The sequence below is a fragment of the Rhinatrema bivittatum genome, chromosome 2 (assembly GCF_901001135.1).
Source record: "Rhinatrema bivittatum chromosome 2, aRhiBiv1.1, whole genome shotgun sequence".
Taxonomy (NCBI): Eukaryota; Metazoa; Chordata; class Amphibia; order Gymnophiona; family Rhinatrematidae; genus Rhinatrema; species Rhinatrema bivittatum.
In genome coordinates, this window is record NC_042616.1 from 24,678,512 (window position 1) to 24,740,840 (window position 62,329).

A 62,329-nucleotide genomic window follows, 5' to 3' on the forward strand; every position below is an offset into this window, starting at 1 on the left:
CCTTTGTGAATGAACGACAAGATAATTGGGCCAAACTACTTCCCTGGGCGGAGTTCTCGTATAATAATCACACGCATGCTGCTACTGGAAGTTCGCCATTCCTTGTGGTGTATGGGAAGCAACTTTGTCCGCCTTTGCCTTCACTAGAACCTAGTGCACTCCCGGCAGTGCAACTTTCAGCTCGTCAACTTCGTTCTTTATGGACCTCCACCCAGGAAAAGATCCGTAAAGCCGCCCTGTCCGCCCAGAAGTGGGCAGATAGACACCGTCAGCCAGCACCTATCTTCCTCCCAGGAGACCGTGTGTGGCTTAGCACCAGAAATCTACAGTTACGAATTTCTTCCAATTTCTTCCATAATCATAATTAAATATTAAATGAAAACAGTATACACATATATGATTATCCTGACAATCATATAAATGGTAACCTCATCCCACTTCTCATTTAGGGGCGGATTTTCAGAGCCCTGCTCGCGTAAATCCGCCCAAAACCGGGCGGATTTACGCGAGCAGGGCCCTGCGCGCCGGGAAGCCTATTTTACATAGGCCTCCTGGCGCGCGCAGAGCCCCGGGACTCGCGTAAGTCCCGGGGTTCTCGGAGGGGGGCGTGTCGGGGGCGTGTCGGGGGCGTGTCGGGGGCGGGCCCGGTCGTCGTGGCGTTTCGGGGGCGTGTCAGCAGCGTTTTGGGGGCGGGTACGGGGGCGTGGCTACGGCCCGGGGGCGTGGCCGCGCCCTCCGTACCCGCCCCCAGGTCGCGGCCCGGCGCGCAGGAGGCCCGCTGGCGCGCGGGGATTTACGCCTCCCGGAGGGAGGCGTAAATCCCCCGACAAAGGTAAGGGGGGGTTTAGACAGGGCCGGGCGGGTGGGTTAGGTAGGGGAAGGGAGGGTAAGGTGAGGGGAGGGCAAAGGAAAGTTCCCTCCGAGGCCGCTCCGATTTCGGAGCGGCCTTGGAGGGAACGGGGGGAGGCAGCGTGGCTCGGCGCGCACAGGCTATACAAAATCGATAGCCTTGCGTGCGCCGATCCAGGATTTTAGTGGATACGCGCGGCTCCGCGCGTATCTACTAAAATCCAGCGTACTTTTGCTTGAGTCTGATGCGCAAGCAAAAGTAGGCTGATCGCACTTCTTTTAAAATCTACCCCTTAGAGTATATTATTGATCTATGTAACCGTAAATATTGGCACACTATGGATAACCTAGAAACCAAACATATTTCGTGCCTAAATGTAAACCGTTGCGATGGTACATTACTAAACGACGGTATAGAAAAGTTTTTAAATAAATAAATAAAAATAAAGACTAGCTCCGAAATTTTGTGGGCCTTTTCGAGTCGCCGAACGAGTGGGAGCTGTTTCATACCATCTGCGCTTACCCTCTTCCATGAGGATACACGATGTATTCCACGTGTCCTTACTAAAGCCGCTTGTGTTATCCAGGTACCACTCCCGAGCTCCTGCATCATCAGATCCCTCTGTACCAGACGACGTCACGTATCAAGTGCGTGAGGTATTGGATGTCCGGTTTCATCAAAGTCAATGGGAGTACTTGCTTGCTTGAAAGGGATGCGGACCTGAGGATAATTCATGGGAACCGGCCCGTAACATCCTCGACAAAGATCTGTTATGGCAGTTTCATTTGGACCACCCTAGTAAACCCGGACCCGCTAACAGGGATCGTAAGAGGGGAGGTACTGTTGCAGTTCTGGCCGCTACTGCCGCGGCCAGTCCCTTACCTTCACTCTCCCGGACCTGCTCCTGAGGCCTAATTCGCGGCCTGGTTGGCGGCGTCCCGGCTGGGGCTGCGCCACGGTGAGCTCCCCCATGGACGCTTAGCCCCTAGGCGTGCGCGCGCGCCACTTGGGCGCTTTTCTAGGCCGTTTCCCGCCACGGGTGACTCCGCCCAGATCCTGACGTCAGACGCCGCGGCCTTCTTAGTTTGGCCGCGGTCAGCCAGTCTTTGCCTTGCAACGGGTTAGCTTCCTGGTTTGTCTTTGTCGCTCCGTTCCTGCCTGCCTGCCTGCTTGCTACAGTACCTGCTTGGTTCCTGCCTGCTTGCTACAGTACCTGTTTGGTTCCTGCCTGGTTCCAGTACCCGAGTCTTACTACAGTTCCTGCCTGGTTCCAGTACCTTTGGTATGGCACATGTTTCCTAGCAACAATACGCCCTAGTTTTTTCCTGTTGCCAGTCACTGCAGGTGAAACTCTAGGGGTTCCTGTATACAGTCCCATGAAACCACACAAACGACGAAGAAAATCTGAAGTTTCAATTGGAGATTGGTCTGACCAAGAATGGCCACCGGAACGTATTATAGAATATTATGGACCAGCTACTTGGGCAGAAGATGGTTCATATGGATACAGAACACCAGTCTACATGATAAATCGTATCATCAGACTCCAAGCAGTACTTGAACTTCTTACTAATGACTCTGCGCTGGCTCTCAACATCCTAGCCAAGCAAAACACGAAATTAATCACTGCTGTATACCAGAATCGACTGGCATTGGACTACCTTCTAGCTCAGGAAGGTGGTGTGTGTGGGAAGTTTCATCTTTCTAATTGTTGTTTACAGATCGATGATAAAAGCAAAGTCATCGAAGAGATTACTGATCGAATATTGCGACTGGCTCATGTTCCTGTGCAGACCTGGTCCGGGGCCTTTGATTGGACAGCATCAATGCCCAGCTGGATCTCATCCATTCCAGGATTCAAGGAGCTTTTCTTTCCCTTGATATTTTTCCTAATCTCTTGTGCTATATTTCCTTTATGTTTCCCTCTATTCCTTAGGAACTTACGTGCCATGATAGAGAAGATCGCTGATCGAAGAGCAGCAGCCCAAATCATGATGCTGAACCAGTATATTTCAGTCTCAACATTTCCCTCCTATGATTCATCAGACTCAGAAGATGAATACTCTGACACTAACCTTTAATGCCATTAATGTGACTAACGTACTTGGGCCATCATGTCTGTTAGGGTTAAGTCCGGCTACAAAGGGGGGGGGGGGTGCTCCACTAGGGACCCCTTGTCTCAACCCCGGTGAAGAAACCAACAACCTAGCAAACATATTAGGGCCCACACCAAGTGAATGTAATACTAATTATTGTTTGTCTTTTCAGCTACCTCACAGATGAAAGTGATACTTCCGCCTTCTACAGAAGTTGAAGTATCAAAGGGGGGAATGAAGGAGTTCAATTTTATGGACGATCGTTGAATGAGACAACTGAAAACCTCTGATTAACACTGCCAGCAGTGACATGCATTGAAACGCACAGCCATATCGAATGTACTAACATTTGAAACGCAATGGCACGCATTACGTAGTGACGTAGTTACGTACTGACATTCAGTGGAACGCACCACCATTTTGTAATAATAATTTGTATTGTATTAATACGATAGATGCTATAAAATGTCTAACATATCACGTCAATTAAATGACGAACCAATGACTTGATTATAAGCTACACCTACTTGAAAGAATGTATAAAAGTTTACTCCCCACGGGGAGTGGCATGCAGTTGTACTAAGCCATTGTCTTAGCTGCATCTTGCTGGCAATAAAAGTCTATCTTTACGGATCAGTTGTCTGGGCCTCCTTTCTGACTTTTTAAGACGGTTACATATTTACTGGTGAAACTTAATAAAACATTTTATGCAAAATAAAAAAAAAAATACTGTGGGCCATCTGCTAGTGTGCAACTGCTCTTTCTAGACATCTTTTCTGCTATTTTGAACTGATTGATTTTGTTTTCTTCTTCCAATTTTTGTACTACTTCATGGTGACAAGTCAATTTCATTGGCTACCTCTTGCCACCCCCCCTTCTAGTTTAAATGCCCGATAATGTATGCTCTGAATTTCTCCCTTAGCATCCGGTACTTATCCGGCTATCTTGTGTGGTCAAAACTACATAGCCACCACTTGTAGAAAGAGTCCTGTGAAACGGCACTACACGCTCTCCGGGGCAGGGGGAGCAAAGCAGAATAAAGGAACTGCCCTGTGGTACACCTGCAGTGACCGCGATCAGGAGCAGCACAGCTCCAGCCCAAACCCGAGAACCCTCCGTCGCTCTCGCCTTAATGCGCCCGTCCCACTGCAGGATCCCCGGCCTGGCCCACCGCCTCTCCTTACCCATCTCGATGGTGCCTCCCTCTTCTTCCCCTTCCTCGGCCTGCTGCTCTCCCCCTGTGCCTTAAAATGTGAGTTCGGTGTTTTTAACTACCGGTTTGCATATTCTTAGCTTGATGTAAGGGGTTAGGTTAAATTTTTTTAAGCATTAAAAATGTGCACTGGACGAGGTGGAGGTGAGAGGGATCGCTGCCTGCTGCCCGTGGAGCCTATTACCTGCAAATTTGATTTCCTCTAAGCTTGCCTTGGAGCTATCCAGCCCTGTTGAGCAGGGGGACGATTGAGAGGACTTCCGGGAGCTGACGTCACGGAGGCGGGGCCTCCCACTGAATAAAATCGGACGCCCTGCAGGATTCCTAACGAGGTGGAGGTGAGAGGGATTACTGTCTGCTGCCTGTGGAGCCTATTACCTGCAAATTTGATTTCCTCTAAGCTTGCCTTGGCGCTATCCAGCCCTGTTGAGCAGGGGGACGATTGAGAGGACTTCCGGGAGCTGACGTCACGGAGGCGGGGCCTCCCACTGAATAAAATCGGACACCCTGAGGCACGTCGCCAAAGCTGCGCGCGCCAAAGGGGCGCGCGGCTTTGTTTTTTTGAAACAGCAGATTACTTGACAATTAAGGTAATATGTGAATTTTCGATCTAATTGTGCGGGTTATTGATACTCTCCCACTGAAACCTCCATTCATAAAGTTATATTAAACTGTTTGAGTTTGGGTCAGGAGGAAGTACTGAGGCGTTTTTTATTTCTTCAAGATTTGATGCCTCACACGAAACGAAAGGCAAAGGTTAGGGAGATGTCCGCGTCTTCTCCTATACCTAATGCCTCACAGCCTCGGATACCTACCTTCTTTTCCCCTTTAACAGGTATAGAAACGGTGGCACAGGTCGCTGGAGAGGGCATTGAGCAGTTGTTCCCCTCCTTGACCGAAACATCATTGAGTCCCGGGGCTCCAAGCACCCCTCCCCCACCCTCGCAGATTACCTCTGATTTATAAATAGTTCATAATGGTCCTTTGGAGATGGGGGAAGGAACTTCAGCTACAATGGGGAACAATGAACCAAGAACCCTGGAGGGTGATATATTGTGTTTGGATAAACCAGCTGAGATTACTATGGACAATTTATGGGATGCTATAAAAGCTTTGGAGGTAGCAGTTGTTAATCTTTCTAGGATAACAATAGATTCCAACAAACGATTTGACAATTTGGAAAGATCTATGTCAAATGTGGACATTAAAATTCAACAAACTGATAAGAGACTGGGTAATTTAGAAGCTTGGCAGCAGAAATTTGCATGAGCAGAAATAATATATGACAGGAAAATAGAAGTTTTGGAAAACACATTTAAATATTTAAATCTTAGAGTTATAAATTTTCCAAAACTTGATTTAATATCGCCATATGAAATGTTCAAGGAATATCTCATAGAAATTTTGAAGATTCCCCAAACTACTATTCCTGTTGTCTCTAAAATTTATTATGTAACTCCAAAAGGAGCACCCACATTAGCCAATACTGATGCTCAAAATACTTTGAATCTAACTGAGATAATAGAGTCCAATGTTGATACTGTAATTACAAAAAGATGTTTTACATGTGTCATTTTCGTTTGCCATGGATAGAGATTTAGTTTTTAAATCTTATATGAAAAATAGATTATTATCTTTCCATGGACTAAGAGCAGAGGTTGAAGCTAAAGGAGGGAAAATGCTCTTAAAATTTCCCTGTAAATGTGAAATAGTAATACAGCTGAAGAAATATGTATTTTTTGAAGTATCTCAGCTTCGGGCGTTCCTGGATTCATATCCCCAGGATAGTATGACTGAAGTGCTAGAACCGAATTAAGTTGATACCTGTATAACTCAATTTTCAGTTGTTCCCTGGTAGAAATAGTTTATACCAGGTTTTCCCTTGTTATTGCTCTAATGTAATTATAACTTTATGAGAATTACCTCATCGATTAATATGAGTACTAGTGGAAATTGAGTTTAAATTTGGAAATATTGTATGTTTAATTGACTTGTTAAATCTTCCAAGAGTATTCATGAATGTTTGGTCTATATATATTATTTGGAAATGCATAAATAAAAAAATTATAAAAATATGCACTGGAAATCAATGCACAGTTTTTTAACGCTCAGATTATTGCCGCAGCCCCTTTCCTTTTAGCTCCTTTTATCTTTGCCGCAGCACTCCTACTAACAGTCGCAGAGTGATGACACACGGGAAGCAACACGCCCACTAACGATCGCAGAGTGATGACGCACGGGAAGAAGCACTCCCACTAACAATCTCAGCGTGATGACGCACGGGAAGCAGCAGCCCCGCCCGCAGAAGAGAAAGTTGCACGAGGTGAGGCGGAGGGAAAGCTCTTGCACTCCCTCTCCCCCTTGCTCGTAAGCGAGCAATTTACTTTTCTTAACCAGAAATAAGCGATTGCAGTGAAGCTCAGCCCCGGAGGGTAAGCGGTGCCTTTCCAGCCTGTTCTCTTCCCGGTGTCCCTGTGACATTTTCTAGCAGAAGCAGCAGCGCTGAGTGTGAGGAGCTCCAGGCAGGGGGCTCTGCACAGGGAGCAGGGGAGGGAAAGCAAAGCGGGCTCAGGTCTTTAAATCCCTGAATGCAGCTGCCCTGACGAGCTCCTCTGACTGTTGCTCTTAGTATTCCCAATTATTTGGCTTTCAAAAACTTGAACATTAAAAAGTTAGGACTTTAGGGATCAAAACTCCTCACCAGGCCATGTGGCTTGAATAAGAGCTGAGTGAGTGGGTGGGGGGAGGCGTAAAGAGAGTAGAGGGGAGTTAGTGCACCAGAGGCTTCTGTCAAAGCTCACAATTTTACTTGCATACAGAAACCTAAGATAAGAACATGCCGTACTGGGTCAGACCAAGGGTCCATCAAACCCAGCATCCTGTTTCCAACAGTGGCCAATCCAGGCCATAAGAACCTGGCAAGGACCCAAAAACTAAGTCTATTCCATGTTACCGTTGCTAGTAATAGCAATGGCTATTTTCTAAGTCAACTTAATTAATAGCAGGTAATGGACTCCTCCAAGAACTTATCTAATCCTTTTTTAAACACAGCTATACTAACTGTGGAAGATGTAAGAGATTATACCTATACACGAAAAGAGCAAGAACCTCAATAATAACAAAACAGAAATGACAGGTTCAAAATACAATACTTTCTATCTTTTATACTGTCAATTCCTGGTAAAACACAGCATCACATCATTACCAAGTGCTAAAGTACAATCTATCATCTCTTGCCAAATAATGGGCTGCAAACTGTGTCAGATATGTACTGTACTCAAAAATTTCATTCATCAGCTTGTCTTACTCATAAAAGCATACTTTTCCTAGCGTGTAGCAGATGGACTCAGGACCAATGGGTATAGTGTATTTGTGCTAGCAGTTGGAGACGGATCAGATTTCAATCTTACGTCAGCCTCTAGTACATATACCCCTGCAGGAAGTGCAGATCCTCAGTATTTTCCGTCTCCAAAGCAGTTAGGAGCTATCTGCACGCTCTCCGAGCATTAGACCAAATCTAAAGAACAAAATCCTACCTGAAGACGAGCCCCGTACTCCTGCGGTGATACCCTCGGGTCCCTCCCCCAGTTGAGTTTCCCGAGGTGATTTCTGTGATCCCTCGGAGGTGAGAGCCTCAGTCCGGTGGCCGAATCGCGGCAGGGACCTAGCCCCCGAGCGAGACAAGTTTGGGCGCAGCGTAGAGGCAGCCTCGGTCGGATAGCCGAATCGCGGTGAGGACTTAGCCCCCGAGCGAGAGGAGTTCGGGCGCGGCTGAGAGGCAGCGGGTGCACCCCCTTGAGCGCGGCGGTGAAGGTATTTATCCTCTCTCCCCGCAGCTGGAGTCCGCCCGGAACAAAACCGGGAAGCGCCGAAAACAACGTAAGGCGTACATCTTCTACTTAACCAGTCTCCGAAGATCGAGGAGGAGCAGGGTCTGCCCACGTGGATACCCTCCAAGGAGGTCGCCATATTGTTCGCACGCTCGCCGTCGCCATCTTGGCCTTATTCGCCGCCCGATCGAGCGCACAAATTAAGCTAAGCGCATAAGATTAATTGGGCGCATATTATAGGCGCACAAAATTTGGGCGCACGTTTTTAGGCGCACATTAATAATTTGCGGCGCATAAGTTACGCGCACAGTACAAGGTGCATATAACACACAGGCTTCCCACTCCCATGTTCTCTTTCAGATATACAGGCTTCTCACTCCCATGCTGAGTCTCACACACACCCAGGTTTCTCACTCCCATGCTCTCTCTCACATAATCAGGCTTCTCACTCCCATGCTTTCCCCCCCCCCCCCCCCAAACCAGGCTTCTTACTCCCATGCTTTCTCACATACCCAGATTTCTCACTTCCATGCTTTTTCTCTCACACACACACACACACATCAGTCACATCCCTGACTGTCTCACACTCTCACATACACATCAGCTCTCTGACCAGTTTCTCTCAATCACACACATGCTCTCAATCAAATACGTTCTCTCACTTACACACAGGCTGGCTGGCTGCTTCTCTCTCTTTCTTTCACTCACTTCCTCCCCCCCCCACGGGAGGCTCATGCTGCTGTCTCCTTTCTCGATTACCAGCTGCTTCAATTGCTCTGGGGCCGCTGCTGCAGCCGCCGCTGCTACTTTATCACGCGGCACGGTCTTTCTCCTTCCCGCGCACCGCGTATCACTTCCTGTTCCGGGTCACGGGGGGGCGGGGGCGCGGGAAGAAGAAAAGGCCAGCCGCGGGTGCCACTGCTTCTTTTAGCACTGCTGCCGTTCCCACTGGGCTTGAACGTGTTGATAGCCCGGCGGCAACGGCAGCAGGGAAGAAAGAGCAGCGGGAGAGACCGGGAGCACGCGACGCACCGGTTGAAAATCGCTGGAGTAGGGTGATGAAAATAATAAAGGGGATGAAACAATTCCCCTCTGAAGAAAGGCTAAAGAGGTTAGGACTCTTCAGCTTGGAGAAGAGACGGCTGAGGAGAGATATGATAGAGGTCTATAAAATAATGAGTGGAATGGAACGAGTAAACCTTATTCCCTGTACATACCAGGATCATTCCAGACGCTGGGTTATGTTCCATGTCCAGCAGATGGAGTCAGAACACAAAATTCCCAGGGGAGGAACCATATAACCACGCCTCCCCTGTAACAGCTCTCAGTAACGTTCTGACTCCAGCAGATGTGAGCAGGGGACTTGTGGCCCCCAGCTTGTTAGCTTAGGGCTACCTCCTCAGGGGGATCAAGTTTAAAAAAAAAAAAAATAGGAAGTTTTAAATTTACAGTTTAGGTCACTTTGCTAAGGCTCCTCTTACAGCAGTGGGAGAGCTCTCCGCTGGTGCTGGCTCATCGCTCTCTAGCCTGGTGAAAGAAAGAAAACAGGCTGTTGCCTGTTTTCTTTCTTTCTTTTCTTATTTTCCTCACTGAGGGCTCAGTTGGGGTAAGTGTATTTTTGTTTTATCTTCTTTTTCAGCAGAAGACTGCAATTTTTTGGACTGCGTGCGGCTCTCTGAGGTGAAAGTCGGTAGTGCTGGCCTCTCCCTCCTGACCCAGGTTTTCCCCCCTCCCTTTTGGGGAGCGACCGACGTCCTGACCCGTGGCCCCGCGAAGCACCATTCTCCGGGGCTGCCTGCTGTCGGGAGGTTAATTCCCCGTCAGTTCTTCTTTAGGTCGGTGAGGGACCGCGGCAAGCGTCCGTTGCCGGGTCGGCGCTCATTTTAGGCGCGAGCCTCCTGTAGAGCCTCCCCCCCTCTCTCTCTCCCTGCGGCGATGCAGTCCTCGGCGCCTTGTGAGGGCTCCGACAGGGCCGGATTATTTCCTGAAGAGGGTCTGGGCTCAGGCTGTTTCCCCGAGGGGGAATGTGCGCCAGCTACTAACAAGGACGTTCGAGCTGCAGCCCGCGGGGGAAGGAAGCGCCAGGCCCCGCTCCCTCTCAGCGCGGGAACGGCGGCCATTTTGTTGCAAGATTCTGATGCCGCGCTTTCTGAGGAGGACACGGATATTCCGTTCCCCACTTCTAGGCCTGTTTTGGACCCTTACTCCGAGTCTAATCCTGGTAGGCAGAAGGGGGATCCCCCGAGGGGTGACCCCTCAGGATGCCAGGCCTTTTCCCCTGAATTCATAGTCCTGATTGCACAGGGCTTTTCTTCAGAGCCGAGACACGACCCTCGGGACCTGGGGACCCTCTCCCCCCATGATACCAGGTCCCACCCCCCTCCTGGGTGGGACCCTCCCTCAGGCTCGCCCCCTTTAGTAGGCGGGGGAGCGGGGACATCTCGTGGCCCTACCGGGACACCATCGATAATACAGACTTCGTCGGGGGAAGGACAATCCCAGGACCCCGACGTGGACGACCCCCACCTTGGCGGCCCAGGTGGAGGGCGACGACCCTAGGGTCCTCCGCATCTTCCAAGCGGCGGAGTTAGACGACCTCATTCCCTACATCCTCCAGGGAATGGATATTGATCCCCCTCCGGAACCGGTGGGGCCTGACCCGGCTCTCAAGAAGGGGGACCCCCTCCTAGCAGGACTGCGGCCTCCAGCCAAGTCTTTTCCCACTCGTCACAAGATCTTGCAGTTGATCACTCGGGAATGGGACTCCCCGGAGGCCAACCTTAGGGTCGGCAGAGCCATGGAAAAATTGTATCCTCTAGCGGCCGATTTTTTGGAAATTCTCAAAGTTCCCGTCGTAGATTCTGCGGTATCGGCGGTCACAAAGCATACCACTATTCCTGTCACTGGAGGGACGGCGTTGAAGGATGTGCAGGATCGGAAGCTGGAGGTTTACCTCAAGCGTGTCTTTGAGGTCTCGTCCTTAGGGATGCGGGCGGCTGTCTGCAGTTCCCTCGCTCAGCGAGTGGGTCTTCGGTGGGTGCAGCAGCTTCTCACCTCCCAGTCCTTACCAGACGCTGAGGCTCTCCAGGCAGACAGACTGGAAGCTGCGGTTGCCTATGGAGCGGATGCTTTATATGATCTTTTAAGGGTCCTAGCCCGAACCATGGTGGCGGCGGTCTCAGCGCGTCGGCTCCTTTGGCTTCGCAATTGGTCGGCTGATGCTTCTTCCAAGACTCGTTTGGGGTCCCTTCCTTTTTAAGGGTAGGTATCTTTTTGGTGAAGACTTGGATCAGATCATCAAGTCCCTTAATGAGAACGCGGTGCACAAGTTGCCCGAAGATCGACCCCGTTCGTCAAGATCATATAACTACTCCAGAAACCGTTATCGTAACCAGCAGAGAGCGCATCCTCAGAGGCAACAACCACCTCGGGCTCCGTCTTCTTGTTCGCACTCCTGGAACCGGCCCTTTCGTGGGCGCCGCCAGGGTAAGGAAGCTCAGGGTGCTGGTACATCCGCTAAATCTACCCACTGATGCCAGATGGACCCGCGAGGTGGTCCCTCGATTGGGGGGTCGCCTTGCTCTCTTCTACAAAGAGTGGGTCCAAATCACTTCGGATCAATGGGTTCTGGATACTTTAAGACGCGGTTACGCTTTGGATTTTGTTTGCGCTGCTCGGGACCGGTTCCTATTTTCTCCTTGCGGGTCCTTAATCAAACAGGGAGCTGTGCGGCAGACCCTCGATCGTCTCCTTCAATTGGGGGCCATAGTGCCGGTGCCAGCTGCCGAACTGGGCCGGGGGCATTATTCAATCTACTTTGTGGTTCCCAAGAAGGAAGGTACTTTTCGTCCTATCCTGGACCTCAAGCAAGTCAACCGGTCCCTCAGAGTTCCTCGTTTCCGCATGGAGACACTCTGTTCAGTGTTAGCGGCAGTTCATCCGGGAGAGTTCTTGGCTTCCTTGGATCTCACGGAGGCGTATCTCCACATACCAATTTGTCAAGCTCATCAGCGTTACCTACGCTTCAAAATTTTGGGTCAACACTTCCAATTTTGCGCTCTTCCCTTTGGCCTGGCCACAGCTCCACGGGTTTTCACAAAGATCATGGTGGTAGTGGCGGCAACCTTGCGCAAGGAAGGCATCCTTGTGCATCCTTACCTAGACGATTGGCTCATCCGTGCAAAGTCACGAGCGCAGTGTATCCTCGCAATCGACAGAGTGGTACAACTTCTCCAATCTCTGGGATGGATTGTCAATTTCACCAAGAGCAGCCTGGTACCGTCCCAGTCGTTGGATTTTCTGGGAGCTCACTTCGACACCAAGAATGCCAGGGTTTTTCTGCATCCGGACAGAGCTCATTCTCTGCGTCAGCAGATTCAAGGATTTATGGCGCTAGAGACGCCCACTGCCTGGGACTACCTGCAGGTACTGGGGACCATGGCCTCGACCATCGATCTGGTTCCTTGGGCATTTGCTCATCTGAGGCCTATGCAGAGATCCCTACTCTCCCGGTGGCAGCCGTTGTCGAGAGATTTTCAGGCAATCCTTCCGATTCCGAGAGGAACCTCCATCAGTCTCCATTGGTGGCTGGAACCGCGGCACCTAGCTCAGGGGGTGTTGCTGGAGGACCCGGATTGGGTGATTATCACCACGGACGCCAGCCTCGCAGGCTGGGGAGCGGTCTGTCGGGACAGCGCAATCCAGGGTCGATGGACGGAGGAACAGTCAAAGTGGCCCATCAACCGCTTGGAGACCAGGGCAGTTCGTCTAGCGTTACAGGGATTCTTCCCCATAGTACGCCATCAAACAGTCAGGGTGCTATCGGACAATGCGACTACAGTGGCGTACATCAATCGCCAGGAAGGCACGAGAAGTCTGGTCTCTCTGGAAACCGACAAACTGATGGAGTGGGCAGAGCTTCACCTCCAATGACTAGCGGCCTCGCATATAGCGGGAGTGGACAACGTACAGGCGGACTATCTCAGCCGACAAAACTTGGATCCCGGAGAGTGGGAGCTCTCGCAGCAAGCGATGTGGATAATAGTACGGCGATGGGGGACACCGCACGTAGACTTAATGGCAACCGCCGGAAATGCAAAGGCCGCCCACTTCTTCAGCAGCAGGCGGGAGCGCGGCGCCGAGGGCGTGGACGCGCTGGTCCTGCCCTGGCCGCGCCACTGTCTCCTATATGTTTTCCCACCGTGGCACCTCGTGGGCAAGGTCATCCGCAGGATAGAGGCACACCAAGGGCCGGTGATCTTTGTGGCGCCAGTGTGGCCCCGACGACCGTGGTTCGCGGATCTGCTCAATTTGACGGTGGAGGGTCCCCTTCGTCTCTGTCAGCTGCCACGTCTTCTACGTCAGGGACCAATATTTTTCAAGGAGGCAGATCGCTTCTGTCTTGCGGCCTGGCTTTTGAGAGGCGTCAGTTGAGGAGGCGCGGTTATCCGGAGCCGGTTATTTCAACGCTACTGAAAGCACGTAAGATTTCCACCTCTGTTACCTATGTCCGTGTCTGGAAGGTCTTTGAGGATTGGTGTGGAGCGAATGACATTCTTCCCATGCAGGCCTCAGTGCCACAAGTCCTTTCCTTCTTGCAGGCAGGTTTGGATTTGGGTCTTGCTTACAATTCTCTTCGGGTTCAGGTGGCGGCACTGGGGGCTTTGCTTCGCAGTGGAAATAAGGAGTTTCTGTCCTCGCATCTGGACGTCTCTCGTTTCCTTAAAGGAGTGAAACACTTGAAGCCTCCGATTCACCCACCTTGTCCATCGTGGAATCTGAATCTCGTGCTTCGAGTCCTCGGTGGTTCGCCGTTCGAACCTCTAAGCTCGGCTACCATCAAGGATGTCACACTCAAGACCATTTTTCTCGTGGCAATCAGTTCAGCAAGACGTATTTCCGAGCTGCAGGCCCTATCCTGTCGTGAACCATACCTTCGTTTCACGCCTGAAGGGGTTTCGCTGAGGACGGTTCCTTCTTTTCTCCCTAAAGTGGTTTCGGCATTCCACCTTAACCAATCGGTGGAATTACCATCTTTTGCCTCTTCTGAGTCTGGAGACTTGCGTAGACTGGATGTACAGCGGTCTCTGATACGCTATCTGGATGTGACTAATGATTTTCGGCTCTCCGATCATCTGTTTATTCTCTGGTCCAGACCTCGGAAGGGTTACATGGCCTCCAAACAATCTATAGCGCGGTGGTTGAAGGGAGCGGTCATAGTGGCGTACCTTGGCGTAGGTAAGTCCCCTCCGATGGCTGTCAAGGCTCATTCTCTTCGAGCCCAGGCGACATCTTGGGTGGAGAGCTCCTCCGTCTCCACTCAGGAGATTTGTAGGGCGGCCACCTGGAAGTCAATCCATACTTTTGCGAGACATTATCGCCTGGACGTCGGTGCTCCATCGGGCGGTCAGCTTGGAGACAAGGTAATACGAGCAGGGCTGTCTGCGGCCCACCCGTGATGGGAAAGCTTTGGTACATCCCACCGTCTGGAATGATCCTGGTATGTACAGGGAAAAGAAAATTATTCCTTACCTGCTAATTTTTGTTCCTGTAATACCATGGATCATTCCAGACACCCTCCCTTGGTTTGGGGGTTTTGCTTGTGGGACATCCCTGCCTACCTGTCTTAACAATCTTTTACTCTGTATTTCTAATACTGCGCGTCTTTTTTGTTCACGCACTGCTGTTCGCAAGTTTCACTGTTCAGAATTCAGTTGCTGTTCTTTTACACAGTGGTTATTTCAATTCCTTTTTGGATTACTTGATCCCTCTGTTTTTAGTCTCTCTCTTTTGGGCTTTGCTAGTCTAGTTACTGAGAGCTGTTACAGGGGAGGCGTGGTTATATGGTTCCTCCCCTGGGAATTTTGTGTTCTGACTCCATCTGCTGGACATGGAACATAACCCAGCGTCTGGAATGATCCATGGTATTACAGGAATGAAAATTAGCAGGTAAGGAATAATTTTCTTATCAGTTGTTTGCTCTTTTGATCAGGGGACGCACAATGAAGTTACTGGATAATAAATTTAAAGCTAGTAAGAGAAAATATTTTTTTACTCAACGCATAATTAAGCTCTGGAATTAATTGCCAGAGGATGTGGTGAAAGCTATTAGTGTAGCTGCGTTTAAAAAAGGTTTGGACAAGGCATGACATCTAAAACCTTTGGAGATTGGCTTAAAAAGGGAATTAAGAACTTCGGCCGATTGTGGGGACTTGACGGGATGATCCCATACACCTCCCTACAGGCGGCTTATGACCTATCATCGGGAGATATATTTCAATATTTACAAATTAGACACTTTTTTCAAGTGGAAAAGGTGGGGGGGGATCTAATCCTCGGCAAGACGCAATTTGAGGCTTGGTGTGATCAGGCAGACACCTTGAGGAAAGCTATCTCGCAGGTTTATAATTATCTTAATAAGGACCCCGTGGTTAAACCAGCGTATCAGCAGGCTTGGGAGAGGGATTTGCACAGATCCCTGTCGGATGAGACGTGGGATCAGATATTTTCTTGCACGAAACGGGGTCTCCCCTATTCGCAGCTGATAGAGAACAGGTACAAAGTATTATTACGTTGGTATTATACCCCATCTAGACTACATAAGTTTAAGGCAAACTATGACGACCGATGTTGGAAGGGGTGCGGGGAAGAAGGTACGTTCTATCATATGTGGTGGACATGCCCTTATCTAGTCAAATTCTGAGATGAATTGGCCCTACTCATCCGAGCAATTCTCGGGACCGCGATAGTCCTTCAACCAGAGCAGGTGTTATTGAATCTTCCGTTGGAGTTGTCACTACTACAGGGAAAACTCATTAACTATATCTTGTCTGCTGCCAAATGTCAGGTAGCCCTGGAATGGAGGTTGCCTGGTCCTATAGCCTTTGGGAAAATTCATAACAGATTGCGCACTCTCAGTTTGTTACACGACAGCGTCAACACTTTTCGAGAATGTGAAGTAGCTTCATCTCGGAGGGTATGGCAGCCATATAGAGATTGGCAAGCACGACAACATTCATAGATTCCTCATCCTCATCACAATTGTACCGCAGTTTTTATTAATTAATGCTTTCCATATACACAGTCTACTCTTACTATTACTATTACTTATTAAGCACCTGGGGGATTGGGAGGGAGGGGGGAGGGAGGGATATTGAAAGGCAAGTGTGTTGGTGTGCGAAGGTCCACGAGTTGAGCGCTAGATTGTTTTGTTACCTTACCATTATTGTATCTTGTTGACTTGTTAATGCCAAAGCTGTATTTATTAATGCACACTTTCAATAAAAATTTCAATTATAAAAAAAAAAAAAGGTTTGGACAAGTTCCTGGAGGAAAAGTCCATTAACCATTATTATGGTAGAGTTGCAGAAATCCCCTGCTTATTCTTGGGATAAGCAGCATGGACTCTGTCTAATCCTTGGGTGCTGCCAGGTACTTGTGTCCTGGCTTGGCTGCTGTTGGAAACAGGATACTGGGCTTGATGGACCTTTTCTCTGACCCAGTATGGCAGGTCTTATGTTCTTATGTTCCAGTGTTACCGTTTCATAGATTAGATTGTAGCTGTGTGAGTTTTGGGTGTTAGCGCTGTTTAAATGTGATGGGTTTGATACAAAGGTGCTGAGAGTGTTTTCTGCAGGGTTTTGTGTTACTTCCCAGAGTGCCCGGTACAGGAGGGAGTTAACTCTCCAGATTCTCTCTTTCTCTCGTCCTCAGCCTGACCTGTCTCTGATGCTGACTACATCGAATAGAAAGGGAAAATCTCACCCGTCTCTTATGAATGTTCCTGTTGGAGCGATGGATGGCTTTGTTGGCTCTGAGACTTCAGTGATGGGATCCAGACCTGCGAGGGTACAGCGGTCCCAGTCTGTAGCTCAGACGCCTCGCCTGGAGCAGGACAGGAAGGATATGAAGACGGCACTGGGAGTTCTGCCTTCTCCAGAGCCAGATCCCTCCTCGGTGCAGCCTCTGGCAGAGCCCCCGGGGTCAGAGGAGGGGGCAGGGCTGGCTCTGGATCCCCTGCAGCCCAGGACTTTGGGCTCTCTGTGGATGGTTCTGGTGCGGCTGGAAGCCACAATGAGCAGCAAGTTGGAAAGGATTCAGGGGGAAATCTCCTCGCTGGAGCTGCGCTCAGGGACCCAGGAGAAGGAAATCTCCGCTCATGCTAAGCGGCTGCAGGCGCTGGAGAACAAGGTGGGATGTTTACTCTCAAACTCTTCAACATCCGTTCAAGATCGTGTTTCACTCTGTAGGAACATTAAGAAGTTAGAAAATGTTGCCAAAGGAAAAATGTTTTAGAATGATCAAATTTCCCAAGAGATTAATAATTATTTAGGGGAGGCTTTGTAAATATCCAAGGAATCTCTTCCTCCAATTAACCAAATTTCTTTTCTAATGAAAATTAAATTTATAAAGGTTTTCTGTCTTTTGTTGCTGATCCACAAATTGAGGAATAAGAAGTTGAACCAAAAAACTGATTTTCTAAACCTTGGTCATTTTTATTCTTGAGTTCCCAGCCAGGTCACCTCTACCCCCTCCCTTCCCCCGCCACCCTCTATTCCTTTACTGAAATCACAGTGACGGGGGCTGCCCATCTTCTCTCCTCCTCCAAACTCACTGCTTCAGGGGCGGCCAATTCCAGTCCCCGAGAGCCACAAACGGGCCTGGTTTTCAGGATATCCACCAGGAATAGGCATGGGATAGATTTGTATGCACTGCATCCATTGTATGCAGATCTATCTCATGCATATTCATGGTGGATATCCTGAAAACCTGGCCTGTTTGTGGCTCTCGGGGACCAGAGTGAGCCACCCCTGCAGTCCTTGCTCCTCTAACCCCATTGCCACCAGCTCCTGAGCTGTATCTGTCCCATCCTCCATCTCTCACTTTCCACTGTTACTGTTCCTGCTGCTTTGAAACGCGCTGTGATCTCCCCACTCCTCAGAAACCCTCACTGCTCCTTACCTGTCCTGCCAAATATCGTCCCGGCTTCCTCCTCCCTCCTCCCTTTCACTTCCAAACTACTTGAACTTGCTGTTCACCGCCTCTACCTTGATTCTTTCATCTCAAGCCATTCCCAATCCACTCCAGTCTGGTTTTTGTCCTTTACATTCCCCAGAAACAGCTCCTGCCAGTGTCTCCAAGGACCTGTTCATGGCTAAACCCAAAGGCCTTCCCTCAGTCCTTATCCTCCTTGATCTGTCTCCTGCTCTGACTCTGTTGATCACAATCTCCTCCTTGATGCTCTGTCCTCACTGGGATTTCAGTTCTCCCTCCTGTCTTGGTTCTCTTCTTACCTCTCTCATTGCACGTTTAATGTCTTCTGGTGGATCCTCCTCGCCTGCCATCCCACTATCACTTGGTTACCTCGGGGCTCTGTCCTAGACCCGCTTCTCTTCTCTCTCTATACTAATTCCCTTGGTGCTCTGATCTCATAGAAATATGATGGCAGAAAAGGACCGATAGGACTCTCTCGTCTGCCCATCCACCCAAATAACTTAGCTTTACAATTCCCATCACTCCCTCAGAGATCCCATGTGCTTATTCCATGATTTCTTGAATTAAGATCATGTTTTTCCCTCCATCACTTCCACTGGGAGGCTGTTCCATGCATCCACCACCCTCTCTGTAAAGAAATATTTCCTAAGTTTACTCCTGAGTCTGCCCCCTTTCACCCTCATCCCATGATCCCTTGTTCTGGAGCCTCCTTTCCTTTGAAAGAGGCTCACCTCCTGTGTATGGAAACCTTGCAGGTATTTAAATGCCTCTCTCATATCTCCCCTCTCTCGCCTTTCCTCTAGGGTATTCATGTTTAGATCTTTAAGTCTATCCCTATATACTTGAGAATGACGACCACTGACCATTGTAGCCGCCTCCCTCTGGGCTGACTCCATCCTGTTTATATCCTTTGAAGGTGCGATCTCCAGAATTGTACACAGGAATCCAAGTGAGGTCTCATCAGGGATCTATACAGGGGCAGTATCACCTCCTGTTTTCTGCTGACCGTTCCTCTCCCTGTGCATCTTTCTGGCTTTTGCTATTGCCTTATCCACCTATTTGGCCACTTTAATGTCATCAGGTACAATCACCCCCAGATCCTGCTCTTCTTTTGTGCTTAGAAGAATTTCACCCCCTGATACTTTCTCTCTCCCTTGGGTTTTTGCATCCTAAATACATAACTCTGCATTTTCTTAATTAAATCTTAGCTGCCAGACCCTAGAGCATTCCTCGCACGTCACTAACTCCCTCCTCGTGTCTTCCATGGCTGCCTCCTGATCCAGGACTGAATTTCCCATACTGTGAGCATTAGGTCACAGAGCTCTCCAGATGTTGCTCTTTTTCCCATTTTTATACAAGTATTTCATGTTTTACTTACCGTCAGGTTTTATTCACCCATCCCTGACCATCCTCTCCTGGTTTTCCATTCCATCTTTATGCTGATGATTCCCAGATTTACCTCTACACCAGGAATCCAGTCCCAAATCTCAGCTTCTTGTCTGACATTGCTGCCTGGATGTCCCTCCACCACCTTAAACTCAACGGGGCCCAGACAGAGCTCCTCATCTTTCCCACCAAACCCACGTCCCCTCTTCCTCCGTTCTTCCTGTATTACTCAGGACAGCACTGCCATCCTCCCAGTCCCATTAACCCATAACCATGGGATCTCTAGCACTAAGCTTTCAAAAGGGAAACTTTGATAAAATGAGAAAAATAGTTAAAAAAATGTGCAGCTACAAAGGATAAGAGTGTGCAACCGGCATAGACATTGTTCAAAAATACCATTTTAGACATGCAGTCCAGATTTATTCCACACGTTAGGAAAGGGGGAAAGAAGGCCAAATGATTGTGGACAAGATTAAAAAGTGAGGTGAAAGAGGCTATTTTAACCAAAAATCTTCATTCAAAAATTGGAAGAAGGATCTGTCAGAAGAAAACAAGAAAAAGCATAAGCATTGGCAAGTTAAATGTAAGACATTGAGAAGACAGGCTCAGAGAGAATTTGAAAAGTAGTTGGCTGTAGAGGCAAGAACTCATAATAAAAGCATTTTAAAATATATCCGAAGCAGGCAGCCTGCGAGGGTGTCAATTGGACTGTTAGATGGTCGAGGGGTAAAAGGGGTACTTAGGGAAGATAAGGGCATCGCAGAAAGACTAAATTAATTCTTTGCTTCGGTGTTTATTGAAGAGGATGTTGGGGAGATACCGGTTCCAGAAATGGTCTTCAAGGATGAAGATTCAGATGAACAGAACCATATTATGGTGACCCTGGAAGATGTAGTAAGCCAGATTGACAAACTGAAGAATAGTAAATCGCCTGGACCGGATGGTATATATATTTTATAAATGATCTGGAAAGGGGTATGATGAGGAAGGTGATCAAATTTGCTGATGTCACAAAATTATGCAGATTAGTTAAATCTCAAGCAGATTGTGATAAATTGCAGAAGGACCTTGTGAGACTGGAAGATTGGGCTTCCAAATGGCAGTCAAAAAGCAAACAGGATGTTAGGAGTTATTAGGAAGGGAATGGTGAATAAAACAGAAATTGTCATACTGCCTCTGTATCGCTCCATTGTGAGATTGCATCTTGAATACTGTGTGCAATTCTTGGCGCCATGTCTCAAAAACGATGTATTTGCACTGGAGAAAGTGCAGAGAAGGGCGACCAAAATGATAAAGAGCATGGAACAGCTCCCTTATGAGGAAAGGGTCAGCTTAGAGAAGAGATGGCTGAAGTGGGATATGATAGAGGTCTACAAAATCAAGAAAGGTCGTGAACAGGATAATGTAAATTGGTTATTTACTCTCTCAGATAATAGAAGGACTAGGGGGAACTACATGAAGTTAGCAAGTAGTTCATACAAATTAGTGAAAATTGTTTTTTACTCAATGCTTAATTAAGCTTTGGAATTCATTGCTAGAGGATGTGGTTATGGTAGTTATTGAAACTGGGTTTAATAGGTCTGAAATTTCATTTTTTAGTTCTTTCAGAACTCTGGGGTGTACACCATCCGGTCCAGGTGATTTACTTCTCTTCACTTTGTCAAACTGGCCTACAACATTTTCCAGGCTCACCATAATTTGGTTCAGTTCATCTGAATCCTCACCCGTGAAAACAGTCTCTGGAATGGGTATCTCCCTATCATCCTCTTTAGTAAACACTGAGGCAAAGAATTAATTTAGTCTTTCCACAATGTCTTATCTTCCCTAAGTGCCCCGTTAACCCATCGCTCATCTAACGGTCCAACCAACTCTCTTGCAAGCTTTCTGGTTCGGATTTTTTATTATGAGTTTTTGCCTCTACAGCCAACTACGTTTTCAAATTCCCTCTGAGCCTGGCTTATCAATGTCTTACATTTAACTTGCCAATGCTTATGCTTTATCTTTTTTTTTTTCTTCTGATGGATCCTTCTTCCAATTTTTAAATGAAGATCTTTTGGCTAGAAATCCACCTTTCTGATGCTGCTGTTAAATCTTAGACCTGATTATTCCCCTTTACAGCCTCATTCATTTTTAACTATTTTCTTAATCAAAGAAATTCCCCAAGTCCCTTTTGCCCTGTCTGTTTATTTTGATTAGATTGTAAGCTCTCCTGAGCAGGGACTCTCCCTTCTGTTTTTGTAGAGCACTGCATATGTTGAGGAGCGCTATAGAAGTGCTAAGTAGTAGTAGTGCTACAGTCTGAGTCCCCGTGTACTCCTGATACATCCTGGACAGCAGAGAAAACAATTAGGGGATAGGGCACCTTACACTTGCACTTTTAGGGCCTGATCTCAAGAAGAATTTCCTTGCATAAAACCCGGGTTCCCTGTACGTACCTGGATCAGTCCAGACAGTGGGTTATGTCCCCAATCCAGCAGATGGAGTCAGCACAAGCTTTGAGGGGGCGTATCCATATATACTACTACCCCCTCTGCAGGAGTTCAGTATCTTCTGACTCCAGCAGATGCGAGTAGGGGAATCAGGCTTCCCCTCCTTTTCCTTTTTCTTCACTTTCTTGCTTGATTATGGCTTGTTGTTTTCTTTTTCTGTGGATCAAGTTTGTATCAAGTTTGTATTAAGTTTAAAAAAAAAAAAAAAAAAAAGCAGAGTTCTTTCAACTTCTGGGGAGTGGCTTATCTTCCTTGTCTCTTCTCTGCGGCCTTGCTGTTTATTTCTCATTGCAGCCAGGGGTAAGTTTGTTTTTCCTTTGTAGTTTTTTCCTTCACAGCTCAGCCCCCGGTGCCCGCGAAAGCCGGTGGAGCCGGCCTCTTCGCTCTTTACTCCCTCACCCGCGGCCATTTTACAGCTCCTCATGGGCTGCTGAGCCATTTAGGGAAAGATGTCTGGGGCGGGTCGTGTGGCCGGGAAGGCCCCCCCGCGGCACCCTCCTCTATTTTCGGACAGCGGGCAGTGCGGGCCGACCGGGCCCCCCCCGCAGCGGCGCTTTTGTGCGCGTGGCCCCCCCCCCCCCCCCCGTGGCTTTTTCTTTTCTCCTACAGCGATCCCGATGCCGCGGCCGTCCCGCTGTGCGGCCTGCGGAGACCCGGGGTCCCGGATTTCCCGGGAGGGCATCTGTGCACGATGCCTTCCCGGGGGGGAGGGTACCTCACAGTCCCTGACTGATTTCTGTTTTTTGCCCGGGCGGCGCGGGCCGGCCACTCCGCCATTTTTGGCGGGAACGGCGGCCATTTTACATTCTGAGCGTCCTGAGGCGCAGGCCACGATGGGGAACGGATCCCTGGAGGCCACGAGGGAGAACGGATCCCTGGAGGACTCTACCAGCGGGGGTGTTCCCCCGATTTTGGTGCAGGAACCAAGCACCCAGAGCCAGGGAACAGGAACCACGCCGCACCCGAGCAGGCCGGGGTTCTCTCCGGAGTTTATCCTGCTCATGCATACCGCTTATCTGCAGGGGCTGGAAGCACCTGTGGGACCCCCCCCCCTCCTAAGATCCCTTGGATGTCGCCCTCGACGCCGGCCCCCCCGACCCTCCGGGAGTGGGGGCCTCCCGCCTTCCTACCCGGGTCCGATCCACCCCCGAGGCAGTGGGGGCGGTGCCAGACCCAGCAGGACATGGACTTGACCTCCCGGACGGGGGACAAGGGGACGGCACGCAGGAGGGGGATGATCCGCGTACCCTACGCCTCTTCCAGAGGAAAGAGCTGGACGACCTCATCCCGCAGATCATCCAAGAATTAGATTTGGACCCGCCACCAGACCCGCCTGCCTCAGTAGCTCCCGCTGTCGTCACTTCTTCAAGGAAGGGAGATCCTGTCCTGGCGGCACTCCGGCCGAGGGCTCGGGCTTTTCCCATTCATGACTCGTTTTTACAACTTCTCACCAGGGAATGGGACACCCCGGAGGCCTCCCTGAAGAGCAGCCGGGCTATGGAAAAGCTGTACCCGCTCCCCGAAGATTTTCTGGACCTCATCAAGGTCCCAAAGGTGGACTCCGCAGTGTCGGCGGTCACGAAGAGGACGACTATCCCAGTGACGGGAGGTGCGGCGTTGCGGACACACAGGATGTTCATCGGCTGCCGGAGGATAGGTTTCGACCATCCAGAGCATTTTCTTCTTCTCGGACCAGAGCCAGGGCGCAACGGCGCTACAGGGGATACAGACAGGCGGGCTCCCGGTCATCCGCCCCCAGGTCTCAGCCCTGGTCGCGCTCCTTTCGCGGGCGTCGGCCCGCACGCACTACTCCCGGACCCGGGAACTCCTCTACCAAGTCTTCACAATGATGCCAGTCTCGCCCACTCCCCTGTCCCCAGGATTGGGGACCGACTAACGTATTTCTACGCGGAGTGGGCACGGATCACCTCGGACCAGTGGGTCCTGGATACCATAAAACACGGCTACGCATTGGAATTTGTCCGCCCCCCGCAGGGAAGGTTCACCTTTTCCCCCTGTGGCTCGGACCTCAAGAGAGGAGCGGTGCAGCTGACTCTGGACAGACTCCGGGAGATAGGCGCTATTGCGCCCGTGCCCTTCGGAGAGGTGGGCTCGGGCCACTATTCCATCTATTTCGTCGTACCAAAGAAGGATGGTTCCTTCCGGCCTATCCTGGACCTCAAGGAAGTCAACAAATCCCTTCGAGTCGTTCGGTTCCGCATGGAAACGCTCCGGTCAGTGATTGCGGCGGTGCATCAGGGGGAGTTCCTCGCCTCCCTGGACTTAACGGAGGCCTACCTGCACATTCCCATCCGCCCGGACCACCACCGTTTCCTTCGTTTCAAAATTCTGGACCAGCATTTTCAGTTCACGGCTCTCCCGTTCGGATTGGCGCCGGCGCCGCGCACCTTCACCAAGATCATGGTAGTCGTGGCGGCAGCTCTCCGGAAGGAGGGCATCCTGGTTCATCCTTATCTGGACGATTAGCTCCTCCGGGCGAAGTCATTCGATCATGGACGCTCAGCGGTGACTCGAGTAGTACAGTTTCTACATTCCCTGGGATGGGTAGTGAACTTCTCCAAGAGCTCCCTCATGCCTTCGCAACGCTTGGGTTTTTTTTGGGGGCGACCTTCGACACCCTACTGGGCAAAGTTTTTCTGCGCCAGGACAAAGCTCAATCCTTGCGGGATCACACACGACGGTTCTCTGCGTTACCAGAGCCCACCTCCTGGGACTACCTGCAACTCCTGGGAGTGATGGGGTCCACCATCGACCTTGTACCTTGGGCTTTCGCGCACCTCAGGATCTTACAGTGGGCGCTCCTCTCCCGTTGGAAACCAGTATCGCAGGATTACCAGATGATTCTCCCGCTCTCGCAGAATGCCAGGGACAGTCTGGGCTGTCCCTGGCATTCTGGCCCGTGGCGTGTCCCTCGATCTGCCAAATTGGGTGGTGGTGACCACCGATGCCAGTCTAGCAGGCTGGGGTGCAGTCTGCGATTGAAGTGCCACGCAGGGGACGTGGTCCACGGTGGAGGCGAAGTGGTCAATCAACCGTCTGGAAACCAGAGCAGTCCGGCTAGCTCTGCGACATTTCCTCCCGCTTCTTCGGAACCGGGAAGTCAGAATCCTATCGGACAACGCTACCACCGTGGCCTACATCAACCGACAAGGAGTCACGCGCAGCCCGCAGGTCGCGCTCGAGGCGGCGCTGCTGATGCAATGGGCGGAGCGTCATCTCGTCCGGCTAGCGGTCTCGCACATCGCCGGTGTGGACAACATCCAGGCGGACTTCCTCAGTCGTCAACTGCTGGACTCCGGAGAGTGGTCTCTCTCCGACAAAGCGATGCAACTTCTCGTCCATTGGTGGGGGGCCCCCCACTTGGATCTGATGGCGTCCGCTCTCAACGCCAAGGCTCCACGCTTCTTCAGTCGCCGGAGAGAGCGCGGCGCGGAGGGAGTGGATGCCTTGGTCCTCCCGTGGCCGCCACATCTTCTGCTCTACGCTTTTCCACCATGGCCCCTGGTGGGCAGGATGCTCCGCAGAATAGAAAGCCATCAGGGGACCGTGGTTTTCGTCGCCCCAGAATGGCCCAGGCGACCCTGGTTTGCGGACCTGCTACAGCTGGTGATCGACGGGCCAATCAGGCTGGGGCACCTCCCCCAGCTCATACATCAGGGCCCGGTATTTATTTATTTATTTATTTATTTATTTATTTATTGTTATACCGAGTTTCATGATAGGCATCACATCAACCCGGTTTACAAATAACAAGGAGTGTAAAGCATAACGTAACGTAAAAAACAATATTTTCAATAAGAACCTTGAACTTTAAATACAGTGAATCAGAAAAAGGGAGAGAGAAAATTACAAAAAACAAGGAAAATAAACTTGGGATGGAAGGGGAGAAATTGAACAGCACAATATTTACATTTCAGCCTATTGATACATTAGAATAGCAAGTGAAAAAATAAGACTATGAAACGGTACATAGGTAATCAAATGAATAAATATGACACAGTTGTGAATGGTAATAGTATGATAAATATTCAGCAGGAATTAGTGAGAGAGGGTTTGAGGTATTTCCGGCGTCGGGGCTACCCGGAGGCGGTAGTATCCACGCTATTGCGGGCACGAAAGACATCGACGTCGGCGGCCTATGTTCGAGCCTGGAAGGTGTTCGAGCTGTGGTGTACCAGCCAGGCCACGAGACCCGCTAAGGCTTCTGTAACATATATAGAAACATAGAAATGACGGCAGAAGAAGACCAAACGGCCCATCCAGTCTGCCCAGCAAGCTTCACACATTTTTTCTCTCATACTTATCTGTTTCTCTTAGCTCTTGGTTCTATTTCCCTTCCACCCCCACCTTTAATGTAGAGAGCAGTGATGGAGCTGTATCCAAGTGAAATATCTAGCTTGATTAGTTAGGGGTAGAAGCTGCCGCAGTAAGCAAGCTGCACCCATGCTTATTTGTTTTACCCAGACTATGTTATACAGCCCTTATTGGTTGTTTTTCTTCTCCCCTGCCGTTGAAGCAGGGAGCTATGCTGGATATGCGTGAAGTATAAGTCTTCTCCCATGCCATTGAAGCAGAGAGCCATGCTGGATGTGCATCGAAAGTGAAGTATCAGGCACATTTGGTTTGGGGTAGTAACCGCCGTAACAAGCCAGCTACTCCCCGCTTTGTGTACCTCAGATCCTTCAGTTTCTACAGGCGGGGGTGGAAAAAGGGCTCGCCTATAATTCACTACGGGTTCAGGTGGCCGCCCTTGGTTCGCTGTTGAGCGATGGGGGCTCTCTTCTACAGTATCCTGACATTGCTCGTTTTCTCAAGGGTGTCAAGCATATGCGTCCTCCGTTACGGGACCCTTGTCCCTCCTGGAGTCTTAACCTTGTGCTTCGCTTCCTGTCGGGACCACCGTTCGAGCCGCTGCACAGCGCAACGATAAAGGATCTCACTCTCAAGACTGTATTTCTTGTGGCCATCTGTTCCGCTCGACGCATCTCGGAGCTGCAGGCTCTGTCGTGTAGAGAGCCCTATCTCCGTTTCTCCGACTCTGGAGTTTCGCTTCACACCGTTCCCTCCTTCCTTCCGAAGGTGGTTTCTGCATTCCATGTGAACCAGACGGTGGAGTTGCCGTCCTTCTCTTCCTCAGAGCCGAAGTCTCTCCGTCTCTTGAATGTCAAGCGCACTCTGCGCCTCTATCTGGAGGCTACAAATGAGTTCCGGACCTCTGACCATCTCTTCGTACTCTGGGCCGGTCCTAAGAAGGGGTCTCAGGCCTCGAAGACTACCATTGCCAGATGGCTGAAGGCCGGCATTGCTGCTTCCTACATTGGGGCGGGTCGGACTCCCCCACCCGGCATCGTCACGCATTCTACGCGTTCTCAGGCGGCTTCCTGGGCGGAGGTTCGCTCGGTATCCTCGCAGGAAATTTGTAGGGCAGCCACCTGGAAATCGTTACACACGTTCTCGAGGCACTATCGCCTGCACCTCGCCTCTTCGGTCTCTGGACACTTTGGCGAGCAGGTTCTCCGAGCAGGCCTCACAGGACCCCACCCGATTTAGGGAAGCTTGGGTACATCCCACTGTCTGGACTGATCCAGGTACGTACAGGGAAAAGAAAATTATTACTTACCTGCTAATTTTCGTTCCTGTAGTACCATGGATCAGTCCAGACGCCCACCGCATTTGGGTTCTTGATCCTGCTCAGCTCTGCGCTACTTCTTGCTCGCAGTGTTCTGTGTCTTCACAGTCGTTTCTTTTCGCTGTTTTTCACAGCTCCCTACAAGTTGATAGGATGTTTGCAGTTACTTGTTGCGGTTACAATTGTTTTCATTATCTGTTTCCACAAACTTGATCCTTCGGGGGTTTCTACTCTGGCTTTGATATACTCGATACTGAACTCCTGCAGAGGGGGTAGTAGTATATATGGATACGCCCCCTCAAAGCTTGTGCTGACTCCATCTGCTGGATTGGGGACATAACCCACGGTCTAGACTGATCCATGGTACTACAGGAACGAAAATTAGCAGGTAAGTAATAATTTTCTTATTGTGCCTGTAAATGGGCTTTTGAGCATTGCCCTCGGGTTGTGCGTGTAACAGTAAGAGAGAGGTGTGTGCTGGGGCGGGGATACTATTTACATACAGGCAGTGTAAATGCGTCTGCAGCGCTGGGATTCACCTGCACCGGATAATATTCAAAGCAGACTTGTGCGTGCTCTGTACACCCAAGCTTCAGCCCTAAATGGGCCACTAAAACTCACCCACATTGAGATTTAAAGAAACCCACACAGGTTTAGAGCAGGTCCCCAAAATGTCCCTCCCACCCCCAGAGAGCCTCTCTCTATGTCACCAAATTTGTGCAGGTTATGAAGTTACGCAGGGAGTCACAGAGGTGGAAACTATAGAAAATCAGAACTTTACATTAAATATAATTCATCACTTAATCATCCTGCATGTGACCCATGGAAATAACTGGAAATGGGAGCCAGGTTACTCCCCAGCACCCCAAACTTTTCCTGCCCTGCTATTTATTTGATTCATTGATTGTATTTTGTTAGTCTCCTAATTTGAAAAATCATCTCGATGCGATGCACACAGAGACATTGAAATATCTAATCGTATGACAGGATTAGCACTACTGCTACTATTGATCATGTTTAAAGCACTACCAGTCATACACAGTGCTGCACAGACACACATAGGAGACGGTCCCTGCTCCAGGGAGCTTACAATTTAGATAAGGCAAACATACACAACACACGTCTTCCAGAGTTTTCTTTATTATAGAGAAGTACTTGGGATTTAAAAGCAACATCAATAAGGCAAAGTTTTAAACTGGATTCACTTATGGCCAGAGAGGGAGCAAGACGCAAGGACTCAGGAAGTCTCTTCCAGGCACTCGGCAGAGCGAGGCAGAGAGCAGGGAATTGGAAGGAGGTGGTGGAGGAGAAAGGCACAAATTAGAGGGACGGCGTTCACGAGGAAGGGAGAGAGAAGAGAAGAAAGGCAGTGAGGAGCTGCAGAGTGAGTGCATTTGTAGGGGAGGGAGAGAAGCTTGAACTGTAGGTGGAAGTGGACAGAGAGCCAATGTAGCGACCTGAGAAGAGGGGTTACATGATCATAGCGAGGTTAAAGAAAGAGAAGTCATGCAGCTGAATGTTGAAGAGATTGCAGGGGAGAAAAACGATTCAGCGGGAGGTCAGCACAGAGCAAGTTACAGAAGTCTAAGCAGGAGGAGATAAGAGAGGGGAGGAGGGTTTTGGCTCAGAGAGGAAGGGATAGATTTTAGCAGTGTTATAGAGGAGGAAGTGACTCACTTTAGCAGTGTTTTGGATGTGTAGAAGGAGGGAGAGGCATCAAAGATGACCCAAGGTTAGGGGCTGAGCAAACCAGGAGGATGAGAGCACAGTGAGCCCTCCTGATGTGACAGAATCAGATGTTCCTGATGTTCTGGATAATGCTCTGTTAGATCTGGGGTTTTATTATTCACTGATTTATCCAGGCAGAGACGTTTGCTATTCTGGGTCTCTGGGATTAGACTTGCAAACCCCGAGGTCCAGAAAGGAAACTGAGTCCAGGGGAACAAGTCTGGCAGTCCTGGGGATGAGGGGTCCTGGTGTCCCCTCTTCCATGATAAAATGTTATGGTTTATGTTTCAGGTGCCGGTGACGTTTGAGGACCTTGCTGTCTCTTTCTCCCAGGAGGAAGGAGGTTGTTTAGATGAAGGACAGAAGGAGATTTCCAGGGATGTGAAGGAGAATTATGAGAGCCTGAGCTCTGAGGGTAAGGATTGCATTATCTCCATTTTTAGTAAATACAGGGGATGTTGTAGTAAAAGTCACTTTTTTCCTGGGTCAGCTCCACACCAGAGATGTGCAGACAGGGCTGGATTTAGCATTTTCCCATAGATAAGCAGCATGAATAAGCCATGCTGTCTGGGAGTCCTCTGGGCAGCTAGGTGGCGCTGCTCTCTTAGAACAGAGACTTTCAGTGCAGTCTGCCTACTTGGATCCTCCCCCGCTTTCCCCATCCTCCTCAGTTCGTTTTTTTTCCTCGCGCCTGACTGCACACGGAGCTCTTCTCCTCCTCAGCGAAACATTTCTCTGAAGTAAAAAAAAAAGAGAAAAGAAGTTAAACACAGGAAATCTGTGGGAAAGGTGTTGTTACCTATGCCTTGGACCCGACCACAACCAGGCAGCCTGTAGGGACTGTGGATGCATGTCCCCCCGCGCGCAGCAGCAGAGGGCTGCCAAAATATCAGAACTGAGAGAAGTGGTATCGGACTCGTATACCCCTTCGGAAGAGTTTGCTCTGTCTTCCCCAGGCCCCCCCCCCCCCCGAGCCTCCAAGGAGTCGACGCGTCCCAGGGCCGCTTCAGTGGGGCCTCCCGGTTCATCCAGGCCAGTACTGAAGCGAGGGACATCGGCGCCGATGCACGACGAAGGAGATACATCGAGAGCATCGACGACGCCGAAGACAATATCTGCACCGAGTGGCATTGGAGCTCAGATGCGTCCGTAGGAAGCCGGCCGCATGTTTCGGGATCAAAGCATAAGCACAGGGACATCCACGCACCGAAGCAATTCAGCACCGACGCCATCAACGCACTCACTGGCAAAGACCCCACAGAAGCACACTTCAGGACACAAAAGACCCAGAGAACCTTCCCATCTCCTGGTTGTGGATTTGGACGTGGTCCCCTCTTCACCAGCCACCTTGCATGCTTCCTCAACTTCAAGGAGATCAGGCCTTCAAGAGCCTTTACGAAAGAGGTAAAGGGTCCCCTCTCGATCCCTCCTTTACCCGGAGGTCCGAACACGGACTTATTGCTGTCTGCGATACTCCCTAGGGCTCCTCCCAGGGATCTGGCACCACCACCCACTGAGCCACACAGACAGCCTCTGCCAACCCCTCAAGTCATCTTAGCCTCGCAGGTGATGTCCCAGGCTGCAAGGGATACATCTGGCAGAAACACCGCTGGAAGCCCCCCCATCACCGCAAGACAGCCTCAGCTCAGTGCCTTCCCCTGTCCAACCTCTACCAATTCCTTCTCTGGGGGATCTTCCCCCCAGCCGTCCACGTCACCGGCATCCTCCACAGGGTACCCCTTCAATCCGGCGGAGGAACAACCTGAGCCGGTCTCTCCTCTGGAAGACTTGTCTTATTCGAAGTTTCTGGAGAAGGTGGGGCAATGCCGCAACGTCGAGACAAGGAAAGTCCCTGACCCAAGAGCAGACGTCCTGGGTGTCCTCAAAATTTTTGAGTCACCTGTGGAGCCCATAGCCTTGCCCTCCCATGAAGTCTTAGACGCGGTCATGACCAGGGCCTGGGAAAACCCCCTTTGCGGGACCATCAACCTCTCGAAAGATGGACCTCAAATTTCGTATGAGGCAATCCCCGTGCTACGCTGCAGTACAGCTTCCTCAGGCCTCTGTAGTCGTGGAGTCCACCATGCAGAGGACTAAAAAATTTCGCCTTCACTCGAACATTCCTCCTGGGAAAGATTCGAAGTATTAGGTGGCTTCGGAAAGAAGGCCTTTCAGTCTGGGATGCTCAGTGCGAAAATCCAGCAACACCAATTTTACATTACGTAATATTTATATGAGTGTCTGCAATCGTTGAAGCCCTTGCTTCAGGAGGCGTCCCCGGACCATCAACCCCCGGAGCAATTTCACAATTTGGAGGAGGGCTTGAGACATCTCTTGCGAACAGTATATGAGAGGTTCGGGACTTCGACTAAGTCCATGGCCAATGCCATCGCGGCCCAACGACTCGCGTGGCTGCGAGCCAGTGCCATCCGCGAGGATGTTCATGAGAAGCTCGCCGACTTGCCCTCTCTCCCAGATAACCTTTTCGGGGACTAATTTAGAGAAACAATAGCCCAGTTCAAAGAGCAGAAGATAGCAGTAATGTCCCTGGCTTCTCCTGCAGATACGGCTTCCTCGAGGCGGTACTTTACATCATCCCACAAACCATATTACCAGCGACAACCGTACAAGCTGTACCCGGCCTTCCAGCCTCTGCAATAAACTCCAACTCGTCCTCAGTCTTCCCAGCAACAGGGAGCTCGGCAACGCCAGCGCACTCCCCAGCTACCTCGTCCGCCTCAGGATCCCAACCCCCCCAGGGTTTTTAGGGCAAATGCACCCGTCGCTACCACTCCTGGTGGGAGGCAGGCTCACCCACTTTCTTCAGGCATGGAAGAACATAACATCTGACCTCTGGCTTCTATGTATCATACAGGAGGACTACTCCCTCAATTTTCACTCCACCCCCTCCACTCCACACCTGGTGCCCCAGAAACACCTGTCAGCGCACTGCAGTCAACTGCAGCTGGAGATCAACAGCTTACTTCAGCAACAGCGGCGCAGTTCCACCAGGGCTTCTATTCCCAATACTTCCTTATACCCAAGAAGTCAGGAGGGTTACGACCCATCCTAGACCTTCGAGTTCTCAACAGGTACTTAACAAAGGAGAAATTCAAAATGACGTCACTAAAGTCCATCCTGACCTTCCTCGGACCCAACGATTGGATGTGTTCACTGGACCTCAAAGATGCCTATTCATACATACCGATGCACCCTATTTTCTGGCGGTTCCTATGCTTTACAGCCACTGGCCGCCATTTTCAGCACAAGGTGCTCCCATTTGGCCTCTCCTCAGCCCCCAAAGGGCTGCTACCGCTAGGCATTACCATATGCCTAGCGGTAGCAGTGGGTCACTCCGGGAGATTCAAGTATTCCCCTGGATGATTGGCTGCTGGTGACCCTCAACCCACTGACAGTCGCCGCTCCTTTTGCCCGTTTTTACTGCCGGGCCTAATTTAAATAATGAATCGCGCGCACTCGTCCTCCCAGCCCTATTAGCATGCCTCGCCTCACCAAGGGTATCCCTGACAGGGACCCAGACACCACGGACGACGAAGGGATGCAGGCTCTTTGGAGGATGGGGAAATCCCTCCAGGCTTGGAACCATACCGGACCATGTTACAGTTTTTCCACAGAGAAGAATTGCCGTGGCTGGTCTCCCAGATCCTGAAGACTCTGAGAGTTCCAGGCACGAATCCTATGTCTGAGCCAAAGAAGAACCCATTCTGGTGTCTCTACAGAAAGCTTCTTGCTATTTCCTGATGCTGGAAGCCATCCAGGAGTTGATTGACCTGGAATTGGATGCCCTGGAGCTAGCTCTAAAGGTTGTCGTGCATTGAAGGACTTATACCCTCTGGACCCGGCAGCCAAAGAACACCTGTATTTCCTGAAAGTGTACAAGCCTGGTCTACGCCATTTTGAAGCGAACAACTATCCCAGTAGAGGGAGGAGCAGCCTTGAAGGATGCGCACGATAAGCAGCTGGAGTCCATCCTTAAACAAGACTTTGACGTGACAGCAATGAAGCTGCAGTTCGCTTCCTGTTCTGCCCTGGTGGCTCGCTCGTGTCTGCTTCTCCCAAGAGGCAGATAGCTCAGGGACACATTCCAGAGAGGCGATGGAGCCTGCTGCAGCATTCCTAGCAGATGCAAGCTCTGACCTAGTGCGGTCCTTAGCCAGAGAGGTAGCCTCAGTGATGGAGGCCAGAAGGCAACTATGGCTGCGAAATTGGTCAACGGACGCATCCTCTAAGGCAAACCTCACAAAGTTGCCCTTTAAGGGATCCCTCTTATTTGGAAGTGAATTAGAAAAGTTGGGCAGTAAATGGGGTGAATCTCCAGGGTCACGGCTACTGGAAGATAAGAAAAAGAAGTTGCAGCACCCCTCACCTATGAAGGGTCGGACCAGGGGCTCCCAGCTTTTTTGGCCCTACAGAAACTCGCCATTTCAAACATCTTGACCTTCAGGAAGGTCTCGGTCCTTTCGGAGCCATCAACCAAAAAGAGGAATTGTTTGGGGTCAAGTTTGACCCGAACTCCCAATGAAGTCTGGACGGCCAATCCATAGGACAAGGAGATTGGGAGCCAACTATCCCTCTTCTCTCAGCGGGGGGTCAAGATCACGTCGGACAAATGGGTTCTGGACATCATTCGAGAAGGATACGTTCTGGAATTCCGCAGCATACCTCACTGATCGACCTACTGACCACATCCTACAACGCGAAGGTTCCCTGATTCTTCAGTCGCAGAAGAGATCAGCACTCCCAAGGGATCGATGTGCTGGTCCAGACCTGGCCAGAGGAGGACTTACTTTACGCCTTCCCTCCGTGGCCTCTACTGGGCAAGATCATTCGCAAGATCAAACACCACAGAGGAGTAGTCCTTCTGGTGGCCCCGGATTGGCCCAAATGCCCATGGTATGCAGATGTGGAAGCTTCTGGTGGAGAACCCCCTATACCTCCATCCGCACAGGGACCTTCTCCAACAAGGTCCGATCCTTCATGAGGGCTTAACCCAGTTTTGTCTTACGGTCTGGCCCTTGAGAGGACTTGCCTGACGAAGCGTGGGTATTCAGCGGCAGTAATTGCCACCTTGCTCTGCGCGTGGAAGTTATCGACATCCTTGATGTACATGTAGATCTGGAGAATATTTGAGGCTTGGTGCAAGGAACACAAACTCTCTCCTCAGTTGATAAAGATCCCCATGATTCTGGAATTCTTACAGGATGGCCTGAACAAAGGACTGACCCCCAACTCTTTGAAGGCCAGGTGGCGGCTCTCTCCTGTTTCAGAGGTGCGGTGAATGTAGCCTGCCAGTCCATTTTCTTACCATTCTTAGATGGACGCAAGGACTCGGAAGACTACCACCTCCTACGCCACTTAAACGTCAGTAGGCTGTTAGTACAATATCTCGAACGTACAGAACCGCTGTGCAAGACGGACCGCTTGTTTGTGGAAGGAAACAAGGCGAAGCAGCTTTGCGAGCTACCATAGTTCGCTGGATTAAGGAAGTGTTCACGGGAGCTTATGTAGCAACAGGGAAGCCTTTACCCCTTCAGGTTAAAGCTCATTACACTAGGGCCCAGGCAGTATCCTGGGTGGAAGCTAAGCTGCTGTCTCTCGTCAACATCTGCCAAACAGTGACGTGGGCCTCCTTGCACACCTTCTCCAGGTTCTATCGCCTGGACGTCCAAGATACAGCCTTTGCGAGGGCGGTGCTAACTGGACCGCGGGTAGCCTCCCACCCTGTTCAGGAGTAGCTTTTGTACATCCCATTGGTCCTGAGTCCATCTGGCTACATTAAGGAAAATGAAATTATCAGGTAGGTAATTTCTTCATTTGATGTCTTCTAAGTTAGGACTTTATGAGGCACTGATATCATTGAGGGCTGAAGGGATAGGGATGCTTCTGTTCCCTCTGCTCGTGCGTACTGATTGCTACTAACATGTAAGAAAGCCTTTACTTTCCTAGTGTGTAGCCAGATGGACTCAGAACAAGTGGGTATAGTGTGCTCGTGCTAGCAGTTGGAGACGGATCTGACGTCAGCACGGGTACATTTACCCCCACAGGAAGTGAAGCCATTCAGTAATTTCCATCTCCAAAGCAGTTTGGAGAGCCTGCACGCTCGCTGAGCGTGTTTTCCAATACTACTTTCTACTTTCTAAAAATCTCAGATGACGAGCCCCGCTGCTGGAAAGCCTGGGATGGGTAGTCAACCTATACAAGAGCTGCCTACAGCCTTCCCAATCACTGGAATACCTGGGAGTCCAGTTCGACACCCAGGCAGACAAAGTCAGTCTCACCACCAAGAGAAGATTAAAACTCCAGACGCGACTACGGTCCTTGATGGGAGCCAGCCGGCCCATAGCTTGGGATTATCTGCAGGTTCTCGGTCTCATGGCATCCACCCTGGAAGCGGTACCCTGGGCGAGGGCCCATATGAGACCACTACAACGCTCCCGCCTCTCTCGATGGAGCCCACGCTTCCGGAATTACTCCGTGCTTCTACCTCTACCAGCCAGACTGCGGACCCAACTACGGTGGTGGCTGCAGTCAGACCACACGAGCAGGGGGTCGAAGATGTCCTCCCCCATGTGGACTCTGCTCACCACAGATGCCAGCCTGAGCGGATGGGGAGCACACTGCGAAGAGCTCACCGCCCAGGGGCGGTGGAACAGAGAAGAGTCGGGGTGGAACATCAACCGTCTAGAGCAGGGGTGGGCAATTAATTTTCCCATGGGGCCGCATGAGAAATTGGGATGGTTTTAGAGGGCCGGACTAATATAATTAACTCAGTTCTCAATAGCCCTACTTATGAATAGACAGCAGTTTACCACCAATGCATGTCCTCTGAGAAAACACAACAAATAAGACCGATACAAACGCTTACATGCTAGCAAAATATCTCATCTCGGTAACAGACACAGAACTGACCTAACATACTCCCAGGATCTGTAGTAATGCACATAAACTAATCTGCACACAGTTACACCTGTATTATGGAATACACTCAAACAGGAGCAACCCTATCTATGAAAAGGCAACACTACAAATATTAAATCAGGTCCTAAAAACCAATACACCTCTTATTAGGAAAACAGAACTAGCAAGCACTATAGATCCCCACACAGAAATAATTGTAAAACTATACTAATAAGCAGAATAAATGTTTCAAAACAGCTATGAACAGAATAACATCCAACAATTAAAAACTCATAAAAACTATTAAACATTCTCCAAACACCAATAAAATATTTCAAAAAAAGCAGACATCACACAATTAAAATGGCAGTCAAGAAAAATAAACTTAAAGCCACCTTTACTTACCCCCTCCAGCAGCTCTCCTACTCCCCTTCCCTGCAGGCCGTGGCACACACCAGAAGCAGCAGTAGTGGCTAAGCTCTATACTTATGGTCCTCTTCCTTAGTGCCCATGTCTCTCACACACACACCATACCAGTCATGCCCCCATGACCAGTTTCTGTCTCTCACACACCAATCATCTCCCAAACAGTCTTTGGCACACACACACCAGTCACCTTCCTGATCAGTTTCTCTCATGCCAAACACACACACACACACAGGCTTCCCACTCCCGTGTTCTACTTACATATATGGGCTTCTCACTCTCATAATCACTTTCTCTGTCTCTCTCTCTCACACACACACTCACTCACCAGTCTCTCACTCCCATGCTTGTTCTCTCCATTTGCACAGGCTTCTCATTCCCATAATCACTTTCTTTCTCTCTCTCACACACACACACACACACCAGTCTCTCACTCACATGTTCTCTTTCAGATATACAGGCTTCTCCCTCCCATGATGTGTCTCACATACACCCAGGTTTCTCACTCCCATGCTCACTCTTCACATGCACAGGCTTCTCATTCCCATAATCACTTTATTTCTCTCTCTCTCACACACACACACACCAGTCACCTGATCTCACTCATGCATACACACACACACAGGCTTCCCACTCCCAAGTTCTCTTTCAGATATACAGGCTTCTCCCTCCCATGCTGTGTCTCACACACACCCAGGTTTCTCACTCTCATGCTCACTCTCTTCACATGCACAGGCTTCTCATTCCCATAATCACTTTCTCTCTGTTACACACACACCAGTCTCTCTCATTTCCATGCTCACTCTCCACGTGCACAGGCTTCTCATTCCCTGAATCACATTCACACACACCAGTCTTTTTCTCTCACACACACAGTCACCTTACCAAGCAGTCTCTCTCTCTCATGCATGCACACTCACCCAGGTTTCTCACTCCCACAACTCCAGGCTTCTTACGCTCATGCTTTCCCACATACCCAGACTTCTCACTTTCATGCTTTTTCTCTCTCTCACACACACACATCAGTCACCTCCCCGACTAATGTCTCACACTCTCACATACACATCAGTCATCTCCTTTAGTCACTTTCATTGTCTCTCACATACACACACATCAGCCCTCTGACCAGTCAATCACACACAGGCTGGCTGGCTGCTTCTCACTCTCTCTCTTACTCACTTCCTTCCCCCCCCCCCCCCCCCCCCGAGCACAAATGGGAGCTGCTGCAGCCCGCAGGCCAAGAAAGAAGAATCCCATCGGCCGCGGGAGGCTCATGCTGCTGACTCCTTTCTCGATTACCGGCTGCTTCAATTGCTCGGGGACCGACGCTGCAGCCGACGCGGCACGGCTCTTTCTCCTTCCCGCGCACCGCTCCGTGTATCACTTCCTGTTCCGGGTCACGGGAGGGGGGGTGCAGGCGCGGGAAGAAGAAAAGGCCAGCCGCGGGTGCCACAGCTTCTAACACCGCTGCCGTTACCACTGGGCTTGAACGTGCCGACAGCCCAGCGGCAACGGCAGCGGGAGAGACCGGGAGCGCGCGCCGCGGACCGGCAAAAAACTCCCACGGCCCGGTCCCGGTCTGCGGACCGGTGGTTGGGGACCCCTGAAAAAAGACCACGAAAGGCGGAACTGTGACATATCGTATTTTTCGCTCCATAAGACACACCTGACTATAAGACGCACCTAGGATTTAGAGGGGGAAAATGAAAAAAAAAAAATTTGTGCTAAACCTGCTCTGCGTCTGGGCGTCTTATGGAGCAAATTAGGGGAGTGCATAGCTTTTTTTTTCCTCCCCATTTTGTTTTCGGGTCTGGGGAGGGCCATTTCGATCCACTCCCCAGATCAGAAAACTTTTCTTTCTCTGGGAACCCCTCCCCCCCAAAAAAAACCCCATCCCAACCCTTTAAATTAACAACCCCCACCCCCCTGACTCCCCCAAGACCTGCCGACTTAATTTACTACAACCCCCACCCTCCTGACTCCCCCAAGACCTGCCGACTTAATTTACTACAACTCCCCCCCAGACCTGCCGATTTAATTTACTGCAACCCCCCACCCTCCTGACCCCCCCCAAGACCTGCCGACTTAATTTACTGCAACCCCCCACCCTCCTGACCCCCCCAAGACCTGCCGACTTAATTTACTGCAACCCCCCACCCTCCTGACCCCCCCAAGACCTGCCGACTTAATTTACTGCAACCCCCCCCCCTCCTGACCCCCCCAAGACCTGCCGACTTAATTTACTGCAACCCCCCACCCTCCTGACCCCCCCCAAGACCTGCCGACTTAATTTACTGCAACCCCCCACCCTCCTGACCCCCCCCAAGACCTGCCGACTTAATTTACTACAACCCCCCCCCCAAGACCTGCCGATTTAATTTACTGCAACCCCCCACCCTCCTGACCTGCCGACTTAATTTACTACAACCCCCACCCTCCTGACCCCCCCCCCCCAAAAGACCTGCCGACTTAATTTACTGCAAACCCCCCCAAGACCTGCCAAACGTCCCTGGTGGTCCAGCTGGGGTCCAGGAGCGGTCCGGGAACGATCTCCTGGGCTTCGGTCGTCGGCTGCCAGTAAACAAAATGGCGCCGACGGCCCTTTGCCCTCACTATGTCACTGAGACCGACCAATAGCAGCAGTCGGTCCCAGTGACATAGTGAGGGCAAAGGGCCGTCGGCGCCATTTTGTTTACTGGCAGCCGACAGCCCACGCCCAGGAGATCGTTTCCGGACCGCTCCTGGACCCCAGCTGGACCACCAGGGACGTTTGGCAGGTCTTGGGGGGGGGGGGGTCAGGAGGGTGGGGGGTTGCAGTAAATTAAGTCGGCAGGTCTTGGGGGGGTCAGGAGGGTGGGGGGGTTTGTTAGATTTTTTTTTTTTTTTTTAATATTCGCTCCATAAGACGCACATACATTTTCCCCCCACTTTTGGGGGGAAAAAAGTGCATCTTATGGAGCGAAAAATACGGTATGTTTGCCCAGCACCGGCCAATCGGACAGCGTGCCTTCGCTCGAGGCACTCCCTCCCCCCCACCGGACGCTGTAAAAAAAACAAAACAGTTCATTCTCCGGCGAGGGAGCGGAGAATGAACTGTTGCCTTCCCTCTGCAAGGGAAGGCAGCAGTGCCTCATTCCCCGTCTGCTCTCAGCAGTGGGCGGGCCGGATTCAGCCCGCGGGCCGCCCCTTGCCCAGGTCTGGTCTAGAGGCACGGGCAGTCCGGTTAGCCTGCCTGCAATTTGCTCCCAGACTGCGGAACAGAACAGTCAGAGTGATGTCAGACAACGCCACCACGGTGGCATACATCAACCGACAGGGCGGAACCAGAAGCCAACAGGTGTCTCTAGAGATAGCCCCACTGATGGCTTGGGCAGAGGCGAATCTCCAGGACATCTCCGCCGTCCACGTTGCCGGAAGGGACAACACCGCGGCAGACTTCCTCAGCAGGGAAAGCCTAAATCCGGGAGAATGGCAGCTGTCCCCCACAGCCTTCCAGATGATCGTGGATCAGTGGGGGACTCCGGACATGGACCTACTAGCGGACAGGTCCAATGCTCAGGTACCCAGATACTTCAGCCGCAAGCGAGATCCGTTCTCTCACGGGATCGACGCCCTGGTTCAGCCATGGCCTCCATGGCCCCTGCTGGGCGCCCTTATACACAAGATTCAGAGGCACAGGAGCCTAGTTCTTCTAGTGGCACCGGACTGGCCAAGAAGATCCTGGTACGCGGACATGAGAAGACTACTGACAGGGGAGCCTCTTCCCCTGCCTCCGCTCCGGGACCTGCTGCTTCAAGGTCCCATCCTCCACGAGGATCCAGCTCAATTCTCTCTTACGGTCTGGCCATTGAGAGGTCTAGACTGAAGAAAAGAGGTTACTCGGAGCCAGTGATAGATACACTCCTCCGAGCGCGCAAGTTTTCCACATCCCTCACCTACATAAGGATCTGGAGAGTATTTGAAGCCTGGTGCGACACTCGTGGCACCAATCCACATGCGACTACTATCCCTATTGTTCTGGATTTCCTGCAGGATGGGCTTCAGAAGGGTCTCTCCCTAAGCTCCATCAAGGTTCAGGTGGCTGCGCTGTCTTGCTACGGTCCCAGGAGGGATGGTAAAACCATTTCCACGCATCCAGATGTTTCTCGCTTCCTGAAAGGAGTCAAGCACATTCGTCCGCAACTGAAGTGGCCAGTGCCCCTGTGGAACCTCAACCTTGTTTTGGATTTCCTCGCGGGATCCACCTTCAGACCCCTTCGGGGCCTGTCTCTCCGCTAACTTTGAAGATGGTGTTCCTGCTGGCAGTGTGTTCAGCACGCCGCATCTCAGAGCTACAAGCTCTGTCCTGCCGTGACCCCTTTCTCAGAATCACTCCTGAGGCTATCCATCTTCGCACGGTTCCCTCCTTTTTACCTAAAGTAGTCTCACAATTTCACCTCAACCAAACCATATCCTTGCCTACCACGGCAGGTTTGAAGAAATCAGAAGAAGGGCGTTTGCTACGCCATCTCGATATCGGCAGATTGCTGCCCAGATACCTGGAAACGACAGAAGCAGTACGAAAGACGGACCATCTGTTCGTCCTTCACAGCGGGAAGAAACAAGGAGAAGCGGTCTCACGGCCCACCATCGCCCGCTGGATCAAAGATGTTATCAGAGCGTCCTAAGTAGAGGCCGGGAAGTCACCGCCTCTGCAGGTCAAGGCTCATTCTTCCAGAGCGCAGGCGGCCTCTTGGGCAGAATCTAGGATGCTGTCGCCCGCGGAGATATGTAAGGCGGCGACGTGGTCCTCCCTCCATACCTTTTCCAGATTTTACCGTCTGGATGTCCAGGCCAGGGAGGACACAGCATTTGCGAGGGCAGTCCTGAATGGACCTCGGGCAGCCTCCCGCTCAGTCCGGGAGTAGCTTTTGTACATCCCACTTGTTCTGAGTCCATCTGGCTATACGCTAGGAAATGTTGAGATTACTTACCTGATAATCTCCTTTTCCTTAGTGTAGACAGATGGACTCAGCATCCCACCCGGCTGCCAGTATACATGGGTTTCACTGATTCAAGATAAGCCTTATCACTTCTTATATGAGTGCGTCCATTCTACCAGGTGTCGACGTCTTCCGGTTGGGAACGCTGGCTGTCTCCAGCTACTATCAATCGGTCAGGGGAATCCTGTTTCACTAATTATTTTGATCGGTCAGTACACCTACACATATATCCATAACAGCTTTTGCAAGGAAGATTGAGTGGCTTCACTTCCTGCGGGGGTATATGTACCCGTGCTGACGTCAGATCCGTCTCCAACTGCTAGCACGAGCACACTATACCCACTTGTTCTGAGTCCATCTGTCTACACTAAGGAAAAGGAGATTATCAGGTAAGTAATCTCAACATTTCTCTTGCTCTTCCAGTTGATTTCAGTGTGATTTGAGTTCAGAAAGCATTTGCAAAGATTATTGTTTAAAGATGTTTTTAATTTATCAATTTTATTTTATTATGTTCTATTTGATTTGTGATTGAATGTGTGTGTATCTTTGTAATCCACCCTGAATGATTGCATTGGAGGAGGCGGGGTATAAGTTTATAACTTATATAGATCAATAAAATTAACCACAGGAGTTTTCAGAGGTTTTCCTAAAGCTTCTGCTACATCACAGAATTCTGTAATATCAGAAATCCCATGTGCTCATTATATGATCCTTCAAAATGTTTGATCCCAGGCCATTGATAGCTTTCCATTCCATTGTCATATCACATGACTAATTCCTTTTTTTTTTATATCCAGCAAGCAATGAGGTCATACCGGAAGAGGAGAATAGAGAAGAACACCCTATAGTACTGGCACTTACACCAAGACAATCAAGAAATGTCTGTGAGAATCTTTCCCAGATTACTGATGGGGGAGACACGAGCCAAAATCAGCAGGAATTGGACAAGAAGTGGCGAGACCCTACAGGAAACTCACTGGATGGAGTCACTGCATGTGAGAGAAGTGACAGGGAGCTCACAGATATCCCTGAGCACCAGAGACCTATGAGAGCAGAGATAACCTTCCAGAGTAATAACAGTGATCAAATGACTTCTGACCTCACCCAGATTGACCTGAGCGAAATGAGACCCATTCAAAATAATAACAGTACTCAAATGACTTCTGCCCTCTGGCAGAGAGATGAGGAAGGGAAGAAATCCTTTGCTAGGAAATGTCATTTTGTATTGCACCAGAAAACTCACTCAGGAGCGAGACCTGTTTCATGTTCTCAGTGTGGAAAATTTTTCAAACAGAAGTTAACCCTGAAATTACACCAGAGAATCCACATTCAGGGGAACACTTTCACTTGTATTGAATGTAAGAAAAACCTTTTTAGCAGGGAATCTTTACTAATGCACCAAAGAACGCACACAGGTAAGAGATCCTCATCTTGCCCTCAAGATGGAGAAGCTTACAGCTCCGAGTTCTGTTTATTAAATCCCCAGAAAATGGAGAAAGAAGAGAGAACATTTTCATCTTCTGAAAGAGGAGAAAACATAATTCAAACGCAAGACCTAATAATAAATGAAAAATTATTCATGTGTACTGATGGTGACAGAAACTTCAATGAGAGAGAAATGTTCACAGGAGAACTAAAATTCCAAACAGGGGAGAGAGCAGTTTCAACTAGTGAAGGCAATAAAATCTTATGTTATGAGAGAGTCTCTTCAAGAAATGGAAAAAAGCATGATGAGCAACCATTGTCTTGCTTTCAGGCTGAAAAATATTTCAATAGGAAGGCAACCATCCCACAGCAGAGGAAAATGCCCAAATCAGAAAGTCAATATATATGTACTGAGTGTAGTAAAAGCTACAAGACAAAGTATAATCTCATAATCCACCAGAGAATCCACACTGGAGAGAAACCATTTACATGTCATGAGTGTGGTGAAAGCTTTAGTGCAAAGGCCAGACTCAAAGACCATCAGAGACTCCACACTGGAGTAGAACCATATACATGTACTGAGTGTGGTAAAAGCTTCAGTCAGAAGCATTATCTCACAATTCACAAGAGAATCCACACAGGAGAGAAACCATTTGCATGCACTGATTGTGATAAATGCTTTAAGTCTAAGGTAGAAATCAAAATCCACCAGAGAAGCCACACTGGGGAGAAACCATATACATGTACTGAGTGTGGTAAAAGCTTCACGCAAAAGCCTAATCTCACAATGCACCAGACAATCCACACTGGAGAGAAACAATTTACATGTACTGAGTGTGGTAAAAGCTTCAGGCAGAAGCATAATCTCACAATGCACCAGAGAATCCACACTGGAGAGAAACCATTTACATGTACTGAGTGTGGTAAAAGCTTCAGCAAGAAGCATAATCTCATAATCCACCAGAGAATCCACACTGGGGAGAAATGATTTACATGTACTGACTGTGGTAAAAGCTTCAGGCAGAAGCATTATCTCGCGATTCACAAGAGAATCCACACATGAGAGAAACCATTTGGATGCTCTGATTGTGATAAATGCTTTAAGACAAAGGAAGAAATCAAAATGCATCAGAGAATCCACACTGAAGTAGAACCATATACATGTACTGAGTGTGGTAAAAGTTTCAGACAGAAGACATCTCTCATATGGCATCAGAGAATCCACATTGGAGTGAAACCAAGTCCTTGTACTTTGTTCTGAAGTTTTTACCTCACAAAGGACAAACTTTCAAGTCACCTGAGAAGGCACACAGGAGTCTAATGAATTCACTCAGTCTCCTATAGAAATTGAAATTGTAGACTGGACTGATAAGGATCTTAAATAATTGGAAGCAAGAAGAATGAAATTTCCTCTGCGCTCAGGCAGGCCGATCTGGGCAAGTGGGTTATGCACCTCTACCAGCAGATGGAAATGGATTAAAAGCTGACATCACATAGAAAGCCAGAATTGGCCTCACGACGCTAATGCGCCCGCTTCCCGAAGGAGGGCTAACTTGTCCCAATATTCATTGATATAATATAGTTATCTGTTATGTCATATTCGGGATTGGCTGGGCAAATCGGATGTTCTAATTCCGAAAAATCTACTCCGAGACTGGTGCGCCCCATTGGACTTGGGTAACCTTCTGATAGCTCCCAAGTCCTCTCTTCCAGCACACAACCAAAACTTTCCCTATTTTATAGCCTGTTGCACAGCATGGAAACGCCTATGCTCGCAGCTGCGTCTGTCATGGCGGACATTGATCTTTGCACCGATTGTGGGACTTCCAACAAAACTCGGCGTTCCTCCTCTGGAAAGAAGCAGGCCTTACCCATGTCTTCCAATTACTCGATGCCTCTGGATCTCAGCTCTGTACCTTCACAGACCTATTTTGAGATTTTGCCAAGAAGTTTTTTCACATATCTCCAAATAAGACGCATTCCTTTTTTCTTTTTTTTTTTTTTGTAATTTAAACTTTATTTGAGAGAGTAAGCAAAATATACAGTACAACAAAGAACAATATGTAACCATAATTGTACAAATATTCACAATCAACAAAAGGAATAAACTGATAAAGCAACTGGATCTCTGTTTGCCTCTTTAAATCCCCCCCTCCCCCCTTGTCCCTTGGGATCTTACAGAAATTAAGTTCAAGCTGGGTTCTATAAAATGTACAGAATATATTAAATAAAAAACAAAACAGTTCAGGCAACCGACTGATTCTGTCTCCAAAGTAAATAAGGATTCCAGATACGGTGAAATAACCCTAGTTGTTTCTGTCTGTGGGCCGTTATTTTACTAAGAGTAAAAAGCGAAGAAACACAGGATTGGATCTTAACCAATGTAGGCAAGGCCATGTCTTTCCAGTGAAAAGCTATTTCACATTGAGCCGCAGTGGCCACTAGTTTAATAAATTGCTGAAGCGATCTGTCCCCCTGAGGGCATGCAGAATTCAGTAAGGCTACTGAGGGTGTAAGAACAGTAGCTGTTTGGGTGATATCTGTTAGCCAGCTGGCCAAGGCCCTCCATAACTGTGTAATAGTTGCACACTCCCACCAAAGGTGGAAGAAAGTCCCCTCTCCCCCCACAGCCCTTCCAGCATCTGTTGCGGGATATATTTTATGCAACCTAACGGGAGTAAAATACCATCTGTATAATAGTTTAAAACTGTTTTCAATAAGCGTAGCAGATGTCAAACCTTTGCTACCGGTAAGGAAAGGTTCATCCCAAAAGTCCTCTCCTTGGGAGGATCCTAGGTCACACTCCCAAGACTTGATAAATGCCGGTTTTACTTGTAAGCCCTGAACAAGTAATTTATAAATTTTTGACATGAGTCTTTGGACTTTGCTGACTTACAATAATTTTCAAATAAGGTTACTGTTTTAGCTAAATCAAGTTGTATACCAGATGTGCGTAGATAGCTACTTAGTTGTAAATAATGATATAGTTCAGACTGTGGTAGTTCAAATCTTAACTGTAAAGTCGGGAACTCTACCCAGTTAGCATTTTCCCATAATTGGCCGTAGCTATATATGCTTTTAGCTAGCCAAGATCGAAAAACTGTACACGCCTTATCCTCTAAAAAATCCTTTTGATAAAATTTATTTATTTATTTATTTATTTATTTATTTATTTTATATACCGACATTCAATCGAGATATCACATCGGTTTCCAGATAACTAAAAGAATAGGGTGGTAACAGCCCTATTTTACATTATAACATGATAATAAATATAACAATTATAACAGAATTAACAGAAATAACAGAAATACATGGAACAATAGATTATAGTATATAACATATGTACATAAATGACTTGTTGGTAAGAATTAAGTAAAGATAAAATGGGGAAGAATTAACAGAACAAATCTTTTCGCCCACCAGCGTGGGTTTCCATTTGTGCCAAATTTGTAGACTATGTTGAATTGGGGTTGATAAATTGTCCATTTTGGGCCAGAATCTACGGGACTGCCAAAGTAGGTTTGCTAGTGGAGTTGACCCAGAGAGTTCTTGTTCCAAGATTGTCCAAGGTTTGTGAGAAGATGTCCTGTGCCAATCTACTACAACCCACAGCTGGGCCGCTGCATGGTACCTTAAAAGATTGGGGACAGCAAGACTGCCCCTTTCCTTGGGTTGATATAAAACCTTTTGGGCCATCCTAGGGTGCTTTCCCTGCCATAGAAATTTCATAATTCTATGCTGCCATTTTAGCAAGATGGCAGTAGGACTATTACAGGGAATAGTTTGGAACAAATAACTAATCCTAGGTAGTATATTCATCTTGAAGTTGGCGATACAGCCCAGCCAGGAGATGTGGTAACGATTCCATTCTTCCATCTCTCTGTACAGTCTCTTAATAAGAGGTGGATAATTAAGGCTATATACATCCTGATGGGAACCGATATAAATTCCGAGATACTTAATCTTTTCTTTCGCCCACCGAAAAGCAAATCTAGCTTTAAGGTCTCTCACTTGTTCATCCATTAAAGTAATATTCAAGATTTCAGTTTTGTCCCAATTGATGGAGTAACCAGAGACCTGATTATAAGATTTAATGATATCGACAACTGCTGGCAATGATCTCATAGGGTCAGTTAAGGTAAGTATTATGTCATCCGCAAACATAGCTAGCTTAGATGTAAATTTCCCCACTTGTATACCAGTAACCTCATTAGAGTCACCTATTTTCTGCGCCAATTTATTTTATTTATTTATTATTTTGTTATACCGAGTTTCATGACTAGAATCACATCAACCCGGTTTACAATTAACAATGTGTGTAAGGTAGAGAGTAACATAGTAAACAATATTCCCAATTCAAACTTCAAATACAGAAAACAATATTATTGATGTGAGAAAGTTACAATAAAACAGGGAAAATTAACTAGGATCTGGAAAGGGGGGAGAAATTGAACAAAGAAATATTTACATTTCAACCAATTGTATCAATTAATATAGTTGTATAGCAAAAATGAATATATATGACAAGGACGATAATATGGTGCTGTGTATGAGTGGGTAGTTGGTGGATTCTTATTTCAATCCAATTTTTGAATACGAGTTTGTGCTGATGGGTGGAGGTTTTAATCAAGGCCTGGGAATGCTTTTTTGAAAAGCCAAGTTTTTAGTCTTTTCCTAAATGTTAGAGTGCATGGTTCTTGTCTCAAGTCAGGTGGGATAGAGTTCCATAGAGTTGGACCTGCTGAAGAGAAAGCTCTGAGACTGAAGGATTTATGTTGGTAGGTTTTGGCATGTGGAACCTGAAGTGATTCTTTGTAGTATTCCCTGATGGGTCTGGCGGATGTGTGTTTTTTAAATGGGATTTGTAAGTCGAGTTGAGTGTGTTAGTGGATGGCCTTATAGATGATAGTGATGGATTTATACATAATTCTGTAGTGGATCGGTAGCCAATGAAGGTCTTTGAGGATCGGGGTTATGTGGTCGATTTTCCTGGAGTTTGTAAGGATTCTGGCTGCTGTGTTCTGTACCATTTGTAGAGGCTTGGTATAGGAAGCTGGGAGGCCTAATAGTAGTGAGTTGCAATAATCTAGTTTGGAGAAGATTATTGCTTGCAAGATTGTTCTAAAGTCCTGAGCGTGGAAAAGTGGCTTTATTCTTTTCAGAATATGTAATTTGTGGAAGCAATATTTGGTGGTTTGGTTAATGAATGGTTTGAGGTTAAGACGGTTGTCTAAGATGGCTCCTAGGTCTCTTACGTGAGCAGTTTGAAGGAGGGCTGGTGGCTTTGAATGTGTGTTGTTCTTTTATTGAATGTGTTTTGAATATGTGTTGTTGTTTTATTGAAGCCAATGGTTCAATAAATAAAGCAAATAATAAAGGTGAGAGTGGGCACCCCTGCTGAGTGCCTCGCTCAACCGGGAAGAACGTGGAGTAACCACCATTCACTTTAATACAGGTACATGGATTATCGTATAACTTTTGAATCCAATTTATAAAAAAAACTGCCAAATCTCATTTTTGTAAAGCTTGAAATAAAAAGGGCCAATGGACCAAATCAAAAGCTTTATCTGCATCCATGGCCATCAATAAAAATGGAATCTTATGACGTTTGACCCACCATAGAGAGTTCAATAGTTTACGAACGTTATCAGATGACAAATGGCCAGGGATAAACCCTGCCTGATCTGCGTGATTAATCTGTGCAATATAGACATTAAGCCTGTTGGCCAATATTTTGACTAATAATTTTAGGTCTATATTGAGCAAAGATATGGGCCTATAGGAGCCGTATTGTGTGGAGTCGCGGCCTGGTTTTGCGAGAACAGTTATTCCGGCCACATTCAAATTGGGGCTTAAAATACCTTCCGTTCGGAGAGCATTGAACATGTTGGTGAGAGGTACAAGTAAGTCACCTGCAAAACACTGATAAAATCTGGCAGTAAAACCGTCTAAACCCGGTGATTTATTCGTTTGAGTTGCTTAGGGGCGGATTTTAAGAGCCCTGCTCGCCTAAATCCGCCCAAATCAGGGCGGATTTAGGCGAGCAGGGCCCTGCGCGCCGGTGAGCCTATTTTACATAGGCTCACCGGCGAGCGCAGACCCCGGGACTCACGTAAGTCCCGGGGTTCTCCGAGGGGGGGGCGTGTCGGGGGGCAGGCCCGGTCGTCGCGGCGTTTAGGGGGCGTGCCGGGAGCGGGCCCAGGGGCGTGGCCGCGCCCTCCGGACCCGCCCCCAGGTTGCGTCCCGGCGCGCTAGCGGCTCGCTGGCGCGCGGGGATTTACGCCTCCCTCTGGGAGGCGTAAATCCCCCGACAAAGGTAAGGGGGGGCTTATACAGGGCCGGGTGGGTGGGTTAGGTAGGGGAAGGGATGGGGAGGGCAAAAGGAAGTTCCCTTCGAGCCGCTCCGATTTCGGCGCGGCCCTCGGAGGGAACGGGGGTAGGCTGCGCGGCTCGGCGCGCGCCGGCTATACAGAATTCATAGCCTTACGCGCGCCGATCCAGGATTTTAGCGGATACGCGCCGCTCCGCGCGTATCTACTAAAATCCAGCGTACTTTTGCTGGCGCCTGATGCACCAGCAAAAGTACGCCTATTCGCGGGATTTGAAAATCTACCCCTTAATGCGTTGAAAGTGCTTATGCACTTTCAACGCATAGCCAGCATAGCTCTCTGCTTCAATGGCAGGGGAGAAAGTCTGTTACTTCACTTTCAACGCATAGCCAGCATAGCTCTCTGCTTCAATGGCAGGGGAGAAAGTCTGTTACTTCACTTTCAAAGCATAGCCAGCATAGCTCTCTGCTTCAACGGCAGGGGCAATGTAGAAAAGAGGATCTATATATAGACAACAACCAACAAGGACTGAATTACATAGTCGAGTAAACAAAAGCATGGGTGTAGCTTGCTTATTGAGATAGTTACTACCCCTAACTATGCTACATATTCAGTTAGATGCAGTTCCAACACTGCTCTCTACATTAATGGTGGGGTGGAAGGGAAATAGAACTAAAAGGTACTAAGAGCCAACGTAACAAGTAAGAGGAAAAAAAAAAGTGCATAGCTTGCTGGGCAGACTGGATGGGCCATTTGGTCTTCTTCTGCCGTCATTTCTATGTTTGTAAAACCTCCACTTCCATAATTTCCTTATCAAGCAATGCACGAGCTTCCTTCGGTAAATTAGGTAAAGTGATATCCTGTAAAAAAACAGGAATATCTTTGGGATTAATATTCATATTATGTGTGTATACCTCTGAGTAAAAATGCCAAAACCTTTGACTGATATCGTCGTTCGATGTGAGCATAATACCCTGCTCCTCTCTGACTTTAGTAATAATATTTTGCATGCGCTTGGCTCTCAACTTGTTCGCAAGTAGCTTCCCTGCCTTGTTGCCTCCCTCGAAGTATAGCTGTTCTACTTGTTCCAGCTCATAGGCAATTTTAGCCACATCTAATGCCCCAATCTGTGATCTACAAGAATCTAATGCCAAACCCAGCTCTTTAGTGGGATCTAGTTTATGCTTACGTTCGAGTTCTAATAAATGTGTTACTAAGGTTTTACTCTCCTGTAATTACATTTTTTTAACGTATGAAGCGCGAGCAATGAATATCTCCCTAATAACTGCTTTCCGATGCAGAAGCACAGCAAGCAAGGGCGCCTGGAAGCTTCGATCGCTTATAGTGCGGATGCACTTTATGATCTGTTATGGACTTTGGCCTAATCCATGGTGTCGGCTCAACGGCTCCTGTGGTTAAGAAACTGGTCGGCGGATATTTCCTCCAAGGCTCAGCTGGGATCGTTGCCTTTCAAGGGGTAAATTGCTTTTTGGTAAGGACCTCGAGGATATGATTCAATCCCTGGGGGAGAACAAGGTTCACTGACTGCCAGAAGATAGGCCCAAGTCGAGGGGCTCCTTTTCTTCACGGTCTCGATTCAGAGGGAATCGCAGATTTCGTCCGTCCAGAGCTCCAGCTTCTTCCTTTCAGCAAGCGTCAGGTCGCCAACAATCATTCCAGTCTCTGAAAGCCGCCTTATCTAATGCTCCAGCATTAGGGCTTCCAGACTACGGAAAGGATTTTTATTTCACATGTCATGAGGTTGCAGCTGTAGCAGCTGGAGTGGTAACCCAGGACCATGGAGGAAAAAAGAAACCCATTGGGTATTATTCAGCCCAGCTAGATTCTGTGGCATCTGCCTTTCCTGTTTGCCTAAGGGCTGTTGCTGCAGCAGCCCTGATGGTAGAAACATCTCAATCATTAATTCTTTTCCACCCTTTGCATCTCTGTTTACCACATGCTTTGTTCACAGTTTTAAACAATGCAAAGACCCAGGTAATCACTTTGGAAAGCATGATGAGGTATGAACTCCTTTTACAATCAGGAAATATTATCTTTCATCACTGCTCTGCTCTCACCCCTCCTACTTTACTACCAGAAATAATTGACTTAGAAACCCCAGACCATGACTGTGCAATGCTAATGGAATATGAACTGACGCCCAGGGAAGGTTTAACAGATATCCCTCTTGCTAATGTTGACGCAGTTTATTTTGTAGATGGCTCTGCTCTCCATGATGATACAGGTTCACTGAAGGTTGGATATGCTGTATGTACCCAGTGGGAAGTGCTACAGGCGGGACCGCTCACTCATGCACGTTCAGCACAGACCGCAGAATTGGTAGCCCTCACTCGGGCTTGTTTTAGAGGAAAGGGATTACGTCTCTCTGTTTACACTGATTCTCGTTATGCCTTTGGGGTGGTTCATGACTACGGGGCATTGTGAAAAGGAGAGGGTTTTTAACAGCTAATGGGGAAATAATTAAGAATGGGTCTTTTGTTAAAAAAAATTACTAGAAGTTATCCTGTTGCCTCTTGAGCTGGCAGTAGTTAAATGGGCTGGACATAGCAAAGAAGATTCAATTGTAGCCAAAGGGAATAACTTGGCAGATCAGGCAGCCAAACATGCAGCTCTGACCAACAATACTGTGGGGATTGCGGGATGCCATTTGTTAACACACACACCACATAGAGAAAACAAAGACTTTAGTATTAAAAATTTGATTCAGTGGCAGGCGCAGGATAAGGATTATTGGAAGCTGTGGGCAAAAGGAGGGGCCACCGCCCAAAATCATGGACAAGATCGAGTATGGTTTGGCCCAAATGGCGAAGTAGTGGCCCCCCGACATATACTGCCCCATATCTTACTCTCTATACACCAGGCATCCCATGCAGCCCCTGCAGCATTAGTGGGCATGTTCTTTCATCACTGGTGGGGATTGGTCTCAGCAGTCAGGGCTCTGGCTATTACCATATGTTCTCAGTGTATGCAATGTAATTTGTACAAAGCTTGGTCATCACACCCGCACACCTAAAACGCCCCCTAGGCCCTTTCTTGCAAATCCAAATTGATTTTATCGAATTGCCTCTATGCCAAAATTACAAGTACGCTCTAACAATGATTTGCTGTTTCTCAGGGTGGGGGGAGGCTTTCCCAGTAGTAAAGGCAGATGCAATTTCTGTAGCTAAGATTCTGCTGAGAGAGTTTATTCCAAGGTATGGAATTCCAGAATCAATTGATAGTAATCAAGGGACACACTTCATAAATGACATAGTAATATCGTTAAGTAAGGCGTTAGGCATCTCTCTGATTCCATACCCTCTACAGACCCCAAGCCTCTGCCCTTATAGAAAACTTCAATAGCAGGCTAAAAACTAAATTGGGCATTATCATGGCTGCAATGAATTTAACTTGGCTACGGGCTCTCCCTTTAGCACTAATGGCCCTGTGGGCATCACCTCATTCCAAGACAGGGCTTACCCCATTTGAGATAGTCACTGGACGACCAATGGCTATTGGTCCTATACCGAAACCCTCTACCGCCCTCATATTTTCACAGGAGGAATATTTAACCCATTATTTGTTTATGTCAAATGCCTTTTCAGTATCCAGCGAGATAACGACCCTTGACATGCCCTTCACGTTGGCCAAGTGCAAAAAATTAACAACCTCTTAGTATTGGATGTGGAGTTTCACATCATCACAAAGCCAACTTGGTCAGAGTGCACCTAATGCGTGAGCAATGTCTCAAGGCGGATCTGTAACACCTTAGCAAGTATTTTAATATCTGAGTTAAGTAAAGATATCGGTTTATAAGACCCACACTCCAGGGTATCCTTCCCCTTTTTGTATATAACTGATATGATAGCATCGGCCAAGGGGTCCAGTGATTATCTTGCCTCTTCCGCGGCATCAAATACCATCAGAAGATAGTTAGAGACTTGTGACAGAAATGTTTTGAAAAAAAACATCAATGGAATACCCATCTGGGCCCAGGCATTTATTTCCAGAGTTTGAAATATCGACCTACATTTCCCCAGGGCTGCAAGAGTTTGAGGAGACCCAGTAGGCTTTTGCTGGATCTCTAGGTCTCGATTCTCAGCTAACAGAACAGATTCCTTCTTCTTTTTCTCCTGCTGGCAGGTCTGATGAGTTTACCCCTAAGAAAGGCTTTAAAGGTTTCCCATCTCAGTATGGGCCTGTAGTCCCCCTCTGGATTGTGAAGATCAAATTCCGCTACAGCCTCTTTAACAAGGTCGGGAACACACTTATCCCCTAAAAGAGAGGCTCAAATTGAGCAACTTCTAAGGTTAAACAAAGCTGCACTGGGTAATGATCAAAGATAGTGCAGGACAATATTGTGCTCCTGTCCATTTTAGATAGCAGATCTGGAGTGCATAGAAAAAACTCTATCCTGCTATGAGACTCGTGCCTGGGGAAATAAAATGTGTAATCTTTTTCCTTGGGAAGAAAGTGCCACCAGACATCTGTAAGATCCCCCAATCCCAAATTAGGAGGAGTGTGAGAGCGGGGTTGAGAAGTTCTATCAACCAAAGTGTCAGGACTAAGATTCCAGTCCTCGCTCATGCATAAATCCTCAAACCCAAACGTTGCTATCTTATCCGTAAAGATATCAAAAAACCTCCTTTGTTCAGTGTTGAGAGCATTTACATTCACTAATGTAATCGGGACAGAATGTAATAGAAAAAAATCTGTGCCACAAAGGGAGAAGTGGGCTCAGGGATATCAATTGGGTTGCCGTCGTGCATCAAGATCACAATGCAAGTTGACACAGTTACCATCACGAACAGCCGTCTCAGCGCAAGAAGGCCTAGTGACTCCCCTGCTCGTCAACCAAAGGCGCCATCGAAAACAGGCACAGGTTATCCTCAAGGAAGCACAAGAAAAAGAACAAAAAAAAGGATAGGAAGAAAAAAGTAGAAAAAAAAATTCCCTGGAGTCACGTGATGCGGTGGGCTCCATAAGTCGCACAGTGCAGAGCTCCGGATGCGGCCTCCTCTCTTTTGATTTTTTTTTGTACAATGAATGCCCGACGTTTTTTTGTTTTTATTTCCCCGCCTCTACAGCAGGAACTTACCGAGCTTCGGTGGGAGTGAATTTTGCGCTTTGTGGTGCAGGCAAGTCGCTTACAACAGTGAAGAGAGACAAAGAGAATGTTAAACTGCCTTCTCCCAAAATGGCCGCTGGGATGGGTCTGCTGCGATGGAGGATTTTGAATCGACTTTTAGTAATGAAACTCACAGATGCCGTCGTGCTGGCCTTCGATACCAGATTTGCCCATATTTCCACTCAAATTGAGGAACTGAAATCTTCTCTCACTGAAATGGGACCGCAGCTTGATCACGCTGAAGGGCCGATCTCAGGAGTGGAAGATGACGTGCTGCATCTTGAAAAGCATGTACATGCACTGGAGAAGGCAATGGCGGAAAAAGAGGATAAGATTGATGATTTTGAGAACCATGCACGGAGGAAAACCTACGTTTCATTGGCATTATGGAAGATGAAGCGACCACTGATTTCAATAAGATACTGGAGGAATGGCTACTGGATAGCTTGGGCCTGCAGGACCTGCGTGGCAAAATGGTCTTTGAGAGGGTGCATTGTTATAGGGCCCAGGATAGTCATGGGTAAATTCTCTCATTATGCCTACAAAGGAATGATCCTGCGAGCCTTTTATTAAAACAAAGACTTTACTGTATAAGGAGCAGAAAGTGCTAATTTTCCAAGATTTTTCCAGTCGGGTGATGTTGATGTTCTTTTTCTTGTGCTTCCTTGAGGATAACCTGTGTCTGTTTTCGATGGCGCCTTTGGTTGAAGAGCAGGGGAGTCACTAGGCCGCATCCGGAGCTCTGCACTGTGCGACTTATGGAGCCCACCGCATCATGTGACTCCAGGGAATTTTTTTTTCTACTTTTTTCTTCCTATCCTTTTTGTTCTTTTTCTTTTGCTTCCTTGAGGATAACCAGTGCCTGTTTTCGATGGCGCCTTTGGTTGACGAGCAGGGGAGTCACTAGGCCTTCTTGCGCTGAGACGGCTGTTCGTGATGGAATTTTCACCTTCCAGTTTGGTTGAGCAAAATATTCGATCTGCACTTCAGTATCCTGCACCTTAAGGATTTGGCACCAGGGCAAGCGTGGCTGAGGAAGCAGAGCAGTTTGTCTCTCAGCTGCAGATCTCATCCACTTGAAGATGTGGCATGGGGGCTCCTTTGGCTGTTAGAGCAATTAGTTATAGAAGACTGATATTACCTTTTTTCCCCCCAGAATTCAGCTTATTTCATGGCTGCAGAAACTCTTTTGGTGACTTATTTGTTCTGTGTTTTTCCCCCTTTTTCCTGCTGTGTACTTCTAGCAGGGACTTATATTTGCGTATACTGTTTGATGCTGGCTTCCTTTAAATTCTTACCATTTTTATTTCATTACGTATTTGAAGACGTGGGGCTTCTTCTTAGCTGAGTCTTTTTATTTTGTGTTTTTCTTCTTATAGGTCTCCTGCATTCAAGGAAGGCTGTATTGGCTGTTGCATGTGGCGTTCCCTTACTTTAAGGTCCCTATTTTGGTTTCTGAACCCATGATTGACCCCTGGCAGGGTACCCATGGGTAGTGCGTTCTCTCTCTGTGACACAGAATTTGTGTTTGTTTCTTCTTGGAAGAAGGATCCAACAGAAGAAAATAGAATAATGAATAAATGTTGGCAAGTTAAATGTAAGACATTGATAAGGCAGGCTAAGAAAGAATTTGAAAAGAAGTTGGCCGCAGAGGCAAAAACTCACAGTAAAAACTTTTTTAAATATATCCGAAGCAGAAAGCCTGTGAGGGAGTCAGTTGGACCGTTAGATGATCGAGGGGTTAAAGGGGCACTTAGAGAAGATAAGGCCATCGCGGAAAGATTAAATTATTTCTTTGCTTCGGTGTTTACTTAAGAGGATGTTGGGGAGGTACCCGTACTGGAGAAAGTTTTCATGGGTAATGATTCAGATGGAGTGAATCAAATCACAGTGAACCTAGAAGATGTGGTAGACCTGATTGACAAATTGAAAAGTAGTAAATCACCTGGACCGGATGGTATACACCCCAGAGTTCTGAAGGAACTAAAACATGACATTTCAGACCTATTAGTAAAAATTTGTAACCTATCATTAAAATCACCCATTGTACCTGAAGACTGGAGGATAGCAAATGTAACCCCAATATTTAAAAAGGGCTCCAGGGGCGATCCGGGAAACTAAAGACTGGTTAGCCTGACTTCAGTGTCAGGAACAATAGTGGAAAGTGTTCTAAACATCAAAATCACAGAACATATAGAAAGACATGGTTTAATGGAACAAAGTCAGCATGGCTTTACCCAAGGCAAGTCTTACCTCACAAATCTGCTTCAATTTTTTGAAGGAGTTATTAAACAGGTGGATAAAGGTGAACCGGTAGATGTAGTATACTTGGATTTTCAGAAGGGTTTTGACAAAGTTCCTCATGAGAGGCTTCTAGAAAAAGTAAAAAGTCATGGGATAGGTGGCGATGTCCTTTCGTGGATTGTAAACTGGCTAAAAGACAGGAAACAGAGAGTAGGATTAAATGGGCAATTTTCTCAGTGGAAAAGGGTAAACAGTGGAGTGCCTCAGGGATCTGTTTTGGGACCCTTACTTTTCAATATATTTATAAATGATCTGGAAAGAAATACGAGTGAGATAATCAAATTTGCAGACGATACAAAATTGTTCAGAGTAGTTAAATCACAAGCAGATTGTGATAAATTGCAGGAGGACCATGTGAGACTGGAAAATTGGGCATCGAAATGGCAGATGAAATTTAATGTGGATAAGTGCAAGGTGATGCATATAGGGAAAAATAACCCATGCTATAATTACACAATGTTGGGTTCCATATTAGGTGCTACAACCCAAGAAAGAGATCTAGGTGTCATAGTGGATGATCACGAGGTAGGACCGGCGCAGGCCGTGGACACCGCGGGCCCAGCACTGACGCAGGCACCCGACTCCCCGACGGGAAAGACTGAGGAATGGGCCGAGACAACCTGCTATAGTTTCTGCCTGGTTCCAGTACCCGAGTCCTGCTATAGTTTCTGCCTGGTTCCAGTACCCGAGTCTTACTACAGTTCCTGCCTGGTTCCAGTACCCGAGTCCTGCTACAGTTCCTGCCTGGTTCCAGTACCCGAGTCCTGCTACAGTTCCTGCCTGGTTCCAGTACCCGAGTCCTGCTATAGTTTCTGCCTGGTTCCAGTACCTGACTCCTGCTACAGTTCCTGCCTGGTTCCAGTACCCGAGTCCTGCTATAGTTCCTGCCTGGTTCCAGTACCCGAGTCCTGCTACAGTTCCTGCCTGGTTCCAGTACCCGAGTCCTGCTATAGTTTCTGCCTGGTTCCAGTACCTGACTCCTGCTACAGTTCCTGCCTGGTTCCAATACCCGAGTCCTGCTATAGTTTCTGCCTGGTTCCAGTACCTGAGTCCTGCTATAGTTCCTGCCTGGTTCCAGTACCCGAGTCCTGCTATAGTTCCTGCCTGGTTCCAGTACCCGAGTCTTGCTACAGTTCCTGCCTGGTTCCAGAACCCATACTCTGTTACAGTGTAGTCACTGTGTTAGTCTGGTTCCAGTTACCCGTCCTGATCCACCAATCACCTAAGTCCCAGCGGCCGGGGTCCTTCGGGCTCCTCCCGGGGGAGTGCCAGCTTCCAGGGTGAATTGCATCTACGTCCAGCCTGATCATCTGCCTATAGGCCTACTGTATAGAGACAGTGTCCTTCTTTCCCAGTCTCCAGTGGGTCGGCCCAAGGGTCCACTAAACCGAGACTCCCATAACACTCTTGGCGTTATTTGAAATTTTTGCTGCCACTTCATGGGTTTCAGGGCCCAATTTATGAGGCCATACAGGTTCTTTATTCTAACCCTGAAGCTAGGGTGTGGGTAAATAATTCCTTTTCTCCATCTTTCCCTTTAAAAAGGGGGACCAGGCAGGGGTGCCCTCTTATCGCTTCTGCGATTTATCCTCACACTCGAGCCTCTGGTGTTGACTTGGATTGCTATGACGGCTGAGGCACAAGACTCCCTTTTCTTAAAGTTTTACTCTTTGCAGATGACTTTGTACTTTTTCTACCAGGAGCTAGGAACTATCTGTCCCAAACGCTGGAGATTTTTTTCACAGTCTATGGCAGTTTTTCTGGCTTGCGGCTCAATTTGGATAAATCAGAGGTCTTAGACCTTTCGGGCACATTACATTCTGATTGGCAGGATTTCCCCTTGAAGTGGGCAAAAAACAAGCTTAAATATCTTTGCCTATTTATCCTTAGAGACCCGTCTATGTAGTATTCTCTGAATGTTGTCCCCCTTCTCAGTGATTTTCAGAAATCATGTGATAAGTGGGTGCACGTCCCAGTTTCCTTTAAGGGTTGCATAGCCCTCATAAATATGATGCTACTTCCTAAACTTTTAATAATATTGCAAATGATTCCCATTAGCCTATCTCAAAAAGATGTCAGGGGAATTAAACGTACATTGAGGGGTAAGAAAGCGAGAATGTCTTGCAAAGCCCTTATGAACTCCTAAAGAGAATGGAGGGGGAGATTTTCCTAAAATTAGACTTTACAGCATCGCTTGCCATTTAAGGCCTGTGTGTGATTGGTTAAGCAATGCAAGTCTCTATTCTGATGAGGTCCTGGAGAGGGCTCTGGTCGCTCTGCTCTCTTTGGGGGGATATTCTTTCTGCCCCAAGGAAGTCTCTCCCCCTCATCTGCGTAATTCAATGTGGATTAAATCTACACGGGCTACTTGGAAATCTTTACGAGCTCATTTGTCCTTACCATGGGACAAATCGTTTTTCTTGCCTCTTAGAGGTATCCCTTACTTCCCACCTGGGGATACTATGGCTTTTTACAAAGAGCTCCATAAAAGAGAGCTTTGATATTGCCCTACATTAATTTGAATGGCGTTTCAGTCATGCCGTTATCTTATCTATTTACAAATTAGGAGATTTATGATGTCCCTTTTTCATTTGCAATGAACTCAATAGACTTTGGGGGATTTTCAAAGGTTTTACCTTTTGGGTTCTGGAAGAAAACATACTTTGTCGGGATTGTATACATTTTTATACTCTTGTCAATCCTACAAGAGTCTTACCTCTTTAGCTAGTGTCTGGAGCACAGACCTTCAGACTGGCATTGATGATGCTATTTTTGTATGTGTGAATGCTTTATATGGAAATTCTGAAGGGGCTCTGCTTCTAGAGTTACAATTTAGAATTATGCATAGAATGATTTACTCATCGATTCGTTTGTTCCTTTAAGGCTGGCATAGCGGATCATGGGAATTCTCTTAATGTGGCCAGGACAGCAGATACTTTGTGTCAGGGGCTGTGAGAGTATCCTCAAATTCAGTTATTTTAGGAGGGTATTTTTGAAGCTGTTGGACAATGGTGGGGAACTTCCATAGTCTGCTCAGTGAAAGTCTGATTGCTGGGGATGGAACTGGATAATGTACAACTGGGTAAATCAGGGATTATATTTCTTTTGAAAGTTGCCTAGTGGGGAAATGGTGTATTCTTTTGAAATGGCTGGATTCGGCTGCTCTCACATGCGTTCTTTGGCACAAAATGTAATTGAGATATTTATGTTTGGAATCTCACTCCATTCTGGTGAAAGCGGTGTCTTACATATGAGGTTTCTCTTCGATTTGGATGAAGGGAATGGAAAATAAAACAGAGGATGACATAATGCCTCTGTATCGCTCCATGGTGAGATCGCACCTTGAATACTGTGTACAATTCTGGTCACCACATCTCAAAAAGGATATAGTTGTGATGGAAAAGGTAGAGAGAAGGACAACCAAAATGATAAAGGGGATGGAACAGCTCCACTATGAGGAAAGACTAAAGAGGTTAGGGCTGTTCAACTTGGAGAAGAGACGGCTGAGGGGGGATAAGATAGAGGTCTACAAAATCATGAAAGGACTTGAACAAGTTAATGTAAATCAGTTATTTACTTTCTCAGATAATAGAAGGACTAGGGAGCACTCCATGAAGTTAGCAAGTCACTCATTTAAAACAAACTGAAGAAAATTCTTTTTCACTGGGCGCATAGTTAAGCTCTGGAATTGATTGCCAGAGGCTGTGTTTTCAGCAGTTAGTGTTACTGGGTTTAAAAAAGGTTTGGATAAGTTCCTAGAGGTTAAATCCATAAACTGCTATTACGATAATAATACCGTGTTTCCCCGAATATAAGACAGCGTCTTACTTTCTTTTTACCCCCAAAAGTCCCACTATGTCTTACTTTCAGGGTATGTCTTATATTGGAAAAAAAACCTGAGTGTTCAAAAAAAAATTATTTTTAAATACCTGTCGGAGGGCCGCGTGGGTCCAGGCGGCTGGCGGCGGAAGCCGGGTGGTCGCGTGTTAAATCTAGGCCGCGGGCGGGTGGGCGCTTGTTCCAGGCGGCGGCGGGGGGGGGGCGGGTGGACGCGCGTTAGTTCGAGGCGGCCGGCGGGCGGCGGGTGGTCGCGTGTTAAATCTAGGCCGGGTCGCACAGGCGCGCATTCATTCACTGCCGGTGGGGGCTGCCTCGGCAGCCCCCACCGGCAGTGAATGCCTTGAGCGCCGAAAGCAACCGGCAGCGGCAGGCGAAAGCAGCCGGCTCCTCCGCCTGGATGAATGAATTCATTCACTGCCGCAGCCCCCACCGGCAGCCCCCAGCGCCGAATCGCAGGGGTCGCACAGGCGCTGTGGGCCTGTGCGCGCATTCATTCACTGCCGGTGGGGGCTGCCAAGGCAGCCCCCACCGGCAGTGAATGAATGCGCGCCTGTGCGACCCGGCCTAGATTTAACACGCGACCACCCGCCGCCCGCTGGCCGTCTCGAACTAACGCGCGTCCACCCGCCGCCGCCGCCTGGACCCACGCGGCCCTCCGACAGGTATTTAAAAATAATTTTTTTTTGAAATGACAGGTACGTCTTACTTTCGGGGGATGTGTTACATTAGCCGACCCCCCTAAAATTCCCACTACGTCTTACTATCAGGGGTGTCTTACTATCGGGGAAACACGGTAGTAACTTGTAGATGTGCTTCGGGTTAGAATTATGCCTCGGGCTTCGTTTTTGGGGCCCCCCTCCCCCCATGGGAATTTTGTTTTTCCTGCGGTTCGGGTTTTTTTTCCAGGGGGCCCTGATTTTTGGGTTAGTGCGCACTAAATTCGTTTTTCGGTTCTCCCGAATCAGGCAATATTCTTTGCAATTGCCTAATTTGGGAAAAACGATTGCACATCCCTAGTAGCTGGCGATTTGTCTAATGTTTGGTACCTGCCAGGTACTTATGACTTGGATTGACCACTGTTGGAAACAGGATGCTGGGCTTAATGGACCCTTGGTCTGACCCAGTATGGCATGTTCTTATGTTCTTTTACAGAGTCACCGCTGGACCCTGTTCACTCTGTTATTATCTGACGTATCCGTTAAGACCTGAGGAGCTGTTTTTTGATATGGCATAATCTGTTCATTACTCTAGTCTTCAATTTTCTTTGTCCTCAGTCACTATGATATCTTTCATATATTTCTGTGTAGAGTAATACCAGGGTTGGGAGGGGAGAGTGCAGGGATATTGGAATTCATTGGGTTGTGAAAGAAGTGTGTATTGTATTTACTGGTGAAACTTAATAAAACATTTTATGCAAAATAAAAAAAATACTGTGGGACACCTGCTAGTGTGCAACTGCTCTTTCTAGACATCTCTTCTGCTATTTTGAACTGATTGATTTTGTTTTCTTCTTTCACTTTTTGTACTACTTCATGGTGACAAGTCAATTTCATTGGCTACCTCTTGCCACCCCCCTTCTAGTTTAAATGCCCGATAATGTATGCTCTGAATTTCTCCCTTAGCATCCGGTACTTATCCGGCTATCTGGTGTGGTCAGTATTACATAGCCACCACTTGTAGAAAGAGTCCTGTGAAACGGCACTACACGCTCTCCGGGGCAGGGGGAGCAAAGCAGAATA

At 48.3% G+C, this 62,329-nt stretch overlaps 1 protein-coding gene across 1 annotated transcript; it reads left to right on the forward strand.

Moving 5' to 3' along the window:
- The first annotated feature begins 6,398 nt into the window (after positions 1-6,398).
- On the forward strand, positions 6,399-45,111 carry LOC115083694 (oocyte zinc finger protein XlCOF6-like). The gene is made up of 4 exons (XM_029587656.1): positions 6,399-6,482; positions 16,702-17,178; positions 29,527-29,650; positions 42,359-45,111. The coding sequence occupies exons 1-4, from the start codon at positions 6,432-6,434 to the stop codon at positions 43,972-43,974; spliced, it is 2,268 nt and encodes a 755-aa protein (XP_029443516.1). The 5' UTR covers positions 6,399-6,431; the 3' UTR covers positions 43,975-45,111.
- Positions 45,112-62,329: the final 17,218 nt, after the last annotated feature.

What these genes read in the sequence shown, in the direction of transcription:
- LOC115083694 (XM_029587656.1), top strand. Translation starts at nt 6,432, where the DNA reads ATGACGCACGGGAAGCAGCAGCCCCGCCCGCAGAAGAGAAAGTTGCAC. An exon ending in TGCAGGCGCTGGAGAACAAG is followed by an intron (nt 17,179 to 29,526) that starts GTGGGATGTTTA and finishes TTTATGTTTCAG; the next exon opens with GTGCCGGTGACGTTTGAGGA. An exon ending in TGAGAGCCTGAGCTCTGAGG is followed by an intron (nt 29,651 to 42,358) that starts GTAAGGATTGCA and finishes TTTTATATCCAG; the next exon opens with CAAGCAATGAGGTCATACCG.